At 49.7% G+C, this 72,089-nt stretch overlaps 2 protein-coding genes across 2 annotated transcripts; one reads left to right on the forward strand and one right to left on the reverse strand.

Annotated features, from left to right (window-relative positions):
• The first annotated feature begins 1,456 nt into the window (after positions 1 to 1,456).
• Positions 1,457 to 5,609, forward strand: Ir67c (Ionotropic receptor 67c). The gene has a single exon (XM_089556089.1). The coding sequence runs from the start codon at positions 2,586 to 2,588 to the stop codon at positions 4,371 to 4,373; it is 1,788 nt and encodes a 595-aa protein (XP_089412215.1). The 5' UTR covers positions 1,457 to 2,585; the 3' UTR covers positions 4,374 to 5,609.
• A 32,946-nt stretch (positions 5,610 to 38,555) lies between these two features.
• Positions 38,556 to 40,547, reverse strand: LOC149333618 (uncharacterized). Its single transcript, XM_089556090.1, has one exon. The coding sequence runs from the start codon at positions 40,097 to 40,099 to the stop codon at positions 38,807 to 38,809; it is 1,293 nt and encodes a 430-aa protein (XP_089412216.1). The 5' UTR covers positions 40,100 to 40,547; the 3' UTR covers positions 38,556 to 38,806.
• Between the last annotated feature and the right edge of the window lie 31,542 nt (positions 40,548 to 72,089).

Raw genomic sequence — 72,089 nt, forward strand, 5'->3', positions numbered from 1 at the left:
TCATATTTTTTTTTCACTCTTTGCTTTCTCATAACCAGCACATAAAAAGAGCCCATCTCATCGTCCGCTCCAGCGACACTAAAGAAGTGTATTGCCCACAAGCCCGTACAAAGACTTTTGAGCCGCCAATTTTCCTGCGCACAGCACCGGACTTGAATGGCTTGCCCACGAAAGTTGCCACAGTAGTCGATGCACTAGCATTTAAATGGCTCGTTAACAAGGGTTCATCATGATTTTTGTTGTATTTGTTTGCCATGTAATGCCCAATCCTTCATGTAATATAAAACATGAGACCCTTGGGGATTCAAATAAAAAATAAACATTAAACAAGATAAATGATATGCAACGGCTTTTGGAGTTATCCCTCGCCATTGGTGCTCTTCTGGATTCAGGAAGGCCTGAGAACTCCTCAGTGCTGTTCGAAATATTTTAAGTGCGTCAGCACTTATAGTGCCGATTGACCGAATTGGGGCGTTGTGTGTTCGTCTGTCTCTGTTTTTCCCTGTATTTGTTTGAAGTTCGTGTCCTGGCAGACATTTCATCGTGAGCAACCTCGTGAGCAAGGAGCAACCTGGGTCATAACCGAAGTCCCACTAACGGCAACACCAGCCATAGCACCTGCCTTGTGCCATTGCGCCTTGCTCACCTTCCAACAGAGTGGCTTAGTTGCCAATGTGTAGCCGGTGGACCCCAGGCCAGAATCTGGGGCTCTAATTACGCTGCATTGCCGCTAAACGTACCCAGCTAAGCGGAATGAGAAGCAGAGGTTAGGAGGAGAACGAGATTGGAATGATTCACACTAGCTAAACGGAAGAAGAGGTTGGAGTGTTAATTCAGAGGATCTCGCGCGGGCGAGATTCCTACGGCGCCATACCGGCTTTCAAAATGTGCGGCAGTATTTGTGGCAACGCAAAACGACGGTCAGTTTGTTCTTTTCAGGTATTCCTTGTAAGAATTTTATGAGTGTTTATATAAAGTTTAACTCCGGGGCCTTTCTCTATTGATTATTTTTGGAAGGAAAATGTTTTTTCTTTCGTGATGTTGCTATTGTAACCAAATTTAAGTAACGTTTGTTGCTGGGCTAGTTGGGAATGCATCGTATCGTCGTCCTGTCTGAGCTCGGGTGTTTTGTAGCGCCTTATTTCTTGAAGTCGACCTTGGGCCAGTCAAGGTGCCTGCGAGCAGCTCGACTGGCACAAGCAGCTTTTTCTCACATTTTCTTCCGCAACCTTGCAACGGCTTGTCTTGTCTATGGAAATATATCAATCGAAATCAAATCAATAAATGAGCCCATGTCGCTGAAATGAGCGCTGTGAGTTGTTTCGTTTATTATTTTCTTACACCGCTTTAGTGCCGTCTTCGGCGCCCAGAGAAAAATAAAAGATGTCATAGCGATTACGTACTACAACCCTCTTTCCATGGAGTGAGTTCTTCCGAGCCCCAGTTATTGATCGTCTTCCTCCGGCTTTTTACTGCCACTTGTGCTATTGATTGCCCGGGAACAGTCCTTCTGCATCCATGAAGTGGCGCCAAGCACGAGTTCGACCTAAGGAGAGAGCCACAGGCGGGTTAATTATAATTTATTTCTTTTTTTAGAGGTAAGAAACTCTCAAGAAAATGGTGTTTTTTTTTTCAAAGTAAGGCAGCTAGAAAAAAAAGTTAATACTCTTAGGTGTGTACTTCATTAAAGTATTTTCCTCCTACCACCATTCCATCTCTTGGAACTGGTGGTTGCCCCTGAGAAAGGAGGCTGATTTTGGCGCAAAATAAAGCAATTGCCATCGACTTGTTTCCTGCCATTTCGAACATCCACATTTCGAAGCGACTGCTATGGAGGATGAAATATGCATAGCAAGAAGCAACGCATTTCCACTGACAAATATAGTGCGGGCTTCGAAGCATGTCCATGCAGTTCAGGACTGCACGCGTCTGTCTTTCTGGCTTTCCTTTCAGCGCCTTAATTATGCTTGTGTGACCGCCTGGACAACTGCCGCCCCTTTGCCTTTCTCCCGGTCGAATGACTGTCGGTGCGAAGCCAGAAAAACAACACTGGTCCCAACAAGAAAGATGTGGTAAAATTAACCCTGCGCTGTGCTCGCTTACCTCAACTGGAACTATGCCTGCGGCGGAAAAATGGACATAATACAATACTGTTCTCTGGAGTGAAAATCTGGCAATAAGCACGTTTTTAAGAAAAGACGAGGACCTCCAGGTGGTCCTACGTGGCGTCAAAAAAAAAAAACAACCGTAAACGAGGCTACTATAAGTCCTAGTGGTACTGACTGACTAGGAAGTCATTTTTGCGATCCACAACTCTCAAACTGTCTTGCTTGAACTCGAATAAGACTTACCCTTTAGTGCTAGTGCAATTCTGTATAGGGGCATCATGCATTTGGCTAGTTCTGGTCGGTCATTCATGTAACGCTTCGTAATGTGCTTAGTGCACAGGCGGCCGCAGTACGCGGTACATCATGGCGTACTAATCATGTGGTGTTAGGCGATCACGCCTCTGACAAATTGTACTGCTCCACGTGAACACGACGCTCTTGCGGCCGCTGGTACCATAATTGCTAAACTCAGCGGATATGAATGTAACACTTTTAGGATCAGTGCTGACTACCAGCACTTTGCTCTTACTCACTCAGTGCACCACACTGTCTTCGGGGATTAGCGAACACGTCCTCGCCGCCCTTCGCTCGCACGTTTCAAGACATGACCACCTGGCATTCACAACGTGCAAAGGACGCTGGGGAGACGAAGAGCGGGTCTGGCTGCGCCAACTTCCTTGGCCTGTGACTCAATGGAACAAGTCAGTGCTACAGTTCTTGAGATGGGTGATTGAGAACCACCGAGCAGGCATCAAGACGAATGTGCTCGTACCACAACTTGGAGAAAGCGCAACCCAGTGCCTGAATGCAACCTTCTTGTACAAGCGATTCCACTACTTTGTTGCGTGGATACTACTAGACAATAGCACCGAGGCGAAGAGCATATTCCGGCACTACGTCTCCCAAACTCCGGTCAGGAACTTCACATGTCAGACAGTGGAACACGAGGTACGCGTGCGAATGAGGAACGGAACTTCTCAAGCATACTTCGGCGATGTCCCGACCGTTTACTACAGAGGTTGCAGCTGGGGCGGCCAGTCGGGAGACATGGGACGCCACAAGCGAAGTGAGCTCTGGAACAAGGTTATCCGCGTCGGCTGCCTAGATGCCACATCATCACAGGGAGTAGCTACGGCTTGTCACAATAGCCATTCCTCTTTGGTTTGGAACGCTTTCCGATTTTACAATGTGACGCTGGAGTGGGTCTACTACACGAATGGGATGGCTTTCTTCTCGGATTTGTTCGAGGGATTTATAGACATCTACGGAAATTTAGGCGCCACCACACGAGATTCTCTGCGTGATACCACGGTTCCCGCCTTTATACTGCACACGTACGAGACGTTCTACGCTGCCCTTGGCGAGCCAGTCCCTGTGTCATTCTTTTCCATTTTGAGCGAGTCAAATCTGGGATTCTTGCTTGTCGCAGTGTCCTTTGCAGTGTACTTGCTGGTGTTGGCCGTTGCTGACTGCGGAGAACGAATACAAGGGTGGCTGGATGGGTTGGTGGATTCATGCACGACCCTGCTGGCGTCGTTCTTCGCCACTTCGTCCCCCATTCCCCGACGGCGACGATGGGCAACCGCACGTCATCTCTTGTACGGCTTCTGGCTCATGGGCATCCTACCTCTCTCGAACTATCTCCGGGGAGAACTGACATCCAGACTCAGCCTCCGGGCTCCACCTGGGGCCATCGACACGCTCAGGGAACTCGAGGACGCCCTCGATCTGCACAAGGTCACACCATGCGTCATCATGGGATCGTACAGTCACTATAGTTTGGAAACTGAATTCGGCAGCAGCAGCATCATCCACGAGAAGCTTCGTGCAGCATTTCGAGGCAGCAGTGAAAGAGAGATGCTGGTGTCGAGGAGTGCGGAAATGTGCTTGTCTTGCGCCGCGCGGGAAGACCGCGTGTGTTTTGTCGTACAGCTACCGAAATGTATCCTGAAGCCGAGAATCGTGACGTCTACCGAGAATCTTAGGCCAATATTCGCGACCATGGTTGTGCGCAAGAACTTCCCTTACTTCCGCGCCTACAACAATGTCCTTCGAAGAATATTCGAAGGCTCCCTGATCCGAGATCAGCGGGAAAGGTTCTTGTGCGAACTGCAACGAGGGGAAGAGGGGGACAGTTCTCCTCAGCCCACACCGGGTGAGATGGCTGAACTTGAGTTCTTCTTTTTAATTTTCACAGTTTTCTTAGTTACCTCAACGGCTGTATTTCTCCTTGAGCTGCTGATTGGACGACTGATAGTTAACTAGGATGGATTGTTTGGACAGCTCTTCTTAGCTCGTTTCAGGTTTTCGTAGTGCGCTGCTCATGCTTGTAGGAATACATGTGCTTGAGAAACACTGACAGCTCGTCCTGTTTTGTGGATCGTGAATTTGTGTTTTTCGGTTAACAAGTTGCTTCACACCCAGTCATTGGAGAAAGCGGTGCAACGTTGCACTGAAATCCGTTCTTATGGAGAAATCTCACTGAGTGCAGACAAGTTTATATTTACCATAGTCTCTGAAAAGCGTCGTGCAGCCAGATCGAATGTGCGCAGGACCTCCAATAATTAAGACCATCCGAACCATTTTTCACATCTTCGTTGTGCCATCTTCTTTTTGGTGTTCTTCTTTCCTGACTTCCTAATTGGCACCGCCTTATGAACAGGTGACGAAAATATCGTTTCAACAAGAAACGAATATTTGGTGCGTCCCGCGTTTCCGCACTAATTAAAAAATTGGTCACTAGAACATTATATCCCACCACTACTAAATAGGAGCAGTTATGAAATTGAGTGCACGCTAAATCCATTGAATAAATGGTTTCTTGAGATTACAGAATAGAAATTGCATGAACAATGCTCTGATTGTTGGTCTTATGCAACATATGTGTTGAAGTGGTTGTGCCTTTCTTATAACGAGGGCGCTTATTTGGTATACGTGTTGCCCATTTTTTAAAATTTACGTATGGGATGTGGTGTTTTAAATAGTGTATAACTGGCTATGCCTGCGATTTCAAGTAGTTCAGGCTCTATTGTATCTTGAATCTGTTATGATACGCCTCGTGGCTTAAGTACTTGACTGGACTGTTTGATTGCACTGATTACTGGATTTATTGACGCTACAATCTATCTGTGGGCTTTATACCTTGCTTTTTGAACGCTTGTGTAGCGCAAGTGTGAACGCATCGGTTTCGTCGATCTGTTCTGTTTATTGCGAAGTGTCTACCCTGAAGTGTTTTTACTTTAACAACGCCCTACCTTGTAAATGTCACCTGGGCCTCGTCAGTTTGCCTCGAGCAGCTTTTTGCCCAAGTGCTCCAACCATTAAACACCTGGTCAAAATAAAACGATTTGATTTGATACAATCTATCGCATGTTTCACGATGCCGCTCGTACACAATGAGAATGCAAAAACTAGTATGGTAGTACTAATTCAAGAAACTACGGTAGCACTGCTTCACTCAAGGATACATACTCGAAGAGGGCTGAGTTGGGCTGGTTGGTTCATCTTGAATGGTACGACTAAACAGCGCTGGCGGACGCGACGAAAGAAGTAGAGACAGACATGTGCGGTCTAACAACCAAATGGTTTATTGCAAAAGAGGGGGGCAATAAACCATTCGGTTGTTAGTCAGCGCATGTTTCTGCCTCTTCTTCTTCCGTCCCGTCCGTCAGCGCTGTTTAGTCATACCATTCGATACTAGACAATCTGCTTGACGCCACGGAGCACAATATGAGTCTCGTGAAGTCAAGTTGGGTTTGATGACCGGATGTATGAATCGGAGAGGACCAAAGCTAACGGCAACACATGTACAGTCAGTCATTCACAGATGATTGTCAGTACAATCATCTGGCCCAAACCAACCATGCAACCCGGAAACAGACTTGTACTGCCATGGTCAATGAGGGTGGTTTGCAGAAAATAGTTTAGCGACAGTTCTTCTGCCAGCCAACATTTTATTCTGCTGACCTAGGAAGGAATGGACCATCGATATCAGGGATTAGTTGTGTTCTTGGTGGATGACATTTTTGCAGAGCTTGGTTGCGTAATCACGAGTATAATTGAGTGATAATAACTGCTGTTCCTAATAAATGGGAAGCCTGGTAAGCGGCTCTCGTGCTGCCCTTCCGAGCTTGCTTCGACGTAACTCCTGTGCTGCGGCTTACTTGGATGCTGTGTGCACACAAGCTGACTTTTTTATGTTTAGGGCTTAGCTAGGAGTGCCAGTGTGCGAGAAAAAATAGGATTATGCACATCAGACGAACTCCTCGCCACTTGCACACAAGTTGAGTTTAACGAAGCAAAAGCTGTACTTCGGGTCATTTTGAGCCATCACAGTTCTGGGCACTCAAGGAGTTACACCCACCCCCCTCCCCTCTTTGCCGCCTCGGTGGTTGAGTGTTTATGGCGCTTGACTGCTGACCAGAAATACGCGGGTGCGATCCCGGCCGCGGCTGTCGAGTTTCGATGTAGGGGAAATTCCAGATGCCCGCGTACTATGCGATGTCGGTGCACGTTAGAGAACACCAGGTGGTCGATATTTCTGGAGCCCTTCACTATGGCGTCCCTCACAGCCTAAGTCGCTTTTTGACGTTAAATCCCCATGAACCTTACCCACCTTTCTCTCCGGAATGTGCTCTTTCACGAATCACTCACGTGACAGCACATGCCTTTTCGGCGTCAGGCTCATGCATAGCGGCGAACACTGTCAATGAAGTGAGCTATTTTCTCACAGCAACCTGACACGCGCCCCCCAAAAAATCGTACACCTCCGTTTGCTACCAGGAAGGAAATATCATGGACACGGCCTGTCTCTACCGAGCACGGTGATGAGTGGAAATTGTAACGAAAAAGATAAAAGTGTCCTCTTGCGTTTTTGTGGAAAACGTGATTATTCACGGTTCCATCCCAATCCCTTATAAAAGCCAGCAAATTTGATTTCCACTGTCCTTCAAGAACAGTGAAATGAGAGAAAGAACGCTTGATCGCTGAGCCGTGTCTCTGTTGCTACCTTATTTGGCTCGTTGAGCCTGAATTGCGCAGTTGTGAGGTGGTTTCTAAGCGCGTTGGTGACGTTGGCAGCCAGAAATGGCCACAGTGCTGGGCGTAGTGGGCTAGGAGGAGCGGCCGAGCTTTCTACCAGCAAGGTATGTGTGTAGGGCGCGGTCAGCTGATGTGGGGGTGGGGGGGGGGGGGTCTGCTGTGCATAAGGGCGCTGCTGCGGCCTAGTTCCTTTGACTTGGGGGTAGGAATTTACTTTGGAGGAAGCTCAAGGACTGAGTGATGTGTGGACCGGACCATTATATGCGTGTATTGTTAGGGTAAGCACCACACACCTGTATCGAATCTACCAAAGTTGCCAACGGGATACGGACGCCGCACACCGTTACCTGGTCATCAGGGATTGGCAGGAAACGCGGCAGCAGACGCAGCGGCCCCGCGCAGTCTTGAAGCTCAGCAAGCCCAGATGACCAGGAGCGCTGTATTGCAGAAGGAGTAGATTGTTTGCAACATGGGGGCGTCTCGCTTGCCCCCAGTCTCCCTGCCGTTAGATTACCTGAAGAGCAAAAATCTCTTGGTTGCGGACAAAGAGGGTGTTTTTGTTGTGATGCCAAAAACAATGTTTAGACAAAAAGACTGTTTGGGGCTATTGTGACAGAAAAAGGGTCTTGGCAGGGCATCCTCTCTAGGCTCCTGCAGAAGCACCTTAGAGATATTCCGCTAGAAGATCCGTTTATGGTTAACAATTCCAATGATGTTATTGATTATTTCTCTCAATCTGAAGCTTCAAGCAAAGAAATGTTAGCGTTTTCTATTGACGTTGAAGATTAGTTCTATTGTATACCTCACGCTGAGCTTTTCCGCGCTCTAAGAAGTTTCATTGAAGACCCTGGGCCGGTGGCGTTTCGAACCTGACAGGGTTATCTACCGACAACTTTTTAGAGCTTTTAAAGTTTTATCTATCATTCACATTCGTAGCCTTTAATGAGAGCCATTTCATCCAAAAAGAAGGAGTGTGCATAGGCTCCTGCATAGCACCACTTTTAAGTGATATATTTTTATCTACTATTGACAAGCGTATTCAGGCGTCCCTTTCCAACGCCAACGTGCAAAAAGTGTTTAGGCATGTTGGCAACTACCTCATGGTAGTGAATGTCACTGATCCTCAGGATAGAGATATCGATGTGAACGACATTGTGGGAATTTTTGCAAGTAACTCATTCAGAATGACGTTGACTCACAAATTACCGCAGGAAGGTCGCATAAAATTCCTTGATGTGTGCCCTATATTTGAAGAAAGGCGTGTATGCTGGCAGTATCAGCCACGGTCGGAAAAAGAAATTATTAACTACGATTTGGCCCATTCCAAGCTCGTGAAAAGAGCTATAGCAAAAAATTGCGTCAGGTCTGCTCTTGCCAAGTCGTGCGAGCATCATGTGCGTGACAGCGTCCATGCACACAATGCACAAGGCGATTGGATAAGGCTGGTTATCCACGAGAGATTGTGGCATCTGCGGAGGAAAACCAGATTCGCGAGGTGAAATCTGGTGGGCAGTGCAAGCCATGCGAAAACGCATGTTTCAAACAGCGACCTGTCGTTGCGCTGTCCTGGAATAGGTCCCACACCGCCTCAAGAAGGCCGGCGACAAGTTTAGCGTGCGTGTTGCATTTTCAGCGCCGGAAAAGCTGTGACGCATGTGCCGCCTGGTGGATGATGCCAGAAAGGGGCCTATGTGCAAAATTAAGCACACCAAACCTCTTGTTGAACGTGAAGTTGGTGTGGTGTACGGCATGCCTCTCGCCTGTGGACAGACGGGACGCCACATTAACGAACGCTTGCTAGAGAATGGCCGCACAGCGCATTCGTTATCTGGCGGAGGTCACCTAGCTGACCATATAAGCCGTTGCTCACACAAACCAGCATGCAAGGCTTCCGTGTGATGTGCAAGTATAAGACTAAAAAAAAGCCGAGAAAATTCTGAAGCCTTCAGCATAATTAATGATAAAGGAAACTGCGTCAGCAGCCCTTCTGTGGCGCTACGCGAAAAAGAAATAGATTACCTCAAGGCAAACGTGTTGTTTCAGCCAGGTAGACGATGTGGCAAACATGAGTGGCATGGCACTTGTGCCTTTTCCATTTGGTCAATAATGGGGTTTTATCTGGTCACGGATTACTATCTCTTTGCGCTCCCTTTGTGCATAATGCCTGTTTATGGAGTTAACCTCCGTTGAAGTCCGGCATTCCTCCTCTCTCATCTACCTTCGTCCGTGCTTTTTTTAGCCGCTGGAATGTCTCACAATTGTCTTTTTTTACGACGCCGACACAAAAGACTCCTGGGGATACACCGAAAGGCAGATCATCTCTGAAGATGTCCCAGAACCGCAGAAAAAGCAGTTTAGTACAATAAAGTCCTTCCTTCCTTCCTTCCTTCCTTCCTTCCTTCCTTCCTTCCTTCCTTCCTTCCTTCCTTCCTTCCTTCCTTCCTTCCTTCCTTCCTTCCTTCCTTCCTTCCTTCCTTACTTCCTCTTCCTTCCTTCCTTCCTTCCTTCCTTCCTTCCTTCCTTCCTTCCTTCCTTCCTTCCTTCCTTCCTTCCTTCCTGCAAATGTTATTTGGGCTGAGGACGGTTGCATACCGACAAATATCATTGAGCTATATAAGCACTCTTCCCAATAAACTGCGCACTTGACAGGCAGCACTTGTGCCGCCTTCCTGTGCTGTGTTAGGCGTAACATAGTGCTGCGGCCTACATGGAAGAATTTTTGACAAAAGCTAGATTTTTTTTGTCTGTTTCGGCTTGACTAGAAATGTCAGTGTCCAAGGTAAGGGGGCTGTTCGACATACCAGATGATCTCGCCACCACTTGCACGAAAGGTAGATGAACTTTTGAAAGCTTTACGGCAAGTAGTTTTGGGCCTTTGGCATTCCCGACACGCGAGGGTTTGCTTACCCCGTTCCCTCGCCACTATGCTCCTTCAGAAAAGAGTCGCTTTACAGCACAGACTTTTTCGATATTGAGGTTGGTGCGTAGCGGCAGCTTGACTCCCCGACAAGAAAAATCCCCCACCCAAATCTGAGATAAAGTTGGAAACTTTATGGCCGGGCCAATCTCTCATTGAGGGAGGGAACGGAAAGAAATGAAATGTGATTTAGAAAAGTGTGCTGTTTTGCAAGTCTAAAAGACGCGATAGTTACAGCTTCATTCCATTCCGGTATTGTGAAAATATTAGAATTGTGATTTTCATTGTGCTTCATGAAAAGGGAAATTAGAACATCCTTCAGCACAACCGGGGTCTATGTCGCAGCTTCATTTGGTTAATTGAGGCTGAAGCCTAGGTCACATGACCTTCCGGGTCATGTGACCTTGTGATGTAATCAGAACCAGCCCACCGCATGGTGAGCAAACTCAACACCGAATAAGGTGACAATTAAATCAAAGACTGGCCTCGACCGAATGCTTAGGAAGAGCAACCTATATCGCGCAAGGCCTAGTGGTGGCAGTTCCTGCCATGACAGGGCAGAGGCGCATCGCTTAACTGCGGCACCACTGCACCAGGAGCTGTATGAGGACACCCACGGGGCTACGAATGTAAAGCCGAGAATGACCGTTAACCCATTAACGCTAAGGCGTCATACCTTTAATGCAGAGCTTCTGTCCCCTTCAATTTCACTTTGTTGAGATCACGAGGCAGATAATTTTTATTCGGGAACTTTTCATACGGCACATTACAACGGAAGAGAGTTAATGATGCCGTTCAGCTGAGAAACCGCCGTAGTTGACAGCGTTGGTGTGGAAAAAAATTTGGTATTGGTCGTGAAGGCCGTGAGTTCTCAACCACGTATCCTCGCGCGGATAACTCAACAGCCCACAACGATCATACTGATCAATTCGCGCTACAAGGGACACACACGCGGAAACACAAACGGACGAAGCGCAGTGTCGAAGGTTTTCTGGAAATGATGTCGACATACCTGGATTCCTTGTTTGTTCACTGGAACGAGAAATGCTACCTGCAACGAGGCGGGATTTGTATAGGTTCATGCTTAGCACCCGTGCTGTCTGACCTATACATGACTAAAGGGAATAGGAGCTTAAAACCTGCCCTGGAAGACATGGGAATAGTCGCGTGTTTCAGATACGTGGATGATTTTCTGCTCTGTTTCCCTGCGGAAAAAGCAGGAGATGTAGACACAGAAGCGATCATAGAGGCCTTCCAGCGCGTCTTCGCCGGACTGAAATTCACGCACGAACTCCCCGAAGCATCACGAATGAGATTCCTGGACCTCGAGATAATGGAAGGCGATCTGCACACTTGTTGGCAATACAAAACCAAAGGAGAAAAAGGCATTCTGCCATACGACTCTGGCCATTCGAAGCTCATCAAAAGATCGATCGCATTCTTCTGTATGCTACAGGCTACTAAGAAGTCGTGTGCACACATGGTGCAAAAAAGCCTTGAGGCTCAAGTTGCCAGATTTAAAGAAAGCGGCTATCCAAAATCTTTATTGACCTCAGTGGCAGAAAAGCTACTAAGAAGGATGACGTTTGAGGCTTCAAAAAAGGAAGAATCATCTCAGGACAAGGTTCGGCCCATCGTTATACCATATATCCACAAGGTGTCGCACGGCCTAAAGAAGATCGCAGGCAAGCACAATATCCCGATAGTATTTTCCTCCCGCAGAAAGCTTATCGGAATGTGCGCAAAAACGAACAACATCGACAGACAAAAGCCACCGTGCGAGATCGCACACGAAGTAAGATTTGTTGAATGCGACAAGGAAGTCATCTATGACGTGCCGCTCCAATGCGGTAAGAGATACATTGGACAAACCGGTAGGTGCATCAACACTAGACTGAGAGAACACGCCAACTCATGCCGCCAGGTAACGCACCCTGGCAATCTGGCTTCCCACTGTCACCATTGCAAATGGAACCCTCATCACATTGACGCAGCCATCCAAGGCCACGCCAATACCAAATAAGAAGAAGGATGCAAGCCTCACCTGGATGACACCACCATACTTGGTCACGGGAAAACAAAACCTGAACGTGAAATAATTGAAGCCTTCAATATCAGGACTTGTGGAACAGAAAACTGCGTCAGCACACCATCAATAGCTCTCGAAGATAATGAAGTAGACTGGTTAAGGTCACTGGCCAGATTGTAGACAGGAAGGTGAAGGTTGCGGTTCAGATGCAAAATTGATTATCTGGTTTGTAGATCATTTGTGCCATCCAACTCTGTATAAAAGCGACACGTTTCCGTCAAGTAAACTAGTTGAAAGTAAGCGCTTCGTCCGTTTGTGTTTCCGTGTGTATGTTGTGCCTTTTAGCGCGAATTGATCAGTATGAAGCACCAACTAGCCCCCGCTCTTGCATTGTTCACAACGATCACTTAGTACAACAGTGCGGACGTCACTGCAATGTACCTCATTGCCCTCTAGGAGCATGACATCATTCATCCACCTTTAGCTAAAGTGTTCTACGGTGGCCGAGAACAAGTGATTTGCAGGAGGTGCCATGTGCAGTATCCGATAATCGCCCCCATTGCATAGCCTTATCGAGAGGTTGCCAGGCGATGGTGCTAAGCTTCTCGATGCGCTGTAGTTTTATCTTGCAGTGTGAAACGCTGTCTCTCGAGATAGTGGCGTATAATGGGACACGTAGTTCCCTACATATGCATTTTTGTGGAGAGTGATTTCAACTATGTTTTTTTGAGTTTTCACTAACTAAAGACGTGGGTAGGGCGCATTATTCTCTCAAAAACATTGTCACAAAGGTTATCTTATCGAGCATCGTAGTTGATGCGGTGAGGGTTATCTATATATCACGTGCTTTTCAAAAATACACACCGTGCTTTCTCCGTCTTGCTGTTAGATAAAGCCAAGGATGCCAAGATGTGCCAACATTGGTAAAGAGAGGTTATTGATTTTAACGGCGCTGTAAGAGTGGTAGGCATTAGAGGCCTTCCTTGTTGTGGTTGAGAGCAAGAGCGTAGACGCATTTTTCGAATGAGCATTCGAGCCACATACCGGCCGCGCGGATTTTTGATAATGTGGACGTTGGTGGAACGAAGGTGCACGAATGGTAAACGCACCTGCATTTCCCGAATAGTCCATCAACCTGCATCAGTTCCAATACTTCGGTGAAAACTTAATTCAGTGAGTTTTCGGTTACAATTTGGTTCGGGGATATTAGAGAGCTTGAGGGCTCCGTGTTCCTCGTGGCGTAAATCTTAAAGTCCAAAATCAGTGCAGGGATTTAGTTAACGAAGCACACAAGCATTCCCCAGACTTCTTCCCAAAGTCGGTTATAGGTGCGATAAGAATGTTAGTGCGGTGCGCACGACTAAAACCGCAGCTTATGGCAAAGTTTCGATGAACAGCAGGACTTGATTTGTCGGGCACGCGTGCTATGCAACGGCCATTCGAACATTAACATGAATGGCGTGGAATAAGCTGCCGTCGCATTTACCAAAGGACTCGGCACCATGCTTTGGGGGGGAGGGGGGTGAGGGGGGGGGCAGGCTATTTGCAAAATAAGCCACTTGCATCATCGGAGCACTCAGCGGACAAAAGGATTAACCACTGACTTTGCTCTCCTTCAGCGTATGCGACGCGCTCGGCGTGTGGCTTGCTGCTGGTGGTGGTGAAAACATTTATTTTAGAAGGGACAGGAGGTACGCTTGGGTCGGCCCGTAATCGACCGATCCGAACAAGCGCTAGGTGGAGGTCCCTAGTTTGGGACCCCAGTGGCGTTGGCCGCCGCCCGGGTGCGCCCGCCAAAGGCATGTTGAGCCTGTAAGTCATGAGAGCCGAGCAGGGTCGCGCTGCACCTTACGTATTGCATGGTGATGTTCCCGTTCTCCAAAGGTGCAGTGCAGATCGACGAAAACAGCATGAACTGAGCGATAAACCACGGAGACACGCTGTAGGTTGTACACCCGGCGTTTCGTATATGCCGCTCAATGAATAGCTAGTCCTTGCGGAGGCTTGCTGTGAGCGAGCGCATGAAAATGATGTCACAGATGGCTGGTTCACACGTGACTCTCTTAATGGTATCGCAAGTAGTGCCTTCATTGCGGGCTAACTTCTGCCGTTCGAGTCAGAGAAGATGGCAACCAGTCCAGAAGATGTCAACCGTGAGAGGTATCTTTTGCAGGATATGACTGCAGTGTGGTATTCCTTTGTAGAAGTGGGGAACTGCGATGTGTGCACAGTATTGCGACGTGTCCCGACTTAGCCCCGCACTTGTTAACACATGGGCACTGAGCGACGTTATGCCGTTATACACTTGCGTTGGTTCCGTATCTACGCATCTGTGAGAATGACTGTTAATTATTTTTTGTTGCATACTGGGTCCTCCGGTGCACTGCGTGATGTTTGTACTTTTTGTACAGGAATTACGCTAGTCGGTGCACAACAGAGCAACAAGATTCATTTTATCCGAGTATTCGCATGATTCAAGCATTCGGCGGTAAAATCTCAAATCAACTTACCTTCTTTATCCTCGCGCCTTAAGATAGCACGTCCTAGCGATTTTCATGCTTTTGTCCACTCTTCGCCTTCTGACAACCAGTACAAAAAGAGCCCATCGCATCGCTCGCTCAAGTCACCTTAATGAAGTGTATCCCCCACAAGCCCATGCAACGACTTTTCAGCCGTGAATTTCCCTGCGCACAGCTGGAGACTGGAATGGTCGGCCCGCCGACGTTGCCACCGTCATCGGCCCACGAGCATTCAAATGGCTTATCGATAACCGTTCATCATAATTTTTGTTGTATTTGTATTGTCCACTCCCTTACGTAATATATAAACATTAGACCTTTGCGGAGTCCAATAAACAATAAAAAAAAATGAATGATATGCCTGATGCAGCGGTTTTTGAAGGTATGACGCCCTCTTGGCGTTTTTCTTGATTTCGGGTGACGAAGGAATAAGTCTGAAAAATAAGAAGTTGTCTGTGGTTGTACACACACGCTTCTTCCTCGAAATTTTTGCCTCAATGTGTCGAAAAGCTGAAACGGCTGATGAGCTGCGCTCAAATATCGCATTAGGAAGTAACGTACTGGTCGGCAATTTTTTTTTAAGCTCTCACCTGCTCTTGGCGTTTTTCTGGATTTGGGGAGTCTTCAGAGCTCCTGAGTGCTGTGCCAAATATTTTTAGTGCTCTAGAACTACAGTAGCCATTCCCCGCAGTTTGGCGTTGTCTGTGGGCACCCTGCCCATTATGTCAGGCGGCAGCCCATTTAATCTTGAGAGGCTGCTCGGAAAGAGCAACCTTGGTCGCAATCCAACCCAAGCAACCAAAGTCCCTCCGATGGCATCACCTGCCATTCATAGAACCTGCCTTGAGCCATTTCGCCGCTCCGCATCTGCCCACTGGGTGGCTTTCTTGCCACTGTGCAGCCGGTGTTAACAGGGCCAGAACCTGGGGCGCTAACTGGGTGCTATTGGCCCTAAGCCCACCCAGCTTAGCGAAATAAGGAGCAGCGGTCAGGAGGAGAACGTGATTCGCTACTGTCGCTTCAGCTCTGGTTATTTACCTAATTTTGCCTATTTTACCTATATATATTTGAGTATTCAAGGACCGCTGCATCTGCAAGGCGGTACTGTCCCTAAGGGAAGGGTACGGCCCCTCCGGTGCCGGCGCCGGCTCTAAAGGGACCACGCCAATCTAAGGAGGCTGGCTCGCAAGAGGCAGCCATGGCTTCCCAGGCCGTAGAGCGGCCAGAACACTGAGACGACCACCCTTCTAGCGATACCGCTCCGCTCAGTGGGGATGAGTCAACAATCGTGGACGGTGACGAGTCCGTGGCCGATATGGCTGACGTGGACAATGAGAGCTTCAAGTTGGCGAATCACCGCAAGCACCAAATGGTCGGGATCCCGGTAGTGGCTGAGCCCACAGAGAAAGGGGTTGATTCAAGAGAGAGGAATAACATCTTGCTTTTCGCGGCCATTCAGTCACTGCTGGGTTCAGCTCCTATTCGTAGTCGGGTCACCACGCAAGGGGCTCCTTAGGTGGATGTTTCAACGAAAGAGGAAGTTGACAAGCTGCTGCAGCCCTCTCAGATTAAAGGTCGGTTGCCCCATTCCTGTATGGAAAATACTAGTGCATTTAAGGGTATACCAAACTGGTATTCAGAAGGTGACCTACTTGATTACTTGAAACCACAAGGTGTTCTGCAGGTGAAGCGTCTTGTGCGTCATGTGGAGTCTCAAGAAAAGGAATGGACTGTAAAACCTCCACACTCTATCGTGCTGGCATTCGCCTCCAACTCAGAGTGCCCTGAAAATATTAATCTGGGATTCACAAAACACGCAGTCGCTGATCTCACTGCAGCTCCTCCGCGGTGTTTTAAATGCCAACGGTTTCGCCATTGGTCCAAAGTTTGCACAATTCCCCTAAACATTTGGTCAACAAAGGAACAACGCTGTAAGCAGTGCATGGCTGCCACGATTTTAAAGCCTGCAAGGCCGATTTTGCTTGTGCCAATTGCGGTGGTGATCATCCAGCGAGTTTCGGAGGCTGCCCCTTTCGTGTGAGCGCTCTGCACCATCGAATATCCTTTATTGCTGGTCCTAAACTCCGACCAACAGAGAAGCCTGTGTCAGGACTTGACGGGTTCCTAGTGCTGGAGTCTGAGGTTGCGAAACCCAACAATGTCCCTATGAGAGATGAGTGCTGCAAGACGCCAACGTACATCGCGTGCGTGTCGGTTTCTCGTCCTGCAGCAAAAAGTGTCCATGTTCCTGAGCGACCAGTTCACAGCGAAACTCGACGGCAAGAGGGAGAGTTATATGCTCAAGTGACGAGAAAACCCGCTACTTTGGCCATGATTGTGTCCCCGTCGGCATCTTTTGTCGAAGTTGTGAATGCGTTGCGCAGAATAAGGAGTTCAAAAATCAGGGTGCGTCTGATATTCTTCATCTTTTGTTTGGAGCCCTGCGTTCACATGTTCCAGCGATGGTGCCTGGTAACCTGAAGAGCTTCCTATGGCTGGTGCTATCGTTTTAGTCTACCATTACCACCTTCGCAGCGAACTTCCTTTCGATCTAATACGGATGGTGTACAACCTCATGGATTCAATATCCACCGAAAAGTACCCTTTATATTGCAATGACACTGCGCTTGGATTTTAAGCCGGTTAGTTGAACTGAAGCTATTCTAGCTATTCTGAAGTATTGGCTTTGTCGGAAGCAGGCCTGCCAAGCGGGAGACGTTTGACTGAATAAGTCGCCCATAAAAGAAGCAGCATAAAGTCATTCCCTGCAGAAAGTGCCGTGCTTTACGTTAGAAGAAAAATCCAATTTGTTTCTTTAAGCGTTGCCGATTTTTGCACGGATGACATCGAGGTAGCGGCTGTGAGAATACAGCTGGGCTTTAGAACCCTGTTCATTGCATCCGTGTACGTGTTCCCGCTGAAGAAAGTTGCATTGGATTTGTTTCTACAGCAGCTCTACGACCGCTGCCCAGCTCCTCGGATAATCTGCGGTGATTTCAACGCCTATCATGTTGTCTGGGGTGATAGGAACATGGAATCCCATGGACGCAAACTCGTAGACGTCATTGAAAGTTTGTACCTGTGTGTTGCCAATGACGGAAGCCCCACTTTTTTCCGGCCTCCAACCTCAGCGACAGCTGTACACCTCCGCGTGAGGTGGTCAACACCACGTGAACGTATGGAAAGTGTTCATTATCCGTTTTGTTGTGTTTGCTGCCGAAAATCAGCGATGTAATCAACTGGGATAAGTACAGAGAGCACCTAGAACGTGTTTGTGGTGATGTTATTGACAAAATGGCTTCGAGTGAGATGGCAGCAACTACAGCGATCAAGTTACTTGATCATTTTCGTGCCTCGGATTTAAATCTCAGGAACCTTTGCGCAGCGAGAAGGGCGCAGCGGCAACTTTTGCGGAAGAAAGACGACAGGGACTTGAGGACTACCTGCAATAGGCTGAGTTCTGCCATTCTACGGCACACGCCCAAGCTCTACAGGCCGCAATGGGCCTCATTCTGCGCTAGTTTGGCTGTGTTTTCACCGATGACTAGAATATGCCGAGATATTGGCAGCCTTGCTGGAGAACCTCGCCCTTGGAAGCCTTTTGAAGCTCTTGTATTGCGCAAGGAAAAATCTATTGCGTGCTTAGCAGAGGAATTTGCAAATGCACTGTACATGCAAATTCTGGAATGAATATATATACACCACCTGCTTCCTCCAGGTCTATCATGGACGTCTCGTTCACGTTTAGGGAGCTTCAGACTGCCCTCAATGGCCTGCGGCGCCGGTGTGCACCAGGTCCGGACGGTATCACCAACCTAATGGTACATAATATGTCCCTGGACCTCAGGAAAGAGCTCCTAAACTTCATCAATCGAGTTTGGAAGACTGCCGATGTTCCTGTCATGGAAGGTGGCATTTGTTGTTCCAGTTCTGAAGCCTGGCAAAGACATAACAGACTTTGCCTCGTATCGCCCCGTGTCGTTGAACTGCTGTGTAGCTAAGGTGATGGAGAAGGTGGCAAATGAACGCTTATTGCGGTGGCTTGAGGACAGCAATGCACTGCCATCATTTATGACAGGATTCCGCCGAGGTCTTAGTGCCCAAGATAGCGTCTTAGACTTGGTGAGTCACACTGAACACCAGACAGCTTTTGTCCTTCCCACCTTGGCCATACTCCTTGACGTTGCAAAAGGTTATGACAACTTGCTTCAGAGCTCAATTCTGAGCAGTTTGCAAGGCATGGGCATACAGGGCTATATGTTAAGACTCATTTACTCGTTTATCAGCGATTGTGCGGTTCGTGAACGGTTAGGGAGTACAATAAGCACCGAAAGGGTTCGATCCCGAGGCGTGCCCCAAGGAAGTGTTCTTTTCCCCACGCTCTTTAACGTCGTAATGGCTGGACTTCCCTATTCGCTAAGAAAAAACTGTAGGCAAGTGCGTATGTCAATATATGCTGACGACATTTGTATTTGGATTACTGCTACCGACACAAGCGATTAGCCCTGATAGCTCGACAGGCTCTACTTTCGGTGCAAACGTACCTACAAAGTGTGGGATTGTCTCTATCAGTGGAAAAAATCCGGCTTTATTTTGTTTACAGGTGTAGGAAGACGTCAAGCGCGGTTGCGGATAGATCTTGGTTACCCTTGTATCCTTTAATTAAATCTCGCGCGTTTTCTAGGCGTCATTATTGACTGCCGTCTACAGTGGCGTATAGCAGTCGATGCGATTGTCTTTTCTCTATCTTCGCGTCGCAGTGTGATCCGTAGAATTACTACTGAGCAATGGGGAAACATTCCTTCTTCAATAATAAAACTTTATGAAGCGCTGGTGGTCAGTCGCGTAATGTATCAATTACCATTAATTTCCCCCTCGGCCTCACAGCTTGAACGTCTCGAAATTTTCCATAGAAAGGGCCTAAGAAGAACCATTGGAGTTCCTCAGGCGGCTTGGAGGAAGGCAGTACTGCATGAGTCACTATTGAAGCCTCTTAACCTTGTCGCTTCACAGAGACTACTACTGCACCTTGGCCGCCTAGGAGAAACGATAGATGGGCAATCCCTTCTCCAGCGGCACTGCAAGAGATATGAGTCGAAGGCTTACTTGGCACTTAATAGTCTTAGTTTTTTAGGCCTTAATGTTACAAGACAAAGGAAACGATTGAAACCACCATGGTCTTTTCCGACCCTCGACTGTAAGGTCACAGTTCCTCATGTGAGCGGAAAGCGCAGCTCTCCTTTGGCAGCAACGCGTTCGCTCGTGCTTGAACATTTGTAAAAAGACTATGTCCGCCATCTTCAAATTTTCTCGGATGGTTCTGTCGACAAGGTCAAACTAGCTTAGACAGCAGCTTTTTACATTCCTTCTTAAGCCTGTAAGTGGTCTGTGCGCATTTCTGCTGTCGTATCCTCCACAACGGCCGACACTGTTGCTATTGAGGCGGCTTTACGGAAGTTAGGGCCTTGTCCGGCTCAACCTGTTGTCGTCCTGATTCAAAATCAGCCCTTCAGAGGTTAGTGCGCGGATTCCCTAATGACGCCTTGAATATAAGCGCTCCACGTTTGGTAGAGAATCTGCACAACTGAGGCTATACTCTATATTTACAATGGGTGCCCTCTCAGATAGGTGTCAGAGGCAATGAGATGGCAGGGATTCCTGCCTATAAAGCACTGTCACGAAATTCATCAAAACAAGTCCCTCCAGATGCAAAAGATTTAAAAGAGTAGAAAACTGAGCTAGTTGGTTCATAATTCTTGGTGGGTACAGCCGAAATAACAAGACGCAGACACAGAAAGGAACACGTAGAACGTAGACGAAGCTGACTATCAACTAAAATTTTATTGGAAAACCCGCGCTTTTTGTTTCCTTGTCAAAAAGATCTTGCTTTTATCTTTTATTTTATTTTTTAACGAACCCCACGGGAGATAAAAGCAAGATCTTTTTGACAAGGAAACAAAAAGCGCGGGTTTTCCAATAAAATTTTAGTTGAACGTCAGCTTCGTCTACGTTCTACGTGTTCCTTTCTGTGTCTGCGTCTTGTTATTTCGGCTGTACCCACCAAGAAGAAGAGCAAAAGATTTGTTCAGAAAAAAGGTGCTCGATTATGTCAGCACCCTGTGGAGTGCGCCCGACAAGCCATGTATGACCAAGGGTCTGAGAAGATCCCAGTACACTTTAATACATCGAATTCGAACGGGCTCTGGTCGTATTCCTGCCTGGATGAATAAGACGTGCTTGTCATCGCCTCCGCTACGTTCTATATGTGGTGTGTGCGGGGATATAGAACATTATATTATGTACTGCCCAGAGTACAACGCGGAAAGGTATGTGATGTTCGCTTCCTTCAAGAGGACAGGGGCCCTTCACAGTACAGTTCAGAACATTCTCTACCCGAGAGGAAACCAGACATGCAAAAGAGAGGCTTCACGCCCTTTTTTTAACATTCCTGCAGGACACTGATCTTGACTCTAAATGGTGATAGCAGTGACTGTCGATGCTCTTCCGATTTAATGTGTGTGTAGATGGTGCCTTCTGGAGTGGTATATGTTATTCTGTGAATGAGTGTGTGCATGGATGGTAGCTCTGCAATGGACTATGTTCTACTGTGACTGAATATGTGTATAGAGGGTGACTTCTCGAGTGGATAATGTTCTGGTCTGAGTGAATGTGCGAATAGTTGGTGATTGCGGTTGTGGCCTATGATCTGTTATAAGGGACTGTGCGCGCAGCGGGGCAGACCTGACCGGTTTTATTGCATTATTAACATCTAACGGAGGATACGATGGTGCAATTGCCGGCAGAATAAGCAAGGCTAATTTTACCTGTAGAATACAGCAACTAAACTGAAGTGATTTGAGTGATGCTGGCACCGTGCCTAAACGGAAGAAGTTTGGGTGGTAATTAGGTCGTGGCCTGGTAACATCTAGTACGTCGCAGATCCAAACTATAATTGACATCATGCAAGCGTACATTTTCGCATTTGACCTAATTGCCCGAATCGACTGATATTTTTTTTTATAAACAGGAGTAAGGCTACGCTCTAAAGGTGTGATGCAGGACGAATGGGTGGGGTAGGGTGGCCCATGTGGTCACGTGGTCCTCAAAACCCGCCCTTAGAATTGTGAGCAAACTGCTGACCGTGGCAGGTGGCAGTTCAATTAATAATTATGCGCGAGAGGATGCTCGGTAAGAGCGACATGGATCTCAAAGCCCCGCCGATGGCAGCACGTACCACGCCATGGCGCATTGCTAAACCACTGCAGCAGAAGTGGTACGAGGATTCCCAGGGATCTATGAATGTGAAGCAGGCAGTGAACAATGCCGCGTTAATTGTGTTTAAGCCATTAACTCTATCTGAGCAACTTCAGTAAGTGAATAATGGATACGAAAACCGCAACCGAAGTGAAAACCGAGGCACTAGCACACCTAATTCTCATCGGGGCTATGTCACCAATGCACCCTCGTGTGCGTGCACTTCCAGACACCCTTCGGGCGTGTGGGACTAGCGGCCTCGAACCAGAGGAGATACCATCGACACAGCTTGGCAAGGTGAGCCATAAAGAGGCCACCAAGTGAAAAAAAAAAGAGTGGAGGGGGGATTGTATAGCTTTATATATTAAAGAGAAGATACAGAAGAAATTCTACCCATTCATGAGAAAACATCCAGAGTGATCTACAAACGAAGCAACACGCGTAAAGTAGCATTGCAGAGGAGCTAAAAAAAAGTGATTTTGCAGCACAGAGTACTACCGCCCTAGAGAGGAACACATAAACGCATTTTGTTCACAGGGCTCCGCGTCAGTCCGGCGAACGAAGGATCAGGACAGCCACGACGCTGCCGTCCTTAATTCTAGCGCGCGCTTCCTCCCTGATCAGTGGCTGAGCGTGAGAGGCGTTTATACGGGAGTCGCGAAGGAGCGCTTTGTCGAAGCTGTAACTACGACAAGGGCTGACTAACGGCGCTTAATGTACTTCCTATATAGAGCGCACCGTGTATGTTCGCAGGCGCACACATATACACAGTGTTAAGAGTAAAACTGATCTGTCACCCTCCTGCGGAGTCGCGCGTCGGCACCGGCCAGGCGTGAATAGAGGGTTCCTGAAAACTCGAGTTACTTATCTCTGACTGAGCTTCGTCGTGCTCGAGCGAAGTGGAAGAGGATTTGTACACTACGCCCAATGTTACGCGCTCTCTGTCGGCAAAGGGGTTACTTTCTCCAACGTTCTCGAATGCTCTACGGGACGCGGGGGCGAGATTGCTTCCGCTCCACACCTGCTTTCCAAATGTGCGGTAGTTTTTGATCACCGTAACTACGGAAAACGATGATCAGTTTTTTCTTTTCATGTATTCTTTGTAACAATGTTAGAAAGGTTTGTATTAAGTTTAAACTCCGGTGCCTTTATCTATTGATTATTTTTGGAAGGAAAATGTTCTTTCCGTCGTGATGTTGCTATTGTAATTGAAATTCAGTAACTTCTGTTGCGGAGCTAGTAGGACTTGCATCGTATCGTCGTCCTGTCTCGTATTGTGTGCTTTGCAGTGCCTTTATTTCTTGAAATTGAACTTGGGCAAGTCAAGCTGCCTATGAGCACCTCCACTGGCCCAAGCAGCTTTTTCCAACATTTCCCCCCAAAGCATGTAACGGCTTGTTTATGGAGGTGTATCAATCGAAATTGAATCAATGAATGACCCCTTGTCATTAAAATGAATGCCATGATTTGTTTCGATTATGAATTATATTATCCTACCGCTTTAATGCCGTCTTCGTGGGCCAGAGAAAAAGGAAAACGAAATGTCAAAGCACTACAACCCTCTTTCATTTCACTCAGTTATTCTGAGCCACAGTTATTGATCATCTTCCTCCGGCTTTTTACTTCCACTTGTGCTATTGATTGATTGCGCGGGAACAGTCCTTATGCATCCATAAAGTGGCGCCAAACACGAGTTCGAACCTGGACAAAATAAGCCAGCTAAAAAAAGTCAATACTCTTGGGTGTTTACCTCATTAAAATATTTTCCTGGCACCACCACGCCATCTGTTGGAAGTGGCGGCTATCCCTTGAATTAAAGCTGGTTTTTGTGAAAAATAAAGCAATTACCATCGACACGTTCCTTGCCCGTTCGAACATCCACAGTTCGCAGCCGCTGCCATGAAGGCGGAAATATGCGTGCGAAGGAGCAACGCATTCAATCGATAAATATAGTGCAGGCTTCGAAGAATGTCCTCGGTGTTTAGGACTTCACGCGTCTACCTGCTTACGCTTGGCTTCACTTGAGCGCCTTAGTTGTGTTTTTGTCACCTCCTCGCCAACATTCGTCCCTTTTCCTTTCTCCTGATCGAGCGATTGTCGGTGCCAGCCACACAAGCAATACTGGTCCCCAGGAGATTGACGAGCGCTGTGCTCGGTTACCTTAGGTGGTAATACCTGTTCTCTCGAGTGAAAATCTGGCGCTAAGCCTGTGTTAGAAAGTACGAAGTCCTCTAGGTGGTCTCATATGGAGTCTACAAAAAGCGTAAATGAGGTTACTATAAGCACTAGTGGTACTGACTGACTAGGTAGTGATTTTTGCAATCCACCGCTCTCAAACTGTCCCGCTGAACTCGATTAAGGCATACCCTTCAGTGCTGGTGCAATTTTGTATAGGCGCATCATGCGCGTGGCTACTGTGGTCCGTCATTCATGTAATGCTTCGTAATGTACTTAGTACACAGGCGGCCGCAATACGAGTCACCTCATGGCACACTAATAATGTGGTGTTAACACGAAGCTCTTGCGGATGCTAGTGCCGTAATTGGAAACTTCAACGAACATGAATATAACACCTTTAGTGCCAGTGCTGATTACCAGCACTGTGCTCTTATTTACGCCGTGCACCGAATCGTCTTCAGGGATTAGCGAACACGTCCTCGCCGCCCTTCGCTCGCAAATTTCAAGACATGACCACCTAGCATTCATAACGTGCAAAGGCCGCTGGGAAGACGAAGAGCGGTTCTGGTTGGGCCAAATTCCTTGGCCTGTGACACAATGGAACAAGTCGGTGCGGCAGTTCCTAATATTGGTGATGCAGAACCAGCGAGCAGGCATCAAGACGAGCGTGCTCGTACCAGACCTTGGAGAAAAGGCAGAGGGGTGCCTGAATGCAACCTTCTTTTACAAGAGATTCCTCTACTCCGTGGCGTGGATAGTAATAGACAATAGCACCGTGGCAAAGAGCATGTTCCTGCGCTACGTCTCCCAAACTCCGGTAAGGAACTTCACGTGTCAATCAGTGGAACATGGGGACCGCGAGAGAATGAAGAATGGAACTGGTCGGGGAGATCACGCTCACGTACCGACCGTTTACTACAGAGGTTGCAGCTGGGGAGGCCAGTCTGGAGACCTGGGGCACCATAAGCGAAGTGAGCTCTGGAACAAGGTTATCCGCGTCGGCTGCCTTGACATCACAGCGTCTCAGGGAGTAGCTACTTGTCAGAATGGTCATTCCTCTTTGGCTTGGACCGCCCTCCGATTTTACAATGTGACGCTGCAGTGGGTCTACTACACAAGTCAGGTGGCTTTCTTTTCGGATTTGTTCGAGGGATTTATAGATATCTACGGAAATTTAGGCGCCACCACACAAGATTCTCTGCGTCATATCGCTATTCCCGCTTTTATACTGCACACGTACGAGACGTTCTACGCTTCACTTGGCGAGTCAGTCCCTGTGTCATTCTTTTCCATCTTGAGCGAGTCAAATCTTGGATTCTTGCTTGTGGCAGTGTCATTTGCAGTGTACTTGCTGGCGTTGGCTGTTGCTGACTGCGTAGAACGAATACAAGGGTGGCTGGATGGGTTGCTGGATTCGTACGCGACCCTGCTGGCGTCGTTCTTCGCCACTTCGTCCCCCATTCCCCGGCGGCGACGATGGGCAACCGCACGTCATCTCTTGTACGGCTTCTGGCTCATGGGCATCCTACCTCTCTCTAACTATCTCCGGGGAGAACTGATATCCAGGCTCAGCCTCCGGGCTCCACCTGGGGCCATCGACACGCTCAGGGAACTCGAGGACGCCCTGGATCTGCAGAAGGTCACACCATGCGTCATCATGGGATCGTACAGTCACTATACATTGGCAAGTGAATTCGGCAGCAGCAGCATGATCCACCAGAAGCTTCGTGCAGCATTTCGAGGCAGCAGTGAACGGGAGAAGCTGATGTCGAGGAGTGCGGAAGACTGCTTGTCTTGCGCCGCGCGGGAAGACCGCGTGTGTTTTGTCCTAGAACAACCGAAATGTCTCGTGAAGCCCAGGATCGTGACGTCTACAGAGAATCTTAGCCCAGTATTTGCGACCACGGCTGTGCGCAAGAACTTCCCCTACTTCCGCGCCTACAACAGTCTGCTTCGAAGAGGATTCGAAGGTTCCCTGATCCGAGCTCAGCCGGATTTGTTCCTTTGCGAACTGCAACGTGGGGAAGAGGAGGAAGATCCTCCTCGGCACACGTCCAGTCAGATGGGTGAACTTGAATTCTTCTTTTTAGTTTTCACTGCTTTCTTAGCTACATCTACGGTCGTATTTGTCCTTGAGCTACTGATTGGATGTCTGATAGTTAACTAGGATGGAATAATTTGACAGCTCTTCTTCGGTCGTTTCGAGTGTTCGTGGTACACTACTCATGCATTTGGGAACACATGTGCCTGAGAAACACTCACAGCTCGTCCTGTTTTATGGATCGTGCGTCTGTGTTTCGGCTAACAAGTAAGTTTCACACCCAGTCGGTCGTCGCGGTGGCTCAATGGTTATGGCACTCGGCTGCTGACCCGGAAGGCATTTACATTTCGATGGAGGCATTTTCGATGGAGACATTTACATTTCGATGGTTACATTTCTATGGAGGCGAAATTCTAGAGGCAAGTGTACTCAGCTATGTCGGTGCAGATTAAAGAACCCCAAGTGGTCGCAATTTCCGGAGCCCTTGACTACGGCGTCCCTCATAGCGTAACTAGCTAGGGGACGTTAAACCCGAAAAAATCAACCCAATCACACCCAGTCAGTGGAGAAAGCGGTGCAACGTTGCGCGGAATTCAGTTCGTACGGAAAAGATCGCACTAAGCGCAGGCAAGTTTGTTCACCATCGTCTCAGAAAACAGTAGTGCTGCCAGAGCGAATGTGCTCGGCATCTGCAATAATTATTACCAGTGGAATCTTTTTCGCACTCTCGTTGTGTGATCTCCTTCTTCTGCTTCTTCCTCCACGACTTCTTAATTTGCATCGCCTTAATAAAACGTCACGAAAATATCGTTTCAACAAGAAAGCAGTCACTAAACGTCACCTCCCATCACTACTAAACAGGTACGGTTATGGTGCGAAGTCCGCGCTGAGTCAATTGAGGAAGCAGTTTCTTCAGATTTAAGAATAGAAATCGCATGAACAATGCTCTAATTATTAGTCTTATGCAACATATCTGTTGAAGTGTTGTGCCTTTCTTATAACGAGTGCGCTTGTTTGGTAAGCTTGTTGCCCAGTTTTTAAAAATTTACATATGTGCTGTGGTGTTTTGAATACTGTATAACTGGCGATGCCTGATATTTCAAGTAGTTCAGGCTGCATTGTGTTTGAAACCTGTCATGATACGCCTCATGGCTTAATTACTTGACTGCAGTGTATACACTTTTTGATTGCACTGATTACAGGATTTATCGATGGTACAATCTCTTTATGTACTTTATGCCTTGCCTTTTGAACGCTTGTACAGCGAACGTGTGAACGCGTCGGTTTCGTTCTTCTTTTCTGTTTTCTTTGAGGTGTCTACCATCCAGTGCTTATACGTTTACCACGTTCTACCTTGTAAAGGTCCCCGGGCCTCGTGTATTTGCCTCGAGCAGCTTTTTGCAGAGGTGCTCTAACCAGTAAACACCTCGTGTAAAGAAAACGATTTGAACTGATTCGATGTGATATAATCTGTCGTATGTTTCACGATGCCGCTCGTACACAATGAGAGCGCGAAGAACTTTAAGAACGGAAAACTATGGTAGCACTACTCCACTCAAGGCCGTATGGCTGTAGCCGTATGGCTGCGCTGTAGCCGTATGGCTGCGCTTGGGTGGATGTCAATGAGTAATTACTCCCTTATTACAAATCTACTCCACCTTGGGGGTTTCCCCTAAACATTTGACCAACACTCAAGGATACTAGACAATCTGCTGTACGCTGCGGAACACAATATAGGTCTCGTGAAGTCAATTTGGGTTTGATGGCTGGATGTGTGAATCGGCGAGGACCGGTGCCAACGGTAACACATTTACAGTCAATCATTCACAGATTATTGTCAACAGAATCATCTCGCACAAAGAAACCATGCAACCCAGAAGTAGACTTGTACCGCCATGATAAAAAAGGATGGTTTGCAGAAAATACTTTAACCAAAGTGCTTGTGCAAGACAAGGTTTTTTAGGGTCTGTCCTGAAGGTAATGAGACAAGTTGCGGCGTGGCGCGTGCATGCGCTAGATCAGGAAACCGTTTTTGGGGGGAAGGAGGGCTAACCTTCAGCTTCACAATGCAACGAGCTTAGTTGGCTGAGAATAGGCGAAGTGAGTGGACGTCTTCGAGCGTGTACCCATGTTTCGTCGCTGCGTCGAGGAAACCATGGAGCGAACGTTGGAACAGCGCTACGCGGTGAAGCTTTGCAATAAACTGATAAAGTCACCTACCGAGCCAATCAACGCGATCAGGACCGCATATGGGAACGAAACGATGTCAGGGTCGCGAGTTCTAATGGCACAAAGCATTTACAAACGGTTGTAAAGAGTTTCACAACGAGCAACGGTCCGGGCGCCCGTCGATGACGGTTACGGACGGGAATGTTGACTGTGTGGTCGTGAACGTCTTAATGGCCATTTGTAAATGCTTTGTGCCATTGTAACCCTTGCGACCTAGTTGTCTTCTTTTCTTGGTGATGTCGTTTGTGCGGAGCTCGGTTGCGTAAGCACGAGTATAATTGGGAGATAATAACTGCGGTTTTTATAAATGGGAAACTTTGGAGCGGCTCTCATGCTGCCTTCATGAGCTTCCTTCGACGTAACTTCTGTGCTGCGGCTTACTTGGAAGCTGTTGTCACACAAGCTGTATTTTTGACGTATAGGGCTTTGCTAGGCATGCCAGTGTGCGAGAAAAATAGGATTATACAGACCAGATGAACTCGTCGCCATTTGAGCGCAAGCTGAGATTAACGCATTAAAACTGTACTTCAGGTCATCTTGGGCCATCACAATTTTTAACCTTAATTTTTAGACTTACAAACCCCCCCCCCCCCCCCCGCCCCCGGCCTTTCTGCCGCCGCGGTGGCTCAGTGCTTACGGCGCTCGGCTCCTGACCCGAAAGACGCAGGTTCGATCCCTGCCGCGGCTGTCGAATTTCGATGTAGGGGAAATTCTAGATACCCGCGCACTATGAGATGTCCGTGTATGGTAAGGAACCCCAAATGGTCGATATTTCTGGAGCCCTTCACTACGGCGACCCTCACAGCCTGAGTCGTTTTGGGACATTAAATCCCCATAAACCTTACCCCCATTTCATTCCGCGCTGTGCTCTTTCACGAAATACTCACGCGACAGAACATGCCTTTTCGGCGTCTGGGCTCATGCATAGCGGCTAACACTGACAATGAACGAGCTCTTTTCTCACAGCACCCTGACACGCGTCACCCAAAAATCGTACACCTCCGTCTGCTACAAGGATGGAAATATGGAAACGGCCTGTGTCTACTGTGCACGGTGAAAATTTGATTTTCGCTGTACTTCAAGAACAGGGAAATCAGAGAACGAACGCTTGATTGCCGAGCCAGGTCTCTGTTGCTACCTTATTTGGCTCGTTGAGCCTGAATCGAGCAGTTGTGAGCTGGTTTCTAAACGCGTGTGTGACGTTGGTAGCCAGAAAGGGCCACAGTGCTGGGCACAGTGCGCTAGGAGGAGCGACCGGGCTTTCTACCAGCAAGCCATGTGAGTAGGAGGCGGGGGGTGGGTGGGTGGGGGGGGGGGGGTGCTGCTGTGCATACGGGCGCTAGTGCGGAAAAGTTCGTTTGACGGGGGGGGGGGGGGGGTAGGAATTTACTTTGGAGGAAGTTCAAGGACTGAGTGGCGCGTGGACCGGACCATCATATGTGTGTGTTGTTAGAGTAAGCACCACACTATTGTGGTTGGTTTGGTTTATGGGGTTTAACGTCCCAAAGCGAGTAAGGCTATGAGAGACGCCGTAGTTGTGGGCTCCGGAAATTTCGACCATCGGGGGTTCTTTAACGTGCACTGACATCGCACAGTACATGGGCCTCTTGAATTTCTCATCGAAAGAAATTCAACCGCCACGGCCGGGATCTTGTATCGAATATGATAAAATTGCATACGTGATACGGACCCCGCAAACCTTTACCTTACATAGGCCGCTAGTCATCAGGGGTTGGGAGGAAACGAGGCAGCAGACGCAGCTGCCCGCGCGCTCTCTCACCAGGCTGTTTTCACCTCCCCAACCGACCAGAAACCCGATTCTAATGCGATCTATACCTTCAGGGATGTTACAACCTACTATCAAGATAGTCATCGTCTTTACCCTCGCCCATGAAAAGGCCTCAAAAAGGCGTATGAGCGGCTCCTTCTCCGCCATCTCACCACTGCATTGTTGTGCCCGGCAGCACAAAAGTACTCTGACCCCTCCTTTAACGGCAGCTGCCCGCACTGCAGAGCGGTGTCTTCTGACACCTATCACATTTTAAGCCGGAAGCCTTTAATGCCTCATCTTTGTAAGCAGGAGTTGTCGAGAGAAATGTCACACTTTTCAATTGGTCGAAATGGTCGTGACGTCACAGTGCGCGAATTTTAAACGGGGCCAATTGCACTTCGGCTAGGAACCATGCAACCAATCAGACGGATCGTACGGTGATTCTCCAGGTAAGTAATTTTTTAATTACCCAATTAGCCTAATTAGCCCTTCTAGTCAGGCCAGATAAATAAATAAAACCGAGTAGGAAATTAGTCGAGTTCGGGAATCGAACACCGGTCTCCGGAGTGCGAGACGAGCATACTAACCACTCCGCCATGCCAGCTCGTTGGTCTGGAATGAACAAAGGCGCGTCTAGTCAGTACGGTGTCTTCGTTCTCTCCCATCTAACTCCCTTCGCTTACGGCGAGGTTTAGGTGTCCACCGAGATATGCAATACAAATACATTTCCTTTCCTCAAAAACCAATTTACCGACAAGCAAGACATAGAACTGAACGGGCGATGGCGTTCTATGGACTCCCTGGCAGCGTTGCAAGAGGCTGTCGCTTTTCACTCTTAGAGGCGAAGCCTAACATCTTAACAACGCATCAGTGACACAAGCAGCAAAACCGCGCTTAAGGCTTTCGCCTCACCGCACTTTATAGGTCAGGAAAGCGCCCCCCTGAACTTTCTGGCCTGCCCTTCCAACCCGGCCATTCCCCCCAACCTCAGCCCAACCCGGGAGGACTGGGAGGCGACCCTGCTCGGCTGCCACGACTTACATGCCCAACAAACATTAGTCGGGCGCGCACGGGCGGCGGCCACCGCCTTTGGGGTCCCGTAACAGGGACCTCCACCTAGTGCTCCTAGGGATCGGTCCCTTACGGGCTGATCCAAACATACCTACTGTCCTTTCCTAAGAAATGTTTTCACCACCGCCATCACACCTGTTAGCGGGTTGGCCATGCTGCCTTTGGATATTATTATTATTTATTGAACCCTCAAGGCCAGCAGCATTAAACAGGGGAGTGGTTGCAAACAAGAAATACATATGCAAGAACATTGATTATTACAACTATTTTCTGCTAATAATATAATTTTGTTAATGCTTTGGGAAAATTCTGGTTATCATTGATGTCGACGGTTTCAGGGGGAAGGTGGTTACATTCGCGTTAAGCACGAGGCAAGAAGGACCAGAAATGCTCATAAGGTGCTCATTGTTGGAAATGTAACATTGTGGCGATGATCGGTCTTGTTTGAAACTTAGTGGGTACGAGCTATGAGTGATTTTTCTTAGTCTAAAATGATGGTACATTTTATGTACCATCAGCTGGGATATAAGCTGGAAGGGATGCGCTCGCTCCTCAGACGCGCACCATGGAAGAAAGAGAGGGGCCTTACTCGTCACGGCAGAAGTACAGGCTGCGTGAAATTGTGTCTTCCGAACTAGAAGTCGTCGAATGGTACAAGGCCGGCCGACAGCGTGAAAACGAGGCGAGAAAGGCTAAGCGGGCGGGCCGAGACGCCCGAAGAAGGAGAGGAACGTCTCGCGAAGAGACGCCGCCAAGCTGCTGAACGACAACTACGGCGTGTTTCTACCGAAATGTTAGTAGACGAACTTGCTTCGCTACGTATATCCTGGCCTAACTGAGGTAAGCCACTGGCATTTTTTTTTACGACGTCGACAGAGAAGGCTCGTGGAGGTACAGCCAAGGAGAGAACGTCTCTGAAGATTTCCCAAAACCGCAGTTATAGCACTAGAGTAGTTTCGCTTCCTTCCTTCCTTCCTTCCTTCCTTCCTTCCTTCCTTCCTTCCTTCCTTCCTTCCTTCCTTCCTTCCTTCCTTCCTTCCTTCCTTCCTTCCTTCCTTCCTTCCTTCCTTCCTTCCTTCCTTCCTTCCTTCCTTCCTTCCTTCCTTCCTTCCTTCCTTCCTTCCTTCCTTCCTTCCTTCCTTCCTTCCTTCCTTCCTTCCTTCCTTCCTTCCTTCCTTCCTTCCTTCCTTCCTTCCTTCCTTCCTTCCTTCCTTCCTTCCTTCCTTCCTTCCTTCCTTCCTTCCTATGAATGTCGTTTGTGCTCAGCATGGCTGCGTACGGACAACTATAATTGAGTATTTAAACGCCCTTCCTAATAAGCGGTGCACTTGGCAGGGAGCACTTCTGACGCCTTCTTGCGCTGCGTACGGTGTACCTTCAGTTCTGTGTTCTACATAGTAGCATATCTGACAAAAGCTAGATCTTTTGTCGGTTACTGCTTCACTAGAAATGCTACTGCCCAAGATAAAGATGGCTGTTCGACATACCACGTGAACTCGTCACCACTTGCACGAAAGGTGAGATGAACTTTTGAAAGCTGTACCGCAGGTAATTTTGGCCTTTGGAATTCCTGCATGCGAGGTTTCGCTTAACCCCTTCCCTCGACACTCTGCCCCTTCTCATGAACAGTCGTTTTAAAGCACAGGCCTTTTTGGTCCTGGGTTTGGTGGATAGCGGCAACTTGACTCCGCGAAAAGAAAAATCTCTCTCCCCAATATGCGGTAAAGATGGAAGCATTAAGTATGGGTCCAGTCTCTCACTGAGCGAGGTAACGGGAGAAATATGCAATGATAAATAGAGAAGTGTATTGTTTTGATAGTCTGTAAGACGTGATAGTTTAAGGCTTTATCCCATTCCAGTATTGTAAAAATATTGAAATTTTGATTTTCATTGTGCTTAGAGAAGAGAGAAATTAGAACATTTTTTTTGCATGTCCCCGGTCCATGTCACTGCTTCATTTCGTTCACTGAGGCTGAACCTGGGCGACGTGGTTTCCACAATGTATGGGTAACGTGGGAAGCTAGAAATGGCCTCAGCGTTGGTCGTATCGCTCTAGAAGCAGCAGCGAGCTCTCCCACGAATGCGTATCTGGGGAGGGGTGTTTACAATTTGCATTGGAAGTGGGGCCTGGGTGTGTGACGCGCGGACGGGACAAATATGTGCGTATGCTGTTACGATTGGCCCTGATGGAGGCGAAATACTAGAGGCCCGTGTACTGTTCGATATCGGAACGCGTTAAAGAACCTGAGGTGGTCGAAATTTCCGGAGCCCTCCACTACGGCGTCCCTCATAGCCTTAGTCGCTTTGGGACGTTAAACGCCCTTTTACCCTTTTATTGCTGGCCTCAGAAAATGTAAGCAAAACATAACAAAAAGGGAGAGTGTGCCGGGACCAGCAAGGCTTTGCCAGGCTTAACGCCAATTCAAGATAACTGAAAAAGAGGTAAATGCTCCAACGAAAAAAAAAAGAAAAACATAAAATCAGAGCAGTAAAAAATCGAAACTCAAAAAAAGAAGAGGAGAAAAAACGCACACCACAGTCATAGTCACAGTCCGATAAACCGCAATCATGCCTAGCAGCGGAGGGGTATATATTTCTGCGATAGCTGTGAGGTTCTCGTTCTGTAGGAAACCCAGCGTCACCGATGTCGTCGGCGGCATAGTTCGCGTTGTGAGCGAAGAAAAATTCAGGGGGGCACTTTGTTGACCTAAAGTGCGGTGAGGCGAAATCCTTAAGCGCGGTTTTGCTGCTTGTGTCACTGATGCGTTGTTAAGATGTTAGGCTTCGCCTCTAAGAGTGAAACGCGACAGCGTCTTGTAACGCTGCCAGGGAGTCCATAGAACGCCATCGCCCGTTCAGTTCTATGTCTTGCTTATCGGGAACAGTCACTAGCGCTGAGTACCGGCCGTAGTCAACGTGTTATCGGGGTAGGCCGAGTCCGCTCGGAGCGAGCGGACGCATCTTATATGCGGTCCGCGATTTTCCGGCGATTTCATCAGTTTCCGGCTATTTACAGCCACCAATTTTTCACAGGACGGCCCGCCACCCATCCGGCGTTACCTGTGGGACTTTTAACCACTTTCAGGCGAGTGCCTTCAACTTTACGGCCGATTTGCGGCCACGCCCGACCGCGGGAGCTAAGCCTAACGGCTCAGCACGCCTAGTGCGTGCTCTGCTCCCAGCTGCGGCGGCGACGCCCGCCCCAAATTGCAACCGCAGCAGGTGGCTCACGCTCCCACATCCGACCCCGTAGGTGATCCACGCATGGACACTGAACAGTCTAAACGCAACAAGCGCAAAGCACCTCCCCCCTCCTCACAAGCAGACATAGATGCCAAATTCGAGGCAGCTGATACGCGAATGGCTCAATTCGAGGGCGCCCTCCTTCGACTAGCCCCCACCATTGACCGTCTAAGAAAGCTGCGCCACAATGGCAGCCAACATGCAAACCTTTCATGCCAGGCTCGATACTCTCACGAATCCCCAGATATCCGCAACCCCTTTGAAGTCGACAACCCCTCCTAACTACCCAGCACCCATTTTTATCGCTACATCGGAGAGTGCAACCGCGCACTCACGTGCAGGCGGCATTCTTAAATCACCCGTCGCGCTATCACAGCGCCCCGAACCCTACGTGAAACGCGATGGCTAGCTCCCCCTTCACAGTTTGGCAATGGAACTGCAGGGGCTTCAAGGCGAAGCGGCGAGCCTTGGAGCACACCCTGCAGGCCCAGCCGCACACCCCCCACATCATCGCACTTCAGGAAACCTACATGGACACGAAACTTACCAGCTACGCCGCATATAACCAACAAACGACACCAGACCAAAGGCCCAACACCGCCTTCCTGGTCCACCGAAATTTAGGAGCTAATCATATAGACCTTAGTTACCCCGAGGTTCCGCACACTTTCGTACAGGTCCTACCGAACAGCCGCTCACAAGCCCCACTCCACATCCTCAACGTCTACAGCCCTCCTAGCGACAAAAGCACACGAGTGGCAACCCTCGTTCGTAAGGCCTGCGCGGCTGCACAAACAGGGATGCTACTCATCTTAGGTGACTTCAACGCGCCGCATACCGAGTGGGGCTACCCCCGCAAAGCATGCGGTCGTAAGGGAGCCAAAGTGTGGGAGACAGCCCAAACACTGGGCCTGACACTAATCCTAGACCCCCACAGGCCTACTCGCATTGGAAACAGTGTCACACAGGACAGCTGCCCCGATCTCACTTTCGCCCGCAACATCCCAGACGCACGCTGGGAAAACCTCGGCATGAACATAGGTAGCGACCACTATGTTCTCAGCACAACCTTCACGGCTACACACAGCAAAGCCCCCAACCGAACAATCAGGCACACTAACTGGGACGCCTTCCGATACGTGCGCGCCAAACGCACTTCGGCCCCCATATACGACCTGGACACGTGGACAAACTCGCTGCTCGAAGACACCGCCAGTGCCACCTCCACGACTACCCAGGACGAGGATGGCCCCTCTCCCGACGCCGAACTCATACACATGTGGGAGGCCCAGCGCAGTCTTAGCGCTCGCTGGCTGCGCCAAAAACACAATCGATCCCTCAAGCTCCGTCTCGTTCGCCTCGAGCGAGAGATCGAAGCTTACTCCATGAAACTGAGTCAGGAGCAATGGCATCAAAACCTGCGACCGTCTTAACGGCCACTTAGGATGCAAAAACTCGTGGTTCTTGCTCAGACATCTACTGGACCCAACTCACACCAAATCCACATCTCACAAGAACCTCACCCGTGTCATACACGCTTTTCAGGGCACAAATGAGGAACTCCTCGCTACTCTGAAAGACAAATACATCAATACTTCCACTGAAATTCCCATCCCTTCAGGGTACACGGGTGCTCAGAACACCAACATGGACGCCGACATCACGGCAGGAGAAGTCCGCGCCGCCCTCAACCAGTTTAAAACCACCGCAGCCGCTGGCGACGACCACATAACCAACAAGGTGCTTCGTAACCTCGAAGATCAGTCGGTCGAGGCACTCACGGACATCTTCAGCCAACACTGGCATGAGGGTAGCCTTCCAGACACTGGGAAGCATGCCAAAGTGATTTTCATACCTAAGCCAGGCAAACGACTCGAGCTGGGCAACCTTAGGCCCATCTCGCTCACGTCCTGCCTGGGAAAGGTGATGGAACACGTCATACTCAATAGACTCCACACTCACGTAGGCCAAGAAGACCTTTTTCCCCCCACTATGATCGGCTTCAGGACCGGCCTCTCCACTCAAGACATTATGTGGCAAATCCAACACGACATCCTCGATCCGAGACCCATCCGAGCTACACGAACCATCCTAAGCCTAGATGTCAGCAAGGATTTTGACAACGTGTCACATGCTTCCATCCTGGCAAACCTCTCACAAATGAATGTAGGCACTCGCACTTACAACTACATCGCCGACTTTCTTCATAACCGTACAGCCGAACTTCACATTGCAGACCTCCACAGCGAGAAGATCACACTAGGCACCCGAGGAACACCACAAGGAGCAGTCCTATCTCCGTTCCTTTTCAACACTACAATGAGAGGCCTCCCTCCGCTCCTGGAAGAGATACCTCACGTTAAACACTCAATATATGCCGACGACATTACCCTGTGGACCAACTCTGGCTCTGACGAGGAAATCCAAAACTCCCTCCAAACAGCAATCGATAAAGTACACTCCTTTGTACAGGCGAACGGGCTCACATGCTCCTCCACGAAGTCCGAATTACTAGTCATCAGGGACAGACGAGTTCGCTTGCCAGTCCCCGACCCGCAAGAACCTATTGTGCTTGAAGTCGACACACATCCCATACCTTCGGTCCGCACCATCCGCGTTCTGGGTATGTTAATACAGAACACGCAAAACTCGGAGGCCATTCAGCGCCTCCGCACCACAGCCAATCAGATCAACGGCCTTATCCGCCGCATCAGCACACGCCGCAGAGGTACGAAGGAGGATGACCTCTGTCGGCTCACGCAAGCTTTCCTCCTTAGCAGGATAGTCTACTCCTACCCCTACTATCTCCTCCGCCGGAAGGACGAGGAAGGTGTGAACAGCATTATACGTTCAGCGTACACAGCGGCACTGGGGCTACCTCAGTACGCCAGCACAAAGCACCTCCTCCAACTCGGCATCTACAACACGCTCACAGAACTCATAGAGGCACACAAGACCGCCCAAATCCACCGCCTCTCCCGCACTAAACACGGGCGGCTCATACTTGACCGTCTCAACATCAACCCCATAGGCGACGTCCACCCCACGACGCCCATTCCGATAGGGCTCTATAGCCGCCTAGTTATAAAACCAATCCCCAAAAACATGCTACCTGGCCGCCATGATACGCGCCGTCAGCTGAAAGCCCAAGCGCTAGATGCCACATACCTTGCCGACGAACACGCAATATACGTAGATGCTGCACGGCAAAGTGCAAACACATACGTGGCTTGTGCAACCACGCCACAATCTACTCTCGTCACCACCGCCACCGTAGTAGCTCACTCTCCGACAGCGGCAGAAGAAACCTACATCGCGCTGGTCATCGCTGAACCACGTACGCGCAGTCCTAAGCGACTCCAAAAGAGCGATACAAAATTACTCGGCAGGTTTTATCTGCCACCCCGCTGCACGCATCCTTCGCGGCTGCACTCTCGACCATAAGATCAACCTGGTCTGGGTACCCGCCCACGCGGGAAACTCTGGAAACGAAGGGGTCGACCGACTAGCCCGAGGACTACCCAACCGGGCGGCCGGCCCCACGGACCCAGACGCTCATGCCGAGGCGCCCCAGACCTTTGCCGAAATTACCAACCTCTACAGAGAGATGAGACGCCAGTTCCCGCCTCCACACCCCGACTTGAATCGAGCGCAAGCCAGCTTGCTCCGCAGGTTTCAGACGCACTCCATCCTTAGCCATTCTAGACTTTCACTCATCACAGACGGGGAATACGACCCCGTCTGCCAAAATTGTTACCAGGGAGAAATCGCCACCCAGGCACACATCCTCTGGGGTTGCGCGGGAAATCCGCCCCCTCGAACCTTACTGCCAGCTCCCTCCGAAGAAGGATGGAACCAACTCCTCAAAAGGCCAGACAAGAGCATCCAACTGGCACTCATTTCGTGGGCCCAGGAAGTCGCCCCCACTTGGGGGCCACACCAAGCCCACCTGCCCTAAATCCCACCAATCTATGGCAATAAAGTTGTTTCTCTCTTGTTTCTCTCTCTCTTGCTTATCGGTAAATTGGTTTTTGAGGAAAGGAAATGTATTTGTATCGCATATCTCGGTGGACACCTAATGACGCAGGCCTACAAAGCCGAGCGTCGGCTCTACCCCCCACCTCATCCTTCCCTCGACAATTACCATCAGACACTTTGGAGGCGGCTCCAAACACGCACTTTGCCCTCCCCTTATATACGCTCGCGATATCACCCAGTCCACACGAACCCTTCCTGTACCCTGTGCCACCACCCCAAAGCCACTCTCGACCATATTCTTTTCCTCTGCCCGGCGGATCCTCCCCCGCGGGGCCTGGAGCACCTTACCACTTGGGAGGCTTGGGAGACCCTACTGCGCTCCGAGGACCCGGCCAAGCAAGCCATCGCCACCGGCCGGGCTGAAAGCGTCATGAGCCTCCGGGACATGAACGTTTGAGTGCAGTGGGGCCGTGCGGGGGCCCAAGGACCGACGTGTCCAAAACTCCCTTGTAACAAATGAAGTTTTCATCATCATCATCGCCGTAAGCAAAGGGAGGAAGATGGGAGTGAACGAAGACACCGTATTGATTAGACGCGCCTTTGTTCATTCCAAACCAACGAGCTGGCATGGCGGAGTCTTCATCTTCATCATGCGTGCGTTTCCTGGTTGCGGCCGAGAGAGCGTCCATGGGCATCTCCGAAGGTTGGGTGCCACCCTCCAAAGAGGGCGGCACCCAACCAAGAGGGTGGTATGTTTCTGTCCCACCCTTCGGCGTGGCGGGGACAGGTGCATGAACTACGGGAGCTCCTAGCAGCTTTCCAGGTGCCGCAGTGACGTTGGGTAGCACCTCTGGTTGATCCGTCTGGGGAGGCGTCAACGTGGGTTCTTTCGCCGCTGGCTCACTTGCCGCTTTCGATGCCTCCTGCGCGTCGGCTTCGTCTATTAGCAGCTCCGAGCAGTCCTCGTTGCTCACCCGCCCGGTGACGTTGGCATACGTACGAGCACACTGCTCCTCCTCATGCCCGTACCGACGGCAGGAACCGCACCGCGGGATCCGGCACTCCCGGCGGACATGTCCTGTACCACGGCATCGAAGGCAGAGCGGAGCCCTGCCTGGGACGACCACGAGCGCCAGCTCGCCAGAGACGCTCACTTGATGGGGCAAGTCCTCCAGCTTCACGCCTGCGTTCAACTTCAAAGTCACGAGCCTCGTCGTTGAGCCCTTGTCAGACACTCCGTGTACGCGCCACCGCTCCCTCGACACGTCCGTCACCTTTCCAAATGGTGCGAAGGCAAGCCGCACATCATCCTCCGGAACGCTGTGAAGCAGCCAGTGCAGCTTCATTCGTACGTCCTGGTTAGCGGGATCGATTACAAGACAGCGGGGACTTTTCACTTTCAACTCCCCGGCGCTGACAATCTTCTTCAGCGTTTCATCGTCTTTGAAAGTCACAGCCCAGACATGATTCATGCGATACGCCCCTAGGGTGACCACTTCCGGCAAGAACGATAGCTGAGCGAGCGCGTCTCGAAAATCTTCCACCCGGTATGGGTGGGTCCTCACATCACCGTGCAAAAATACGGTGTTCACAACGAAACGACCGGTGGGCAGACTCGGCAATACAACCTGGTACGCGGATCCTGAAGACAAATCAGAAGCAAAAGACCTGTTTCCGCGGCCGGGCATGGCCGCTGTAGCCGCTCCAACGGAGATCGTCATCGTACGTCCGTCACGCTCGGTGGCCGGAAGCAGACCGGTTGTAGTGCATCTCAACTGGACGCCAGCGGTAGCGACGAGCCTCCGCCCAAAGCTCCAGGTACGAGGCGTTCGACTCTAAAGCGGCGGCCAAACGCGCCGGCCGACTCACGGCAGGCGGCTAGACCGCCTCCTTAGGAGTTGCTTGGAGCGCTTCGAGGCTGCGTTCAGCGCACTCCCACCCTGCGTATGCGTAGAGCTAGCCGGCGCCTGTTGCTGGGTGGCACCAGCACCAGCGTCCCTCGATGCCGCCGCCGCGTTCTTCTTTCCGCGCCAGACGCGGACCATATCTTCAAGGTAATCGTCCTCGGTTGGTAGAGGATCCTCGCCTTCTGTCGTGCCCTCGGATTGGTTGGTATCCATTGTTACGATCCGCAAGGACTGCGGGTAGTACCCGGTGACTTGATTTGGAGCCGCCGGAGCCGAGGGATCCCTGGCCATCGCAGGCCCCGGCGCCGTTAGGCTTAGCACCACCGCGGCGTGACGAAGACTTCAAATGCCCGAAAAGTGGTCAAAAATTGGCCCCACCTTTACAAACGTGGTGTAGACGGGTGCCACTGAGGTTCCTGGAGACGATGGTACCAGGCTTACAGAGGGAAAATTTGATGTATCGCAATTGACTGCGATCTATCACGGAGCCGACGCGGCATGCGACCGCTCCCGTCACCGACGCTCGTGGCTCCTCCGGTGGCGGCCGCAGAACACGCCGCGTATCGAAAAAGACGACATCGTCGTGGTGCTAAAACCGCGAAACACGGTCGACCTCAGAGCAACTTTTGGTCCTGGACAGGCCGGCGCTGCAATCCGCAGCATCCTCGGGGACGACGTAAATGCAGGACTTGCTGTGTGGCCTGTTTGGGACCAAAACGTGCTAGTATGTGCGTTGAAATCAGTCGACGCCGCGGAGAAGCTACTCCGCGATATTGTGTTTCGAGTTGGGGAACGCGAGCTACCGTTCCTGGGACACCACAAACTCTCCGGTGCGTTCTGTCGCGGCGTCGTGAGTGTTTCGCCTGACGAAACGTCTGAAAGCGTTAAAAGAAAACTCTGTGCGGAACCAAATGTGGTGTCTGTGCGCAAGCTGGGGGGAACCCCGGTTGCGGTGATCACCTCCGCGGGGACTAAGGTGCCACGGACGGTGTTGTACAGCTACGAACGGCTCCCTGTTCGCCTGTACAAGAAAACAGTTTGAATGCCAACAGCGCAAACGACGCAGACAAAGTAGAAGAACACACAGGACAAGCGCTGAAGCGATGAAGAAAACAGTGCCTGCATGTCACCGCTGTGGCACAGTGGGCCATCGGGCCGATGCGTGCCTGCAACCGCAGCTGGGGCGCTGCAAACGTTGCGGAGTCCAGGTTCCCGATGCCACTCCTGACGGCCCGGCGGAGTGGCATCGAAACCTGTCAAGTCCGCGACCCAGGCGGTGCCCCCGGTCCTCAACGCCAGGGACTTCCCGCCCTTAGCACCCGTCCAACCACAGGTGAGCAGTTGGAGTAGGGCAGTCTCCAGGCCCCCTACCCGTCCCTCCCCTACCTGTCCCTCCCCTACCGAAACCGCCCTACAGCAGCAGGTAGAGGAGCTCAGGCGCCAGAACCAAATTCTAGCGCGCAAAATTCAGGAATTAGAGGCCAAACAGGCCGGGTCATCCGAACCAATGCAAGAAGCTGAGCCAGACGACGAGGATGACGGATCATCTGTAACATCTTGCGTCACTAGCGTCTCGCGGCAGAGCAGGGACACGGTAGTTGGATCTACTGGTCGCGTTGCCGGCCAAGAGGCACTGCAGCGCCAAACCGAGCAACTGGAGGAGCAAGTGGCGGCCCTCCCGAATCAAATCATGTCAGCAGTCCGCGAGTCCTTCCAGGACATGTTCAAGGCAGCTTTAACGCAAGCACTTCCCGACCTTATGGCCCAGCTCACTGACTCGGTCCTTAAAGCCGTGCAGCCCTGTGTCAGCACCCAAATTAAGAACGCCATAAGCTGCGAATCCCCTCACCTCAAACGTAAGACAGCCTCCCGCCAGGCAGCGGAGGAACATGGTTCAGGCTCGGCAGCTGGTGGGTCGGTGCGGCCCCTCACTGGATATGCGCCGGCTCCCGGCCAGAGCTAATCCGATCGCCCTTAAATAAATACAGCAAGATGGCTAGCAGATATAATAGGAATGCCAAAAACTTTGAAAAATTCCAGATCATCCAATGGAACTGCAGGGGTTTCAGAGCTTGGAAAAAGCGGTCACACCTCCTGCTTTACCTGCAGTCCCTAGGAGACATGCCGGCGCTCATTGCCCTGCAGGAGTCCGGCATAGACGCTAAATTATCAGGCTACAGCACCTTTCAGGGGGACCCCTCTACGTGTATCCTGGTGAATAAGGCTTACACCATGGTTCAGGTCAACTTAGACTTGTGTACCGAGCAAGAATATACAATGGTCCGAGTACTGCCTCTCAGACGCCGCGACCCGTCAATACATATCCTCAACATATACTGCCCTCCGCGTAAGCCGCGCGTAACTTTCGATGAAATCTTCCTTCGCGCGATAAAATTGGCAGCCAAAGAGCCTCTAGTGATCGTTGGAGACTTCAATGCTGCCAGCCTTCATTGGGTCTACCACTTCGAACAGGCAAGAGGACGTAAGCTGGCGGAGCTCATCTCCACCCTCAGCCTCACGTTGCTCACGGACCCGGCGTATCCCACTCGAGTGGGGAATTCGGTAACCCGCGACACGTGTCCAGACCTTTCTCTCGTTAAAAATGCTATAGCGGCTGCCTGGGAGAACTTGGGAGATTCTCTAGGCAGCGATCACCTCCTTCTCCGGATTACACTCGAGGCAAAGGCAGCGCGCAAAAAATGGGGTCAGGCCAAGCTGACCGATTGGCACAAATTCCGGAATCACACTATCCCTCCCGTACTATTTTCCGGCGGCTACGCTGAGTGAGCTAACCACATATACAACATTCAGAAACAACACGTCACAACACTACAAACCACCGAAGGGATCCCCGCAGTGGACACCCACCTCCTGCATTTGTGGGAGGCGCGCCGGAGCTTAACTAAACGGTGGAAAAAGCAGAAAACTAATCGCAAATTACGCGACCGCATAGCCAAACTCACAGAGCAGGCTGCAGCGTATGCTGCCGAGCTCTCAGATTCAAATTGGATAGCACGCTGCGACGCCGCAGCTCATCATATGAACTAAGAACGAAAACCACGCAAAGGACGATACACAGGGAAGAAGTAGACAGGACGAGCGCGCACTTGCAACTGTTTATTGAAACACATCTTCCTTCCATCACCAACCCTACGCATGCGCAACAAGCAATCTCTATCTAATCGAGTTCAGGAACTTCAGTTCCTTCTTGTACAGATGGACCGAAGCCTCGCTTACACACTTTTCGGGCCCATATCTGTCAATCTGCCAGGCTTCGATGACCTCACGGGTTTTCGGTCCATCTGTACAAGAAGGAACTGAAGTTCCTGAACTCGATTAGATAGAGATTGCTTGTTGCGCATGCGTAGGGTTGGTGATGGAAGGAAGATGTGTTTCAATAAACAGTTGCAAGTCCGCGCTCGTCCTGTCTACTTCTTCCCTGTGTATCGTCCTTTGCGTGGTTTTCGTTCTTAGTTCATGGATTACCAACTAGCCCCCCATCGTACACTCCTTCATCATATGAGCTCGAAGGGGACGTGGCGTCTCTTTCGCAGTCTAATCGACCCCTCCCAAACAAGAGGGGAGACGCAAAAGCAGCTCCGGCGGGCTCTGCAAGGGTTCCAAGGTACGACGGCGCAACTTGCGGACACTCTGTGCGACAGATATCTCTGTCGTATGGAGGGCCCGCCTGAGCCAGAGTACATGTACTCTGGCAGGCCTAATGAAACACTCGATACCCCTTTTGAGTTCCACGACCTTAAGGCGGCCTTAGCAAAAATGCGCCGGGGTACGGCTCCGGGACGGGACCGCATAACGGTGAACCTGTTAGCGAACCTACCGGACTCAGCCTACCTTCATTTATTAGAATACATCAACCAGATCTGGGACGGGCGTCCACTCCCTCCCGAGTGGAAAACGTCACTTGTGACGTTCATCCCTAAAACAGTTAAGGCCGTGAATACGGACAACCTGAGGCCCATATCACTGACCTCATGTGTGGGCAAGCTTATGGAGACGATGGTACGGGATCGCCTCTCTCCATACCTGGAGAGTAAGGGCTTCTTTGCAGTCACCATGTTCGGGTTTCGCCCTCACATGTCTGCGCAGGATGTCCTTCTCCAGCTGCACAGGGATGTAATACGACCCACAACTATGCAACACAATGACAAAGCCATCCTCGCCCTTGATCTGAAAGGGGCTTTCGACAATGTGAAACACGGAAGCATCCTGGCCAACTTGAGTTCTACCGATTGTGGGGCTAGGACCTACGCGTATGTAAGAGATTTCTTGTCTAATCGCCAGGCCTTTCTTCGGATTGAGGGCGAGGAATACGGCCCTTACATGATGGGAACACGGGGTACCCCTCAGGGAGCAGTGTTATCACCGCTCCTGTTCAACATTGCTATGATGCGCCTCCCAAGCCAATTGGCCCGGGTGGAAGGCATTCAACACGCGTTATATGCAGATGATATTACAATTTGGACCACTCAGGGGAGTCTTGGGGACATGGAGGACCGCCTTCAGCAGGCTGCTTCCATAGTCGATGCGTATGCTAATGACTGTGTGCTCCAATGTGCTCCAGCGAAATCAGAGCTTCTGCATGTCAGAGCGAACCCAAAGGATAGGACAGCAATACACATCTCTCTGTCAGGAGGTCCTATTAGAGAGGTGGAGGAGCTCCGTATTCTGGGCCTTTTCATTCACCAGAGACTCAGACCGGACTCCACTATTGCGAAACTCAAGAGAGTAGGCGAACAGGTAGGGCGCATGATCCGCCGCGTTTCCAACAAGCGGGGTGGTCTGCGGGGCAGGGACGCGCTTCGGCTCGTCTATGCCTTCGTGACTAGCCGGATCCTCTACGCCGTGCCATATCTCCGCACTACTAAGCAAGACGAAGCGCGAATAGACGCCATCATCCGCAAGGCAACTAAACGAGCCCTGGATCTCCCGGTGGCTACTTCTAACGCCAAACCTAAGGCATTGGGGGTGCTAAGCTCCTATCAGGAGCTGCGGGAGGCCCACCTCGTGAACCAATACACGCGGCTCACGTAGACGGCTCCTGGGCGCCGCCTGCTAAACCGCTTACACATCCAACACGACTGCACTCCAGAGGAGGCGGAGCGTATCCCAGTACTATGGCGCCATATGCTCTGGGTCTCCCCGCTCCCCCGTAACATGGACACCGACATGCATGAAAACAGACGACAAGCGCGGGCTCGGGCTCTTGACAGACAACACGGCTCCCGACCCGGTGTATATTATGCAGACGTAGCAGGGCCATCGCCCACGGGATTTTACTCGGCCGCTGTCGTTCACCAGGAAATGCACGTTGATGGACTCTCCTTTGGAGCCCCGAATTCAATGCGGGCCGAGGAAGTAGCGATAGCGCTTGCTGCCGCCCACGCCAATTCGAGAATAATCATCACGGACTCCCGAAAAGCATGTGAACATTACTTGGCAGGGGAGATCTCCCCCTTAGCTGCTTGTATTCTACGACGGACTGCCACTGATCCAACACCCAAACGAATCATTTGGGCTCCTGGCCACCAGGGCTTACGAGGTAATGAGGCCGCTGACGCGGCTGCCCGAGCGCTTACTCACCGGGCTCCTCATCCCAGCTCTTCTGGCTCGGAGACTAACCAGCCGCTGCTGCGATTCAGGGAAATATTAACACATTATAGCGACAACCACCGCCTTTTCCCGGCCCCTGCAAAAGGGCTGAGTAAGACGGAGGAGCGAACTTTAAGGCGCCTGCAGACAGGTACTCTACTCTGTCCAGCAATAATAAAACATTACGATCCTAACACGGATGGGCTATGCCCACACTGTGGGGAGACCTGTGATATCTTCCACATGGTGTGGGCATGTACTCAAAATCCCCACCTCCCCTTTTCCCCTACCCCTTCCAGAGAGGCATAGGAGACTGCCCTCCTCAACTGCTCCTCGCTTGAGCCCCAAAGGGCTCTGGTGAAACGGGCGAGAGACGGGGCCTCGTCATGCGGTGTCCCGGAGTAGGGACGCCGACCATGTAGCGGGGCCACTCTGTGGCTCCCAAACTCTTTTTCACAAAATAAAAGTTTTCACCACCACCACCACCACCTCCTTAGGATTTATTTTGCTGCTGAGCTTCCTTCGGGGTGTTGGGGGGGGGGGGTGGTGAGAGATGTGTGTCACGAAGGTAAATACGAGATAATAAGGCGTCCTTTGTTTTCGACCTACGCGAAGAGCTACGTGTAGCCACTTTAAACGTTAGAGGCATCGGAGCGAGAAGGCGGCAATGTCAGCTAAGTCGGCTTCTTCTTGAGAACGACCTTCACGTAGTTGCAATCCAGGAAACAAAAACTGAAAGCCAAGAAGCGACTGAAAGAATGGTGCCTACCTTTCGTACGCACATTGATGTGCGTGTCTGTCATTCTGTCGGTGCGTCAGGCGGCTGTGTTCTCTTTATTAGGAACAACAAAGGCATAACAATGCTATCGCTCTTTTCGTGTGAGAGCGGTCGTCTCCTGGTCGCCGATTTTTTGTACTGCGATATGCCTTTTCGAGTTATGTGTGTGTATGCACCAAATGTAGAAAATGAACGTAAATTGTTTTTTGAGCGAATTGAGTCGTTTTTAAAATGTGACAAGATTGTTATTTTCTTGGGTGACATGAACTGTGTTTGTGAGACAGTCGACCGGGCCAAACCATCGCCCGTACGTGATAAGAACGCTGAATTCTTGCATGCTCTGGTCAGTGAATACTGTTTAGAGGATATAGGAAGTGTTTATATGACTGGGACGCGACCGCAATACACGCACTTTCAGGGAGACAACCATGCTCGACTGGACCGTTTATAATTGTCGTCAGAATTTGTTCCTTTGTGTACCTCGTACGAAGTCAAACCGGTTCCATTTAGCGACCATTGTCTAGTGGCTGCAAACTTTGGCAGGATACGCTTTAAAAAGCCGTTTAATTGGGCTTTATGGAAACTCAATGTAAAGTTATTGGAGCAAGAACGCTTTGTCAGTACAGTAGGAAAGGAGCTCGAAAAGCTGCTCATGGACCAACCGTCAAGTTACGGTGTTCAGTGGGAAGAATTTAAGCATTTCGTCAAAATGAGGGCAATTGAAACAAGCAGTGTTATAAGATTTGAAGAAAAGCAGAAGGAAATCCAGCTCCGTGAGCAGCTTGCGCGGCTCATTAATGTTGAAAGCATTCAGCTAGGAACTTGTTTTAATGAAATAAGAAATACAAAAGTGCAGTTGGAAAAAATAGACACAGATGAGTACAGAACCGCGGTGGTGCGCGCACGCGCCGTGAAACTGTGGGTATAGGGAATCGCCAACAAAACGAGCATTAGGCGAAGAAAAAAGATACGCTTGTCAAAAAGAAATACGCCAGATACAAAACGGTGACGATGTATCGGCCGATAGCGTCATTATCAAAGGCGTAATCAGAGACCATTTCAGTGACTTGCTGGGTCACACGAGAAGGGCGGAGGGCAGTTTCCATAACGATTTTCTACCGTTTATGCCAAGGCTCGACGATGAAGTCAGAATTCGTCTTGAACACCCAATAACCGTTATAGAGCTAGAGGAAGCAATAGATCAACTGCCATTGGGTAAAGCAGCCGGTCCTGATGGTTTAGGAGCCGCCTTTTACAAATATTTCAAGTCAGAAATCTCCCTAATTCTGCTGAAAGTTATCGTCGAAGCGTACGAGAAAAAGCGTACGCCATTGTAATTCACAACATCGCACACTGTACTCATACCGAAGTTTGCTGAGCCAGAAAAACGGCTGTTGGTGGGGTCTTATCGCCCGATAAGGGTCACCAACGTAGATTATAAGATATTCATGAAGATTTTGGCAAAGCGAATTCAGGGCGTCATAACCATGCTAGTGGGGAGTCATCAAACTTGCGGTATCAAGGGTCGGAGCATAGCCACTAATATACACATAGAGCGAAGTGTGCTTGAATGCTGCGATGCACTAGGCGACAGGGTGGCAATGATGCAGCTAGATCTCGCAAAGGCCTTTGACCGTGTATCTCATGAGGTTCTGTTCAGCTTGCTAGATCGGGCTAATGTGGGCTGTGTAATAACGAAGGGCGTACGAATGGCGTACGCGAACTGCACAACGCGCGTCATAGTTAATGGGGAGCTGACTGAAAGCCTATACGTAGGATCTTCAGTGAGGCAGGGATGTCCTTTGTCACCCCTCTTGTTCGCAATCTATCTTGAGCACCTTTGTCTGGCTATACTAAGCTCTGAGTGTATAACTGGCTTCAGGTTACTGTCAGCGCATATTAAAATCTTAGTTTATGCTGACGACATCGCCGTGTTCTGCTCAAGTAAACAGAGTATCTGTGAAGCCACGGCTGTTGTTGAGAAGTTTTGCAAATGCACCGGGGCGCAAATAAATAGGGAGAAGAGTTATGGATTCTGGCATGGTGACTGGGAGGAAACGCCAGACTATTACTCCCGACTTCGGTGGGCCACAACTCCGACGACGTATCATGGAGTACCGCTGAACTCTTATAGCAACCCCGAGCCATACTGGAATGAACAGGTGGCAATGGCAAAGGAAAAGACCTGTGGGTGGCATGTGCGACTACTATCAATGTTTTCGCGCGCCACTGTGTGTAACTTGTTCCTCATCTCCAAGATATGGTATGTCATGAATGTGTTGAGCGCCTCGCGGATCAGTATTCAAAGGATTCACCGGGTTTTTGCTGTATTTATTTGGGCGTCGACATGGGAAAGAACTAGTCGAACAAACTTATTCTTGCCCGTGAAGAGAGGAGGTCTCGGTCTTGTTCATTTATTTGTGCGACAAATCATGTCCCGCTTTATGTTTGTTCGCGACCAGAACGATATTTTTCTTCGCACAGTTATGCAAGTTCGTTTATGTCGATTGCTACCAGGAGTTGTAGTATGCTCTGTTGATAACATGCGTGGTACAGTGAGAGGTTATCTGCTTGAAGTTGTGCCTGCGTAGAGAATGTTACAAGTGCGATTTTCAATGCAGTACCTCTCCAATGTCACTAGAAAAAATCTGTATAAAGATTTAATTGAATCAATGCTCACTGTACCCATTTACCGATTGTCAAACTGCGGAGGCCCAGGAGCAGATGTGCTCAAAAGGGTTAAAAGAATGCCAGTTTACCCATCTTTGAAAACTTTCTTCTTCAAACTTCATACCGGAACTCTGTCGGTCAAAACATGGATGCATGATAAATAACTCTTTGTTCCTTTGTCAACAGACTGTTTTCTATGTAAAAAATCTGAAACAATAGATCACGTGTTTTTAGATTGTTGGGATCCGGTTTATTTCTGAGATGTGCTTCAAAGAACCTTCAAGAAATATTTACCGCTACACCCGCATGACATCAGGTTCTTACCGGTCACTATTATGCTCCTCATTGTGACACTATTATGACACTATTATGCTCCTTGGCCTCCATAGTTTATGGAAAACAAGGACACAATTCAACAATGCAGAAGTAGTTGTGAGATCTCCACGCGAGCATTTCATTGAAGGTGTCATACGTATGAGGGAAGTGTATCAGGCACTGCCTGATCAGCCGACTTGGTTAAATGTGTTGGATGACTCGGTTGAACTGAAAATATTTTAACCTGCCGTGTCAGTGCAAGTGCTGCTGACAAGTTTTACTTCTTTGTACCCGTTGTGAAAATGCAATAAAGAAAAAAAAAGCTGGCATGGCGTAGTGATTAGATTCCCGAACTCGACCAATTTCCTACTCGGTTTTATTTATCTATCTGGCCTGACTAAAAGGGCTAATTAGGCTAATTGGGTCATTTAGAAATTACCTAAACTCAATCGCACTTACCTGGAGCACCGCTGTACGATCCCTCTAATTGGCTGCATGGTTACTAGCCGAAGTGCGATTGGCCCCGTTTGAAATTCGCGCACAGCGACGTCACGATCATTTCGACCAATTGAAAAGCGTGACATTTCTGTCGACAACTCCTGCTTACAACGATGAGGCATTAAAGGCTTCCGCCTTAATACCGGAGGAACAACATAGGACCATCTAGGTGACGTGACCGTGTGGTGTGTGTATATATATACCGGGTGTTCCAGCTAAATGTAACCAAACTTTTAAAAAAGGCGAAGTGTTCTAGTCCAGTGAAACCACCTCAGGGTTGTTCATAGTCGCGTGGCCTAGTCTTGAGTATTTTTTTGCTCTTCAAAGTTAATTAGTTAGTTAAGTTTAATTAGCTAACTTTTTAATTATTAAATTGAGAAAGAAAGTGTCAATGCAAAAGTTTTAGACCACCTCGAAAAACCGCTAGTAGTGCGGTTTCCGTCAAGTTACGATTTACGTAGCTTCATTTATTGGCCTTAAAAAAAAGTTGTCACGTGACCAGCTGCTCGCTCACTTCCCTGTCCCAATGTGCACCCAAAGTCTCATCGAGGAGAGGACTTCAGAAAAAAATGGATTTTATTCTTTAAGGCGCGTCTTGGGACGTTGAAGTGGCACAGTTGTCATGTAAAAGCTCTTTCTTATTGCGCGGGTTATGGTTAAAGGCCGGTAAAAAAACTACTTTACGTAAATATTACTTCTCTGCAAATGTCTCAGTAAGCTGTTTCTCAAAGCCATCTACAACTTTTCCATTGACACTTTGTTCCTCAAGTCAATAATGAAAAAGTTCGTTAATTAAGCTTAACTGATTAGTCAACCTTGAAGAACGAAAAAAATAATGCAGACTAGGTCACGCGACTCTAAACAACCCTCATTTGGTTTGAGACGGCTAGGACCCCCCTTGTTTTTTAAAAGCTTGGTTACATTTAGCTGGGACACCTGGTATATATATATATATATATATATATATATAGTAGATCGAGGCATAATAAATGAATAAGAAAATAAGCCTCTCCCGTACCACTACTGTGCCGCGGGTATAAATCCAATAAAAATATACGAATTGGCCCGTAGGAAATTGTAATTTTGCCACCCTAAGGTGGAAAGAAATCAATAAGGGAAAGCTACTATAGCGACCCACAGCGGGGGAGCGGACCCGGGGAAACTCCCCTGATCTCCACTGGGAAGTAGCGGAAGGGATGGGCAGATGAATGGGATGAATGGCTGTAAGGAAATGGGTTGGGATAAGGGATGGGAATAGGGACAGCGAGATTTTTGTTCTGATCCTTCAATTATCCCGACTCCATCTCTGGCCTGCCTGGCCAGGGCAGGGACAGCATCGAGATTGCCCAATGGTGCGGCCCCGCTCGCGGGATGCCCGACCACCCACCAATGCAACGGGCTCCGACCGCCGGTGACAGGCGAACCTAACAGAGGGTCAACAGCTACTTGGGGCCCTTCCACAACAGGGTTTGTTGAAACCTGCCTGCTACCAACCGACGAGTGCTTTTCACGGTTTTTCCGACTCCGGAAGCATGTGTGATGTGACCCAGCCAGTAGAGGCCCTTGATCGTTAGCCTATCGGCCCACCGGCCCTCGGTACCATGACCTAACAACTCCGGCGGGACTCATCTATGCTTCCAACCAACCAAACATGCACTTATTTTCTCCCCTATATTGTTCTTCTCCTTCTGACGAGGGAGTGTTCAAGGCCGGGCGACCACGCCACAGACTAAGAACGGGGCTTAGGGTGAGATGACCTGGCCTACTTCGCCGTTACTACACAACTTTCGCCGGAGTCACCTGGACGCTTCGAGGTCGTACTACGCCCCCATCCTTGACGTCCCACAAAAGCCATAAGAGCCCAGCGGCTGGCCATGAGGCCGCTTCCACGAGGCGTCGTTTCAGAGCCTGGCTACTATAAACCCCCGCGCTGACCTGGTTTTTCCGTAACCAGAAACCGGCGCGTCGGTCGCCAGACTTGCACGCCGCCGCGTGCGGAGGGAAGTAGAATGCATTTTGTATGGAAGCACTCGCCCCCCCCCCCACCCCTTTCCGTGGTTCGCATTCCCGATGCACCCCAACTGTGCTTAGCTCCCCCGCAGCGCAATCTTCTCAGTTGTGTTACCTCAACTAAGAGGGCGGGGCGCTTGCGTTGCACCGACACTAGCGCCATGGATGGGGTTTTGCTGCGCGTGCGCGGTGGAGAGACAGCTCTTTGGCTCGGCACGGGGTGGGGTCCGCGCGGTTCTGAACTGTGTCAGCCGCGGTTAAACGGGGGATACATATTTATCTCCCCCAATTAAACCCCACATCTGGCGCCCAACGTGGGGCCTGCTCTTAGAACATTGGACTGTCTATTCGGTTCGAGGAACGCTCTTTGTCCGTACTTGACAAGTGCTAGGCCTAGTGTGAACGTTGATGGCTACGACCTGCGGCATGCTTTTTTTGAGTGCGAGGGGTATTGCGTTGCAGCATATTTGAACTTTTCGACATGTTTTTTTCGCAAGTTTTTCTTTTCTGGAGTACCTTCAGCCCGAGAACCTATTGGTCCGCTTCGAGGGAGCGCGAGGCCTAGCGCCCGCGGTGTTGCCGATCCCGAAGCGAGTGACTACGGAAGCCGCGTGGGTGGTCCGAGGTTTCTGTATATATTTTCTCGCTGTCTCTTTTTCAACTCTGGGAGTCGCAGCTCCGGGAGCCGGGTGGCTTGGGCCACGGGTGTCGCTACGAGCTCGCTGGTATTGCAGCTCGGCACCGGGCGCTCTGACACTGTCCTATACGGTGGGCGCCGACCGCTAAGAAGCTGCTTCGTGCAGCGAGCGAGGTAGGACCACCCCACAAAGCTGATGTCACCTCGCGGCTGCGCGCACGAAACCCGTTTCGGGTCTTTCTTTTGTTGAGGGTCGGTGTCACAATGGTAGTGAGGCCTTAGGCTTTTCATAGCTGCCTGCACCATTTAAAAAAAAAGACACGACCACCGGACCGTGGTGTTGACAGGGGGCGCACTTTGCTGCCCACCCGTTTTGTAACCTCGCATGAACTGAGCCTTCTCGTTCAGCTCAAGGAAGGGCATTGTTCACTCGAACTTTGCATTGCACAGCCGCCCGACACGTTTTGCTAGCGAGTTAAGCATTGAGCCACGAGGCCCTTGTAGTCGCCGTTTCCACTCCCGTGACCTACGTTAAAGGCATGCGGAGTGTGTTTCGGAAATCTTGCAGATTCAGTGGAGCCACTCGGGCTTGCTGTCCTGTGCACATAGTCTCGCTGCCGCCTGCTGCGAGGAGTGGCCTGTATCCTGTTCGCCGTATCCATCCGGGACAGCCGTGGCGAGACCAGACAGCAGCCACCTCCAGATGATGTTACCCTGGCGACTACTTCTGGATCCTGGCCTGTAGTTTCCAACCGGCCCATCTCTTCACGGGCCTGCGCACACGTAGACCGCGGGCCATGCGAGACGTCCCAGCGGAGACCTTCACACCGCCTTCGGAATACCGCGGAAGACTGCGTGCGCGCTGTAGGCGCGACCTCGGCTGCAAGACCTGCCTCAAGTGCATGAAGACCAGGAGACTCCTCCATAGCATGTAACTTGCAGGGGCGTGGGTCTATTTAAGGTTGGGGAGATGTAGGGACGCACTTGCCCCCCCCCCCCCCCCACGTGGTTCGTTTTCCCGAAATCCACCCCAACTGCGGCTAGCTCCCTCGCAACGCACTCCTCTCAGTTGTGTTACTTTAACTAACAGAGGAGGGAACTCGCGTCGCAGCGACACTAGCGCCACGGATGTCGTTTTGCTGCGCGCGCGCGGGGAAGAGACGGCTTTTTGGATCGGGATCGGGAAAGCACGCGGACGTGTCGCGGCCGTAGGCGCCTTGTGGTCGGAACATGCTCCCGCACCCGGTCCCGTCCGGCCTCGGAGCTTCCCCTTTGCCCTAGCATGGGCGAACGCTCGCTCATAACCGTGCTGGTGAGTCGGTCATCCTCGATTCCTCAGTGTATTTTGTTGCTAGTTGGCGTTATTGTTGTTATAGCAATAAATGCTTTGTTTCTGTCAGCCAGTGTGTTGTTCCTTTGTCCCCGCAGAGCAAGGCCCGCCGTGGTCGGCGTGCGCTCTGTAGCGCTCGCGACCACGGGGTGGGGTCCGCACGGTTCTGAACTGTGTCAGCCGCGGTTAAACGGGAGATACGTATTTATCTCCCCCAATTAAACGCCACAATTTGAAAATCTTCTGATCTTTGGACATGCCTTCCGTGCCGGATTTCGTGGGTCCAACCTAAGTATAAACCCAGCCCTGCCTTCGCTCAGGCATCGGACCTCACGCGCGCGACTGGCCCTCAAGGTCGCCTGGGAGTCGCTGCCACTCCCATGGGGTTTTGCATCCCCAGAGGATGGGTCCCGGCCGTCCCATCCCCACCGCTGGCGTTGCACCGGAACGAAGCCTGGTAGCCGAAACTACACCGGCCCTTATCCGATGGCGGGGGGAGGGGGGGGGGGGGCACGAGCAGGCCGCACAGTCGGATTTCGACAGTTAAATGAACGACTGGCCTCGAGTGGAAGCTCGGAAAGAGCAACCTAGGTCGCACAAGCCCTACTGGTGGCCGCACCTTCCATCGCAGGGCAAAGGGCGCATCGCTTAATCGCTGCACGACTGCGCCAGGAGCGGTATGACGACTTCCACGGGCCCAATTCCGCCTGCATGGCCATTTACCTATTAACATTATGGCGCCATACCTTTAAGGCAGCTCCTTTAAGCCCCTTCAATTTCTGGTTGTTGAGATCACAAGGTAGATATTTTTTATTCGAGAACTTTTCCTATGGCACATTTTAACGCGCGAGTTTTAAAGGTCCCGTTCAGCGGAGAAACCTCCGCCGTTGACTGCGTTGGCATGCCAAAATTTCGCTATTGGCCGAAAAAGTAGTGAGGTCACAACCACATGACCTCGCGCGGGTAATTCAACAGCCCACATCGAGGACTTCGTACAACAGTGCTGACATCACTACAGTGTCTCTCATTGCTATATAGGAGCATAGCATCATTCCGCCACCTTTAGCTACGGTGTTCTATGGTGGTTGAGAATAAGTGATTTGCAGGAGGTCCTAGGTACTGTATCCGATAATTTCCCTCATTGCATAGCCTTGTCGAGAGGAGATCAGGCGATCGTGCTAAGCGCCACTATGCGCTATGGTTTTATCTTACAGTTTGCTGTGGAACGCGATCTGTTGAGATGGCCGCGTATAATTGGACGCCAGTTTCCTTACGTAAGCAGTCGAGGGAAGTGATTTCAGTTATGTTTATTTGAGTTTTGGCTAAATATCGACGTGGGTTAGCGTACGTTATTCTAAGAAAACATGATCCCATCGGAAGACTTATCGAGTTTCGTAATTGATGTGGCTGATGCGTTTGGGCCCGCGGTGGGGTTTATCTGTACGTCACAGGCTTTTTAAATATCCACACCGTGCTTTCTCCGTCTCGCTGCTAGACACAGCCAAGGATGCCAAGATGTGCCAAGAGTGGTATAGAGAGGCTATTCATTTAAACGGCACTGAGAGAGTGGTAGGCATTATAGGCATTCCTTGATGTGGTTGAGAGCAAGAGCATAGACACATTTTTTGAGTGGGCATTCGAGCCATATAACGGCCGCGAGGACTTTTGATAATGTGGAGGTTTGTTGAACGAAGGTGCACGAATGTTCAACGCACCTGCATTTTGGGAAAATTCCAAGAACCTGCATCAGTTTCAATACTTCGGTGAAAACTTAAATTCCGTGCGTTTTCGGTTACAGTCTGGTTGAGGGATATCAGAGATCTTAAGGGCTCACCGGCACTACTTATGTCTGGTGTTCGTCGTGGCGTAAATCTTAAAATCCAAAATCAGTGCTGGAATTGAGTTCACGAAGCACACAAGCATTCCCCGGACTTGATCCCGAGGTCGGTTTATCGGTACGATAAGAATGTTAGCGCGGTGCGCCCGAGTAAAACCGCAGCTTATGGCAAAGTTTGGATGAGCAGCAGGACTTGGTTTGTCGGGCACGCGTTCTATGCAACGGCCATTCGAACATTACCATGACTGGCTTCGTATAAGCTGCCGTCGAATTTATCAAAGGACTCGGGACCATGCTTTGCGGGGGGGGGGGGGGGTCTATTTGCAAAATAAGTCACTTGCATAATCGGAGCACTCAGCGGACAAAAGGAGTAACCACTGACTTTACCCTCCTCCAGCGTATGCGACGCGCTCGGCGAGTGGCTTGCTGCTGGTGGTGGTGGTGAAAACATTTATTTTAGAAGGGACAGGAGGTATGCTTGGGTCGGCCCATAATCGACCTATCCGAACAAGCGCTAGGTGGAGGTGCCTAGTTTGGGACCCCAGCGGCGTTGGCCGCCGCCCGGGCGCGCCCGTCTAAGGCATGTTGGGCCTGTAAGTCATTGCAGCCGAGCACGGTTGCGCTGCGCCTTACGTATTGCATGGTGACGTTCCCGTTCTCCAAAAGTGCAGTGCAGATCGACGAAAACAGCATGAACTGAGCGATAAACCACGGAGACACGCTGTAGGTCGTACACCCAGCGTTTCGTATATGTCGCTGAATGAATAGCTAGTCCTTGTGGAGGCTTGCTGTTTGCGAGCGCATGAAAATGATGTCCCAGATGGCTGGTTCACACGTGACTCTCTTAATGGTATCGCAAGTAGTGCCTTCATTGCGGGCTAACTTCTGCCGTTCGAGTAAGAGAAGATGGCAACCAGTCCAGAAGATGTCAACCGTGAGAGGTATCTTTTGCAGGATATGACTGCAGTGTGGTATTCCTTTGTAGAAGTGGGGAACTGCGATGTGTGCACAGTATTGCGACGTGTCCCGACTTAGCCCCGTACTTGTTCACACATGCGCACTGAGCGACGTTATGCCGTTATACACTTGCGCTGGTTCGGCATCTACGCATCTGTGAGAATGACTGTTAATTATTTTTGTTGCAGACTGGGTCCTCCGGTGCACTGCGTGATGTTTGTACTTTTTGTACAGGAATTACGCTAGTGGGTGCACAACAGAGCAACAAGATTCATTTTATCCGAGTATTCGTATGATTCAAGCATTCGGCGGTAAAATCTCAAATCAACTTACCTTCTTTATCCTCCCGCCGTAAGATAGCACGTCCTAGCGATTTTCATACTTTTGTCCACTCTTCGCCTTCTGACAACCAGTACAAAAAGAGCCCATCGCATCGCTCGCTCAAGCCACATTAATGAAGTGTATCCCCCACAAGCCCACGCGACTACTTTTCAGCCGTGAATTTCCCTGCGCACAGCTGGAGACTGGAATGGTCGGCCCGCCGAGGTTGCCACCGTCATCGGCCCACGAGCATTCAAATGGCTCATCGATAACCGTTCATCATAATTTTTTGTTGTATTTGTATTGTCCACTCCCTTACGTAATATATAAACATTAGACCTTTGCGGAGTCCAATAAACAATAAAAATAAAAAAAAATGAATGATATGCCTGATGCAGCGGTTTTTGAAGGTATGACGCCCTCTTGGCGTTTTTCTTGATTTCGGGTGACGAAGGAGTAAGTGTGAAAAATGAGAAGTTGTCTGTGGTTGTACACACACTTCTTCCTCGAAATTTTTGCCTCAATTTGTCGAAAAGCTGAAACGGCTGATGAGCTGCGCTCAAATATCGCATTAGGAAGTAACGTACTGGTCGGCAATTTTTTTTAAGCTCTCACTTGCTCTTGGCGTTTCTCTGGATTTGGGGAGGCTTGAGAGCTCCTGAGTGCTGTGCCAAATATTTTTAGTGCTCTGGAACTACAGTGGCCATTCCCCGCATTATGGCGTTGTCTGTGGGCAGCCTGCCCATCATGTCAGGCGGCAGCCCATTTAATCGTGAGAGGCTGCTCGGGAAGAGCATCCTTGGTCGCAATCCAACCCAAGCAACCAAAGTCCCTCCGATGGCATCACCTGCCATACATAGAACCTGCCTTGAGTCATTTCGCCGCTCCGCATCTGCCTACTGGGTGGCTTTCTTGCCACTGTGCAGCCGGTGTTAACAGGGCCAGAACCTGGGGCGCTAACTGGGCGCTGTCGCCCCTAAGCCCACCCAGCTAAGCGAAATAAGGAGCAGCGGTCAGGAGGAGAACGTGATTCGCTACTGTCGCTTCAGCTCTGGTTATTTACCTACTTTTGCCTATTTTACCTATATTTATTTGAGTATTCAAGGACGGCTGCATCTGCAAGGCGGTACTGTCCCTACGGGAAGGTTGCGGCCCCTGCGGTGCCGGCGCCGGCGCTAAAGGGACCACGCCAACCTAAGGAGGCTGGCTGGCAAGAGGCAGACATGGCTTCCCAGGCCGTGGAGCGGCCAGAACACTGAGACGACCACCCTTCCAACGAGACCGCTCCGTTCAGTGGGGATGAGTCAACAATCGTGGACGGTGACGAGTCCGTGGCCGATATGGCTGACGTGGACAATCAGCGCTTCAAGTTGGCGAATTACCGCAAGCACCAAATGGTCGGGATCCCGGTGGTGATTGAGCCCGCAGAGAAAGGGGTTGATTCAAGAGAGAGGAATAACATCTTGCTTTTCGCGGCCATTCAGTCACTGCTGTGTTCAGCTCCTATTCGTAGTCGGTTCACCATGCAAGGGGCTCCTTAGCTGGATGTTTCAACAGAAGAACAGGTTGACAAGCTCCTACAGCGCTCTCAGATTAAAGGTCGGTTGCCCCATTCCTATATGCAGAATACCAGTGTAATTAAGGGTGTACCAAATTGGTATTCAGAAAGTGACCTACTTGATTACTTGAAACCACAAGGTGTTCAGCAGGTGAAGCGTCTTGTGCGTCATGTGGAGTCACAAGAAAAGGAATGGGCTGTGAAACATACCAACTCTATCGTGCTGGCATTCGCCTCCAACTCAGAGTGCCCTGAAAATATTGATCTGGGATTCACAAAACACGCAGTCGCTGATCTCACTGCAGCTCCTCCGCGGTGTTTTAAATGCCAACGGTTTGGGCATATGTCCAAAGTTTGTACAAAGGATCAATGCTGTAAGCAGTGTGATGGCGGCCACGACTTTAAAGCCTCCAAGGCCGATTTTGCTTGTGCCAATTGCGGTGGTGATCATGCAGCGAGTTTCGGAGACTGCCCCTTTCATGTGTGCGCTCCGCACCATCGAATATCCTTTATTGCTGGTCCTAAACCCCGACCAACAGAAAAGCCTGTGCCAGGACTTGACGGGTTCCCAGTGTTGGAGTCTGAGGTTGCGAAACCCAACAATGTCCCTATGAGAGATGAGTCCTGCAAGACGCCAACGTACACCGCGTGCGTGTCGGTTTCTCGTCCTGCAGCAAAAAGTGTCCATGTTCCTGAGCGACCAGTTCACAGCGAAATTCGACGCCAAGAGGGACTGTCATATGCTCAAGTGACGAGAAATCCCGCTACTTTGGCCATGATTGTGTCCCCGTCGGCATCTTTTGTCGAAGTTGTGAATGCGTTGCGCAAAATAAGGAGTTCAAAAATCAGGGTGCGTCTCACATTCTTCATGTTTTGTTTGGAGCTCTGCGTTCACATGTTCCAGCGATGGTGCCTGGTAACCTGAAGAGCTTCCTATAGCTGGTGCTATCTTTTTGGCCTACGATTACCACCTTCGCAGCGAACTTCCTTTCGATCTAATATGGATGGTGTTCAACCTCATGGATCCAATATCCACCGAAGAGTACCGTTTATATTACAATGGCACTGCGCTTGGATTTTAAGCCGGTTAGTTGAACTGAAGCTATTCTTGAAAGAGACTTGTGTTCCAGTATTGGCCCCGTCGGAAGCTGGCCTGCCAAGCGGGAGACGTCTGACTGAATAAGTCGCCCGTAAAAGCTGCAGCATAAAGTCATTCCCCTGCAGATTGTGCCGTGCTTTACATTAGAAGAAAAATCCCACTCGTTTCTTTAAGCGTTGCCGATCTTTGCACGGATGACATCGAGGTAGCGGCTGTGAGAATACAGCTCGGCTTTAGAACCTTGTTCATTGCATCCGTGTACGTGTTCCCGCTGAAGAAAGTTGCATTGGATTTGTTTCTACAGCAGCTCTACGACCGCTGCCCAGCTCCTCGGATCATGTGCGGTGATTTCAACGCCTATCATGTTGTCTGGGGTGACAGGAACACGGAAAATCCCGTGGACGCAAACTCGTAGACGTCATTGACAGGTTGTACCTGTGTGTTGCCAATGACGGAAGCCCCAATTTGTTCCGGCCTCCAACCTCAGCGACAGCTATAGACCTGACTTTGCATTCACGTGACGTCCGCGTGAGGTGGTCAACACCACCTGACCGTATGGAAAGTGTTCATTATCCGTTTTGTGTGTTTGCTGCCGAAAATCAGCGATGTGATCAACTGGGATAAGTACAGAGAGCACCTAGAACGTGTTTGTGGTGATGTTATTGACAAAATGGCTTCGAGTGAGATGGCAGCAACTACAGCGATCAAGTTACTTGATCATTTTCGTGCCTCGGATTTAAACCTCAGGAACCTTTGCGCAGCGAGAAGGGCGGAGCGGCAACTTTTCCGGAAGCAAGACGACAGGGACTTGAAGACGACCTGCAATAGGCTGAGTTCTGCCATTCTACGGCACACGCCCAAGCTCTACAGGCCGCAATTGGAATCATTCTGCGCTAGTTTGGATGTGTTTTCAGCGATGACTAGAATATGGCGAGTTATTGGCAGCCTTGCTGGAGAACCTCTCCCTTGGAAGCCTTTTGAAGCTCTTGTATTGCGCAAGGAAAAACCTATTGCGTGCTTAGCAGAGGAATTTGCAAATCCACTTGTACATGGAAATTCTGGAATGGATATATATACACCACCTGCTTCCTCCAGGTCTATCATGGACGTCTAGTTCACGTTTAGGGAGCTTCAGACTGCCCTCAATGGCCTGCGGCGCCGGTGTGCACCAGGTCCCGACGGTATCAACAACCTAATGGTACATAATATGCCCCTGGACCTCAGAAAAGAGCTCCTAAACTTCATCAATCGGGTTTGGGATACTGCCGATGTTCCTCTGTCATGGAAGGTGGCATTTGTTGTTCCAGTTCTGAAGCCTGGCAAAGACATGACAGACTTTGCCTCGTATCGCCCCGTGTCATTGACCTGCTGTGTAGCTAAGGTGATGAAGAAGGTGGCAAATGAACGCTTATTGCGGTGGCTTGAGGACAGCAAAGCGCTGCCATCATGTATGACAGGATTCCGCCGAAGTCTTAGTGCCCAAGATAGCGTCTTAGACTTGGTGAGTCACATTGAACACCAGACAGCTTTTGGCCTTTCCACCTTGGCTATACTTCTTGACGTTGCAAAAGCTTACGACAACTTGCTTCAGAGCTCAATTCTGAACAGTTTGCAAGGCATGGGCATACAGGGCTATATGTTAAGACTCATTTACTCGTTTATCAGCGATCGTGCGGTTCGTGAACGGTTAGGGAGTACAATAAGCACCGAAAGGGTTCTATCCCGAGGCGTGCCCCAAGGAAGTGTTCTTCTCCCCACGCTCTTTAACGTAGTAATGGCTGGACTTCCCTATTCGCTAAGAAAAAATTGTAGGCAAGTGCGTATGTCAATATATGCTGACGACATTTGTATTTGGATTACTGGCTACCGACACAAGCGATTAGCCCTGATAGCTCGACAGGCTCTACTTTCGGTGCAAACGTACCTACAAAGTGTGGGATTGTCTCTATCAGTGGAAAAATCCGGCTTTATTTTGTTTCCAGGTGTAGGAAGACGTCAAGCGCGGTTGCGGATAGATCTTGGTTACCGTTGTATCCGTTAATTAAATCTCACGCGTTCTCTAGGCGTCATTATTGACTGCCGTCTACAGTGGCGTATAGCAGTCGATGCGATGGTCTTTTCTCTATCTTCGCGTCGCAGTGTGATCCGTATAATTACTACTGAGCAATGGACAAACATTCCTTCTTGAATGGTAAAACTTAATGAAGCGCTGGTGGTCAGTCGCATAATGTATCAATTACCATTAATTTCCGCCTCGGCCTCACAGCTTGAACGTCTCGAAATTTTCCATAGAAAGGGCCTAAGAAGAACCATTGGAGTTCCTCAGGCGGCTTCGAGGAAGGCAGTACTGCATGAGTCACTATCGAAGCCTCTTAACCTTGTCGCTTCACAGAGACTACTACTGCACCTTGGCCGCCTAGGAGAGACGGTAGATGGGCAATCCCTTCTCCAGCGGCAACTGCAAGAGATATGAGTCGAAGGCCTACTTGGCACTTGATAGTCTTTGTTTTTTAGTCCTTAATGTTACAAGACAAAGGAAATGGTTGAAATCACCATGGTCTTTTCCGACCCTCGACTGTAAGGTCACAGTTCCTCATGTGAGCGGAAAGCGCAGCTCTCCTTTGGCAGCAACGCGTTCGCTCGTGCTTGAACATTTGTAAAAAGACTATGTCCGCCATCTTCAAATTTTCTCGGATGGTTCTGTCGACAAGGTCAAACTAGCTGGCACAGCAGCTTTTTACATTCCTTCTTTAGCCTGTAAGTGGTCTGTACGCATTTCTGCTGCCGTATCCTCCACAACGGTCGAAACTGTTGCTATTGAGGCGGCTTTACGGAAGTTAGGGCCTTGTTCGGCTCAACCTGTTGTCGTCCTGATTCAAAATCAGCCCTTCAGAGGTTAGTGCGCGGATTCCCTAATGACGCCTTGACTGTAAGCGCTCCACGCTTGGTAGAGAATCTGCACAACTGAGGCTCTACTCTATATTTACAATGGGTGCCCTCTCAGATAGGTGTCAGAGGAAATGAGATGGCAGAGATTCCTGCCAATAAAGCACTGTCACGAAATTCATCAAAACAAGCCCCTCCAGATGCAAAACATTTGTTCAGAAAAAAGGTGCTCGATTATGTCAGCATCCTGTAGAGTGCGCACCACAAGCCATGTATGACCAAGGGTATGAGAAGATCCCAGTACACTCTAATACATCGAATTCGAACGGGCTCTGGTCGTATTCCTGCCTGGATGAATAAGACGTGCTTGTCATCGCCTCCGCTACGTTCTATATGTGGTGTGTGCGGGGATATAGAACATTATATTATGTACTGCCCAGAGTACAACGCGGAAAGGTATGTGATGTTCGCTTCCTTCAAGAGGACAGGAGCCCTTCACAGTACAGTTCAGGACATTCTCTACCCGAGCGGAAACCAGACATGCAAAAGAGAGGCTTCACGCCTTTTTTTTAACATTCCTGCAGAACGCTGATCTTGACTCTAAATGGTGATAGCAGTGACGGTCGATGGTCTTCTGATTTAATGTGTGTGTAGATGGTGCCTTCTGGAGTGGTTTATGTTATTCTGTGAATGAGTGTGTGCATGGATGGTAGCTCTTCTATGGACTATGTTCTACTGTGACTGAATATGTGTATAGAGGGTGACTTCTCGAGTGGATAATGTTGTGGTCTGAGTGAATGTGCGAATAGTTGGTGATTGCGGTTGTGGCCTATGATCTGTTATAAGGGACTGTGCGCGCAGCGGGGCAGACCTGACCGGTTTTATTGCATTATTAACATATAACAGAGGATACGATGGTACAATTGCCGGCAGAATAAGCAAGGCTAATTTTACCTGTAGAGTACAGCAACTAAACTTAAGTGATTTGAGTGATGCTGGCACCGTGCCTAAACGGAAGAAGTTTGGGTGGTAATTAGGTCGTGGTTTGGTAACATCTAGTACGTCGCAGATCCAAACTATAATTGACATCATGCAAGCGTACATTTTCGCATTTGACCTAATTGCCCGAATCGACTGATATTTTTGTTATAGACAAGAGTAAGGCTACGCTCTAAAGGTATGATGCAGGACGTATGGGTGGGGTAGGGTGGCCCATGTGGTCACGTGGTCCTCACAACCTGCCCTTAGAATTGTGAGCAAACTGCTCACCGTGGTAGGTGGCAGTTCAATTAATAATTATGCTCGAGAGGATGCTCGGTAAGAGCCACCTGGATCTCAAACCCCCGCCGATGGCAGCCCGTACCACGCCATGGCGCATTGCTAAACCACTGCACCAAAAGTTTTCGAGGATTCCCAGGGATCTATGAATGTGAAGCAGGCAGTGAACAATGCCGCGTTAATGGTGTTTAAGCCATTAACTCTATCTGAGCAACTTCAGTAAGTGAATAATGGATCCGAAAACCGCAACCGAAGTGAAAACCGAGGCACTAGCACACCTAATTCTCATCGGGGCTATGTCACCAATGCACCCTCGTGTGCGTGCACTTCCAGACACCCTTCGGGCGTGTGGGACTAGCGGCCTCGATCCAGAGGAGATACCATCGACACAGCTTGGCAAGGTGAGCCATAAAGAGGCCACCAAGTGAAAAAAAAAGAGTGGAGGGGGGATTGTATAGCGGCCAGCTTTCGCCGATCAGAATCCAGGGAATGCAAGGTTCCCAAACAAAACAAGCTTTATGTATTAAAGAGAAGATACAGAAGAAATTCTACCCATTCATGAGAAGACATCCAGAGTGATCTACAAACGAGGCAACACGCGTAAAGTAGCATTGCAGAGAAGCTAAAAAAAAGTGATTTTGCAGCACAGAGTACTACCGCCCTAGAGAGGAACACATAAACGCATTTTGTTCACCGGGATCCGCGTCAGTCCAGCGAACGAAGGATCAGGACAGCCACGACGCTGCCGTTCTTAATTCTAGCGCGCGCTCCCTCCCTGATCAGCGGCTGAGCGTGAGGCGTTTGTACGGGAGTCACGAAGGAGCGCTTTGTCGAAGCTGTAACTACGACAAGGGCTGACTCACGGCGCTTAACGTACTTCCCATATAGAGCGCACCGTGTATGTTCGCAGGCGCACACATATACACAGTGTTAAGAGTAAAACTGATCTGTCACCCTCCTGCGGAGTCGCGCGTTGTCACCGGCCAGGCGTGAATAGAGGGTTCCTGAAAACTCGAGTTACTTATCTCTGACTGAGCTTCGTCGTGCTCGAGCGAAGTGGAAGAGGATTTGTACACTACGCCCAATGTTACGCGCTCTCTGTCGGCAAAGGGGTTACTTTCTCCAACGTTCTCGAATGCTCTACGGCACGCGGGGGCGAGATTGCTTCCGCTCCACACCTGCTTTCCAAATGTGCGGTAGTTATTGATCACCGTAACTACGGAAAACGATGATCAGTTTTTTCTTTTCATGTATTCTTTGTAACAATGTTAGAAAGGTTTGTATTAAGCTTAAACTCCGGTGGCTTTATCTATTGATTATTTTTGGAAGGAAAATGTTCTTTCCGTCGTGATGTTGCTATTGTAATTGAAATTCAGTAACTTCTGTTGCGGAGCTAGTAGGACTTGCATCGTATCGTCGTCCTGTCCCGTATTGTGTGCTTTGTAGTGCCTTTATTTCTTGAAATTGAACTTGGGCAAGTCAAGCTGCCTATGAGCAGCTCCACTGGCCCAAGCAGCTTTTTCCAACATTTCCCCCCAAAGCATGTAACGGCTTGTTTATGGAAGTGTATCAATCGAAATTGAATCAATGAATGACCCCTTGTCATTGAAATGAATGCCATGATTTGTTTCGATTATGAATTATATTATCCTACCGCTTTAATGCCGTCTTCGTGGGCCAGAGAAAAAGGAAAACGAAATGTCAAAGCACTACAACCCTCTTTCATTTCACTCAGTTATTCTGAGCCACAGTTATTGATCATCTTCCTCCGGCTTTTTACTTCCACTTGTGCTATTGATTGCCCGGGAACAGTCCTTATGCATCCATAAAGTGGCGCCAAGCACCAGTTGGAACCTCGACAAAGTAAGCCAGCTAAAAAAAGTGAATACTCTTGGGTGTTTACCTCATTAAAATATTTTCCTGGCACCACCACGCCATCTGTTGGAAGTGGCGGCTATCCCTTGAATTAAAGCTGGTTTTTGTGAAAAATAAAGCAATTACCATCGACACGTTCCTTGCCCGTTCGAACATCCACAGTTCGCAGCCGCTGCCATGAAGGCTGAAATATGCGTGCGAAGGAGCAACGCATTCAATCGATAAATATAGTGCAGGCTTCGAAGAATGTCCTCGGTGTTTAGGACTTCACGCGTCTACCTGCTTACGCTTGGCTTCACTTGAGCGCCTTAGTTGTGTTTTTGTCACCTCCTCGCCAACATTCGTCCCTTTTCCTTTCTCCTGATCGAGCGATTGTCGGTGCCAGCCACACAAGCAATACTGGTCCCCAGGAGATTGACGAGCGCTGTGCTCGGTTACGTTAGGTGGTAATACCTGTTCTCTCGAGTGAAAATCTGGCGCTAAGCCTGTGTTAGAAAGTACGAAGACCTCTAGGTGGTCTCATATGGAGTCTACAAAAAGCGTAAATGAGGTTATTATAAGCACTAGTGGTACTGACTGACTAGGTAGTGATTTTTGCAATCCACCGCTCTCAAACTGTCCCGCTGAACTCGATTAAGGCATACCCTTCAGTGCTGGTGCAATTTTGTATAGGCGCATCATGCGCGTGGCTACTGTGGTCCGTCATTCATGTAATGCTTCGTAATGTACTTAGTACACAGGCGGCCGCAATACGAGTCACCTCATGGCACACTAATAATGTGGTGTTAACACGAAGCTCTTGCGGCTGCTAGTGCCGTAATTGCAAACTTCAACGAACATGAATATAACACCTTTAGTGCCAGTGCTGATTACCAGCACTGTGCTCTTATTTACGCCGTGCACCGAATCGTCTTCGGGGATTAGCGAACACGTCCTCGCCGCCCTTCGCTCGCAAATTTCAAGACATGACCACCTAGCATTCATAACGTGCAAAGGCCGCTGGGAAGACGAAGAGCGGTTCTGGTTGGGCCAAATTCCTTGGCCTGTGACACAATGGAACAAGTCGGTGCGGCAGTTCCTAATATTGGTGATGCAGAACCAGCGAGCAGGCATCAAGACGAGCGTGCTCGTACCAGACCTTGGAGAAAAGGCAGAGGGGTGCCTGAATGCAACCTTCTTTTACAAGAGATTCCTCTACTCCGTGGCGTGGATAGTAATAGACAATAGCACCGTGGCAAAGAGCATGTTCCTACGCTACGTCTCCCAAACTCCGGTAAGGAACTTCACGTGTCAATCAGTGGAACATGGGGACCGCGAGAGAATGAAGAATGGAACTGGTCGGGGAGATCACGCTCACGTACCGACCGTTTACTACAGAGGTTGCAGCTGGGGAGGCCAGTCTGGAGACCTGGGGCACCATAAGCGAAGTGAGCTCTGGAACAAGGTTATCTGCGTCGGCTGCCTTGACATCACAGCGTCTCAGGGAGTAGCTACTTGTCAGAATGGTCATTCCTCTTTGGCTTGGACCGCCCTCCGATTTTACAATGTGACGCTGCAGTGGGTCTACTACACAAGTCAGGTGGCTTTCTTTTCGGATTTGTTCGAGGGATTTATAGATATCTACGGAAATTTAGGCGCCACCACACAAGATTCTCTGCGTCATATCGCTATTCCCGCTTTTATACTGCACACGTACGAGACGTTCTACGCTTCACTTGGCGAGTCAGTCCCTGTGTCATTCTTTTCCATCTTGAGCGAGTCAAATCTTGGATTCTTGCTTGTGGCAGTGTCATTTGCAGTGTACTTGCTGGCGTTGGCTGTTGCTGACTGCGTAGAACGAATACAAGGGTGGCTGGATGGGTTGCTGGATTCGTACGCGACCCTGCTGGCGTCGTTCTTCGCCACTTCGTCCCCCATTCCCCGGCGGCGACGATGGGCAACCGCACGTCATCTCTTGTACGGCTTCTGGCTCATGGGCATCCTACCTCTCTCTAACTATCTCCGGGGAGAACTGATATCCAGGCTCAGCCTCCGGGCTCCACCTGGGGCCATCGACACGCTCAGGGAACTCGAGGACGCCCTGGATCTGCAGAAGGTCACACCATGCGTCATCATGGGATCGTACAGTCACTATACATTGGCAAGTGAATTCGGCAGCAGCAGCATGATCCACCAGAAGCTTCGTGCAGCATTTCGAGGCAGCAGTGAACGGGAGAAGCTGATGTCGAGGAGTGCGGAAGACTGCTTGTCTTGCGCCGCGCGGGAAGACCGCGTGTGTTTTGTCCTAGAACAACCGAAATGTCTCGTGAAGCCCAGGATCGTGACGTCTACAGAGAATCTTAGCCCAGTATTTGCGACCACGGCTGTGCGCAAGAACTTCCCCTACTTCCGCGCCTACAACAGTCTGCTTCGAAGAGGATTCGAAGGTTCCCTGATCCGAGCTCAGCCGGATTTGTTCCTTTGCGAACTGCAACGTGGGGAAGAGGAGGAAGATCCTCCTCGGCACACGTCCAGTCAGATGGGTGAACTTGAATTCTTCTTTTTAGTTTTCACTGCTTTCTTAGCTACATCTACGGTCGTATTTCTCCTTGAGCTACTGATTGGATGTCTGATAGTTAACTAGGATGGAATAATTTGACAGCTCTTCTTCGGTCGTTTCGAGTGTTCGTGGTACACTACTCATGCATTTGGGAACACATGTGCCTGAGAAACACTCACAGTTCGTCCTGTTTTATGGATCGTGCGTCTGTGTTTCGGCTAACAAGTAAGTTTCACACCCAGTCGGTCGTCGCGGTGGCTCAATGGTTATGGCACTCGGCTGCTGACCCGGAAGGCATTTACATTTCGATGGAGGCATTTTCGATGGAGACATTTACATTTCGATGGTTACATTTCTATGGAGGCGAAATTCTAGAGGCAAGTGTACTCAGCTATGTCGGTGCAGATTAAAGAACCCCAAGTGGTCGCAATTTCCGGAGCCCTTGACTACGGCGTCCCTCATAGCGTAACTAGCTAGGGGACGTTAAACCCGAAAAAATCAACCCAATCACACCCAGTCAGTGGAGAAAGCGGTACAACGTTGCGCGGAATTCAGTTCGTACGGAAAAGATCGCACTAAGCGCAGGCAAGTTTGTTCACCATCGTCTCAGAAAACAGTAGTGCTGCCAGAGCGAATGTGCTCGGCATCTGCAATAATTATTACCAGTGGAATCTTTTTCCCACTCTCGTTGTGTGATCTCCTTCTTCTGCTTCTTCCTCCACGACTTCTTAATTTGCATCGCCTTAATAAAACGTCACGAAAATATCGTTTCAACAAGAAAGCAGTCACTAAACGTCACCTCCCATCACTACTAAAAAGGTACGGTTATGGTGCTAAGTCCGCGCTGAGTCAATTGAGGAAGCAGTTTCTTCAGATTTAAGAATAGAAATCGTATGAACAATGCTCTAATTATTAGTCTTATGCAACATATCTGTTGAAGTGTTGTGCCTTTCTTATAACGAGTGCGCTTGTTTGGTAAGCTTGTTGCCCAGTTTTTAAAAATTTACATATGTGCTGTGGTGTTTTGAATACTGTATAACTGGCGATGCCTGATATTTCAAGTAGTTCAGGCTGCATTGTGTTTGAAACCTGTCATGATAAGCCTCATGGCTTAATTACTTGACTGCAGTGTATACACTTTTTGATTGCACTGATTACAGGATTTATTGATGGTACAATCTCTTTATGTACTTTATGCCTTGCCTTTTGAACGCTTTAACAGCGAACGTGTGAACGCGTCGGTTTCGTTCGTCTTTTCTGCTTTCTTTGAGGTGTCTACCATCCAGTGCTTTTACGTTTACCACGTTCTACCTTGTAAAGGTCCCCGGGCCTCGTGTATTTGCCTCGAGCAGCTTTTTGCAGTGGTGCTCCAACCAGTAAACACCTCGTGTAAATAAAACGATTTGAATTGATTCGATGTGATATAATCTGTCGCATGTTTCACGATGCCGCTCGTACACAATGAGAGCGCGAAGAACTTTAACAACGGAAAACTATGGTAGCACTACTCCACTCAAGGCCGTATGGCTGTAGCCGTATGGCTGCGCTGTAGCCGTATGGCTGCGCTTGGGTGGATGTCAATGAGTAATTACTCCCTTATTACAAATCTACTCCACCTTGGGGGTTTCCCCTAAACATTTGACCAACACTCAAGGATACTAGACAATCTGCTGTACGCTGCGGAACACAATATAGGTCTCGTGAAGTCAATTTGGGTTTGACGGCTGGATGTGTGAATCGGCGAGGACCGGTGCCAACGGTAACACATTTACAGTCAATCATTCACAGATTATTGTCAACAGAATCATCTCGCACAAAGCAACCATGCAACCCCGAAGTAGACTTGTACCGCCATGATAAAAAAGGATGGTTTGCAGAAAATACTTTAACCAAAGTGCTTGTGCAAGACAAGGTTTTTTAGGGTCTGTCCTGAAGGTAATGAGACAAGTCGCGGCGTGGCTAGATCAGGAAACCGTTTTTGGGGCGAAGGAGGGCTAACCTTCAGCTTCACAATGCAACGAGCTTAGTTGGCTGAGAATAGGCGAAGTGAGAGGACGTCTTCGAGCGTGTACCCATGTTTCGTCGCTGCGTCGAGGAAACCATGGAGCGAACGTTGGAACAGCGCTACGCGGTGAAGCTTTGCAATAAACTGAGTAAGTCACCTACCGAGCCAATCAACGTGATCAGGACCGCATATGGGAACGAAGCGATGTCAGGGTCGCGAGTTCTAATGGCACAAAGCATTTACAAACGGTTGTAAAGAGTTTCACAACGAGCAACGGTCCGTGCGCCCGTCGATGACGGTTACGGACGGGAATGTTGACTGTGTGGTCGTGAACGTCTTAATGGCCATTTGTAAATGCTTTGTGCCATTGTAACCCTTCCGATCTTGTTGTCTTCTTTTCTTGGTGATGTCGTTTGTGCGGAGCTCGGTTGCGTAAGCACGAGTATAATTGGGAGATAATAACTGCGGTTTTTATAAATGGGAAACTTGGGAGCGGCTCTCATGCTGTCTTCCTGAGCTTCCTTCGACGTAACTTCTGTGCTGCGGCTTACTTGGAAGCTGTTGTCACACAAGCTGTATTTTTTGACGTATAGGGCTTTGCTAGGCATGCCAGTGTGCGAGAAAAATAGGATTATACAGACCAGATGAACTCGTCGCCATTTGAGCGCAAGCTGAGATTAACGCATTAAAACTGTACTTCAGGTCATCTTGTTCCATCACAATTTTTAGCCTTAATTTTTAGACTTACCCCCCCGCCCCCGGCCTTTCTGCCGCCGCGGTGGCTCAGTGCTTACGGCGCTCGGCTCCTGACCCGAAAGACGCAGGTTCGATCCCTGCCGCGGCTGTCGAATTTCGATGTAGGGGAAATTCTAGATTCCCGCGCACTATGAGATGTCTGTGTATGTTAAGGAACCCCAGGTGGTCGATATTTCTGGAGCCCTTCACTACGGCGACCCTCACAGCCTGAGTCGTTTTGGGACATTAAATCCCCATAAACCTTACCCCAATTTCATTCCGCGCTGTGCTCTTTCACGAAATACTCACGCGACAGCACATGCCTTTTCGGCGTCTGGGCTCATGCATAGCGGCTAACACTGACAATGAAACGAGCTCTTTTCTCACAGCACCCTGACACGCGTCACCCAAAAATTGTACACCTCCGTCTGCTACAAGGATGGAAATATGGAAACGGCCTGTGTCTACTGTGCACGGTGAAAATTTGATTTTCACTGTGCTTCAAGAACAGGGAAATCAGAGAACGAACGCTTGATTGCCGAGCCAGGTCTCTGTTGCTACCTTATTTGGCTCGTTGAGCCTGAATCGAGCAGTTGTGAGCTGGTTTCTAAACGCGTGTGTGACGTTGGTAGCCAGAAAGGGCCACAGTGCTGGGCACAGTGCGCTAGGAGGAGCGACCGGGCTTTCTACCAGCAAGCTATGTGAGTAAAAGGCGGGGGTGGGGGGGGGGGGGCTGCTGTGCATACGGGCGCTAGTGCGGAAAAGTTCGTTTGACCGGGGGGGGGGGGGTAGGAATTTACTTTGGAGCAAGTTCAAGGACTGAGTGGCGCGTGGACCGGACCATCATATGTGTGTGTAGTTAGAGT

Source organism: Amblyomma mixtum, chromosome 8, assembly GCF_055824585.1.
Source record: "Amblyomma mixtum isolate Tamu chromosome 8, ASM5582458v1, whole genome shotgun sequence".
In the NCBI taxonomy this organism is placed as follows: domain Eukaryota; kingdom Metazoa; phylum Arthropoda; class Arachnida; order Ixodida; family Ixodidae; genus Amblyomma; species Amblyomma mixtum.

Excerpts from the sequence above, each read along its gene's own strand:
- Ir67c (XM_089556089.1), top strand. The coding sequence starts at position 2,586 with ATGAATGTAACACTTTTAGGATCAGTGCTGACTACCAGCACTTTGCTC.
- LOC149333618 (XM_089556090.1), bottom strand. The coding sequence starts at position 40,099 with ATGACGATCTCCGTTGGAGCGGCTACAGCGGCCATGCCCGGCCGCGGA.